The 72,089-nt window shown below is 43.0% G+C and overlaps 2 protein-coding genes and 1 long non-coding RNA gene across 3 annotated transcripts; 1 reads left to right on the top strand and 2 right to left on the bottom strand.

Annotated features, from left to right (window-relative positions):
• Positions 1-19,948: 19,948 nt before the first annotated feature.
• Positions 19,949-28,441, bottom strand: LOC121537654 (zinc finger protein 239). Its single transcript, XM_041845233.2, has 2 exons — positions 27,250-28,441; positions 19,949-21,569 (listed from the first exon to the last, which is right to left on the bottom strand). The coding sequence occupies exons 1-2, from the start codon at positions 27,440-27,442 to the stop codon at positions 20,731-20,733; spliced, it is 1,032 nt and encodes a 343-aa protein (XP_041701167.1). The 5' UTR covers positions 27,443-28,441; the 3' UTR covers positions 19,949-20,730.
• An 8,950-nt stretch (positions 28,442-37,391) lies between these two features.
• LOC121537655 lies at positions 37,392-48,620 on the bottom strand. Its single transcript, XR_006657407.1, has 2 exons — positions 48,163-48,620; positions 37,392-38,076 (listed from the first exon to the last, which is right to left on the bottom strand). It is a non-coding gene; the product is annotated as an uncharacterized LOC121537655 (long non-coding RNA).
• Positions 48,621-57,363: 8,743 nt separating this feature from the next.
• LOC121537656 (gastrula zinc finger protein XlCGF46.1) lies at positions 57,364-62,407 on the top strand. The gene is made up of 2 exons (XM_041845235.2): positions 57,364-57,621; positions 60,832-62,407. Exons 1-2 carry the CDS (start codon positions 57,483-57,485, stop codon positions 62,103-62,105), a joined length of 1,413 nt encoding a protein of 470 aa, XP_041701169.2. The 5' UTR covers positions 57,364-57,482; the 3' UTR covers positions 62,106-62,407.
• The last annotated feature ends 9,682 nt before the right edge of the window (positions 62,408-72,089 follow it).

Raw genomic sequence — 72,089 nt, 5'->3', positions numbered from 1 at the left:
CAGGTAGCTTAGTGGTTAAGAGCGTTGTGCCCGAAACCGAAAGGTCGCTGGTTCTAATCCCCGAGCCAACCAGGTGAAAAATCTGTCGATGTGCCCTTGAGCAAGGCACTTAACCCTAATTGCTCTGGATAAGAGCGTCTGCTAAATGACGTAAATGTTGTATTACTCTCAAGATCTTGAGAAAAACGTGATTAATATTGTTCATTTCCAGTACATATGCTTATTGTTTTTTTTTACCATAGATATAGAATGATATGCTCAGACTTTTTAATTTATACCATCACTTACTGGAAACCCTCATCCAAATAAGGCTGTAAAAACATTTCATGCCAAATGTATCATCTAAACACACCCCTATATCCAGTCCACACCCTTTACTGTATGTAACAGAGCCTTAGCCGAGCCAAAGAAAGGTCTCGGTAAACGGGTAAATTGAGGCTCAATAAATAAATGGAAGATTCTCCATACTTTCTGTTCTCATCTCAAATATTTTCTCATCCCATTTTATGCTTTCAACCAAAAGCTCCATATCCAATGTTTTTTGTTTTCATATTGTCCCTTTCAGGGGCCAGAGATGATTGTAGACAATATTGGCATTTTCCAGAAAGTACTAGCCCATACAATGTCATATAATAATTTTATGACAATATAAATACATTTTTATAGAAATTACAACACATTTAACCCGTTGGCGAACACTTACTTAAAGTAACTTACAGTCTGTAGTAAAATAATGCAAATGTTCAAAGCCGTTAGAAAAGGTGTCAAGCAATTAACAATATCTTCATGTACTGAATTATGTGTTGCTAACAAGGTAGACCATAAAATGCTTCACAATGTTGACTTTATTTTAACTAGGCAAGTCAGTTAAGAACAAATTCTTATTTACAATGACGGCCTACACCGGCCAAACCCGGACGACGCTGGGCCAATTGCGCGCCTCCCTATGGGACTCCCAATCACGGCCGGTTGTGATACAGCCTGGAATCGAACCAGGGGGCGCCTCAAGCACCGAGATGCAGTGCCTTAGACCGCTGCGCCACTCGGGAGCCCGTGTGTTGTGCACGCGGATGAATGGGTATTGTGTGACACAAAATTGTGCCATCTTAGTAATTTTATCTGCCATATTTTAACGTGTCATACAGTTCTGGGACCAGGCTACCTGCCATTACTTTTCAGGTAAAATAAATAAAGTTTCAATAAAGTAGTTGCTGGTTGCAGTGCTCTGGCTGTACCAGCTGTTGTAGTAAATTCCTGAACGGTCGACCCATATCTGAGATCCCTGAGTAAAAAAAAAGTCATAAGACTTAGCTACATGACATTATAAAACATGTTTTTTGTCATTTAGCAGACGTCCTTATCCAGAGCGACTTACAGGCGCAATTAGGGTTAAGTACCTTGCTCAAATGCAAAATGGCAGATTATTTCACTTAGTCAGCTCAGGGTTTCGTACCGACCCAGAGGTCAATGGTGATACTTCCCTGTAGCCTGCTCGCTCCGGGTGAAGGTGTGATCTTTGGTCCCTCCTCAGCGCCTCGTCTGGTGGTCTGGTGCTGGGACTGGTGCAGGAAACCGGTCCCAGCACACACAATGTAATCATGTGTGTCAAATATGTAAGTTGAAAACATTGTATGTTAAAAGCACTGTGTGTGTGTCCCTAACCTTGCCAACAGACAAAGAGCTGTAAATAGATCAGTGGTAGACCAGTCAGGGCCTTGATGGGCTTGGCAACAGTAACAAGGGGTGATGTGTAAAGAAATGTGTTTTTTTTAGGGGAGAACATTTCTTTGGAACCATCAGGTGACATCCTAAAAACAAAGATGTTCCCGCAACATGCTGGGTACTAAACAAAAACCTCCAGGGGACCATGACAGAACGTCCTATGTTTTAAAAGTCATCAGACAAAAACTAAAAAGAAAATGATGCTGTCTAGTTTGCTTAATATAAGGAATTTGAAATGATGTATACTTTTACTTTTGATACTTAAGTATATTTTACCAATTACATTTACTTTTGATACTTAAGTATATTTAAAACCAAATACTTTGACTTTCACTTGAGTCATTTATTAAAGTATATTTACTTTTACTCAAGTATTACAATTGGGTACACTGGTAGTATATGGAAAGAAGGAGGAAAGTAAATCAGTGTTACTGATGTTTGAAGAAGAGTATCTGCCTACTCATAAGAGCGTTTGTGAATAAACCTTTGCAGTGTCTTAATTGCAAAAGGTATGGTCATGTATCAAGTGTGTGCCGACAGAAACAATATGTTAGTGAAGAAGGTGATGATCTATGGTGTTGTAATCGTGGTGGATATCACGTTGCCGAATTCCCAGAGTGTCCTGCTAGGGTGAAGGAATTTTAAGAAGCACGGATCCAGGCTGTACAGCACAGAGGCGCAGGATATTGTTGAAGGAGCGAGTGGAGCTGAGGAACTATGGCAGTGGATGCCCAGCAGCCAGTTGAGATTCAGATTGTCGTTCATCAGTTGAAGGATACAGATACATTGATAGTGAAGAAGGTGGCGTTTATTGCGCAAGTGATTAATTGTACTGCCCAAACAAGCAAGAAGTCGGACATAATTGTATCTGCAGCTGCAAGGTTTTTGGATATTCAGGAATTAACATCTGAAACATTGCAGGGAATACTGACTGAAGATGATTCACCCTCCCAGGGCCCTGAGCCTGTGTAGGAGTGTGATTTGGATTGGACTATGACTGAAGGAGTGGGATGTTTTTATTTATTTGTCTTTTGTATGTTTTAAATTTTTCCTTTGCACAATGGATTAAAACATTTTCTCCAGTTCACTACAGTTAGTGGCGGCATGCACATTAAATTAGTGCGAACAACATTATATCCGAAAAGAAAAAGAAGTCTTACTCAGTACGTTTACCATAGAAAAAAATTGTCTCAGTTACTGTCTGCTTAAGGCTTAAGGGGCTCTCCCATAGGCACTGTTAGAAATTGCGTAATTCAAATCTGGTATTGGAATAAGAGAAAACATAATCAAGAGATTATTATTATTTTTTTATTTTTTTTGTCATTTAGCAGACACTCTTATCCAGAGCGACTTACAGTTAGTGAGTGCATACATTATTTTATTTTTTCATACTGCCCCCCCCCCGTGGGAAACGAACCCACAACCCTGGCGTTGCAAACACCATGCTCTACCAACTGAGGTACATCCCTTCCGGCCATTCCCTCCCTTACCCTGGACGATGCTGGGCCAATTGTGTGCCGCCCCATGGATCTCCCGGTCGCGGCCGGCTACGACAGAGCCTGGATATTCAATCCAAGCTAAATTTATTATATGCAAAATGTATGTATGATAAGTGTCTTGTTTTGTACGCTTTGTACAAAATAATAAAATGCAGGACGACAGGATATTTATAAACGTAGCTCTTTATTAACTAGCTATAACGTGCATGTCCATGTGTCTCTGGCCATGATCATCTTAGAATGACCTCACCACCTGGGTGGTCTTAACCAATCATTGCACAGTATGATGCATCCAATTACAATTCAGTATGGTGACACATATGAATATTACATCCCCCCTTCTTTTAAAAAAAAGAAAAAATATGTGGAACAATAAAGCGTTTCTTTTGAATATATGCTCTGTAGTTTGAACTCGAGGTAAGTAACCATTTAAACTGCACCAACTGCATCAACATAACAGACAAACAATGATTCAGCATATTGTTATTTTTAGAACAAATATTTCTCAGCAACTCAGCTTTTCACTGTAGCAATGACATCTCAACATATCAAACAAATACAATACCAAAGCATTTCAAGTTAACTTTCAATAACAAGTTTACAGTCTGGAAACTCTTTTAGGGCAGCGATCCGCCTACACCCTTTGACATTTCACAGGTCTAGGACAGCTCTAGGCTTGACCTCTCTTCCTGACCTTGTGTGATATGAAGCTGAGCATGCTTCTGTGTCAGTCAACAGTTCTTGTGGTGTTGCAGGTAAGTATGGTGTATGTTGTGTTGTGTCTGTGTTTAGTCCATCCCGTTCTCTTTCAGGGGAACAGTTCATCTCGTCAGTGTGTTGTTCTTTTGTGTTCAGTAGGTGACGACGATTGCGGCGGTACACCGCTCCTTCTGCGGTGCTGACGTGATATGAACGTTCAGTGTCAGCTGGTTGGATGACGACTGCTGGCTTCCAGTAGCCATGCTCCTGGATTCTAACTGACTCTCCGTCGTTCAGTGGTGGCAGTGGTCTGGCTGACCTGTCGTAGTATCGCTTTTGCTGTTGCTGTCTCTGTGCACGTTTTGCATGCACTTCCTTGTAGCTGACGACCTCAGGTTGCAGCTGCTGGTTGGTGCTGGGGAGGATTGAGCGAAGTCTGCGGCTCATCAACAGCTAGGCTGGTGATTTGAAGTTGTCAACTGGAGTGTTGCGGTATTCAAGGAGACTGAGGTAGGGGTCTCTCTTGTCTGCTTTTGCTTTGTCCATGAGTGATTTAGCGATCTGCACAGATTTTTCAGCAAGGCCATTACTTTGAGGGTAATGTGGGCTTGTGGTGACGTGTGTGAACTCCCATGCTTTTGTGAAGGATTCAAACTCATTTGATTTGTAACAGGGCCCATTGTCAGATATTAAAGTCTCTACAATGCCATGCCTGGCAAAGGCTGCTTTCAGCTTGTGTATCACAGCTGCAGATGTGGTGCTGTGAAGCTTGTCGAGTTCAAAGTATCTGCTGTAGTAGTCCACTGTTATAATGTAGTCCTCGTTGTTCCACGTGAACAGATCGGGTTGCCACGACCTGCCAGGGTCGGTCTGGGATACGGTGAGGTAACATTGGCTCTTTGGTGTTCGAGGGCGTCGTTCAAGACACGTGGGGCATTTACCAACCATGTCCTCTATTTGTTTGCACATTCCGGGCCAAAACAAAATGTCCCGTGCTCTCTGTTTGCACTTTTCCATGCCCATGTGTCCAGCATGGATCTTTGTCAAAATCTCTTCTCTGAGACTGGTAGGAATGATGATTTTCTCTCCTTTGAAAATGATTCCGTTGATCTGTGATAGTTCGTCACGATGGTTCCAGAACTCTGAGACGCTCTGAGGGCATTTTCTCCTCTCCTCAGGCCATCCTGACTGTATGACTTTCCTCAGCTGTGTGAGTTGTGTGTCTTTTTTCTGTTTCTGCTCGGATCTCCTTCAGTTTTGTGTCACTAACTGGTAAGTTGCTGTACACAGTGTGCACCTGCATGTCCATGCCTTCACTGAGGCTGCTGTCCTTGTAGGTAAGAAACTTCCTGGAGAGTGTGTCTGCGACAGGGATGTCTTTGCCTGGACGGTGAGTGATTGTGAAGTCGTATTTTTGTAGTTGAAGGATCATTCTCTGTAGCCTTGGCGGGGCTTGTGGTCTGATTCCACAATGACTTGTCGTCCATAGACATACTGATGGAAACGCTTACATCCGAACAGAATGGCGTACAGCTCCTTTTCGATTTGAGCGTAGTTGATTTCACAGTCTGTGAGAGATTTGGAAGCGTAGCCGATGGGTTTTCCTTCTTGCAGTAGCACTGCCCCTAGTCCATACTTTGACGCGTCCACCTGGAGTCTGAGCTCTTTGTTGGGGTCGTAGTAGGCAAGGATTGGTCCTGGTTCTCTCGTGATCAAGTCTTTCACTTTCTGGAAAGCGATGTCGTGTTGGTTGTCCCAGAGGAACTCACTGGACTGCTTTAGCAGCTGACGCAGGGGTGCATTAGCATTGGAGAGGCTGGGTGCGAACTTGGCTAAGTAGTTGACCATGCCAAGCACTGTTTCCAGCTCTGCGCGGTTCTTTGGTGGCTCCATTTCCTTTATGGCTGAGATCTTCTGCGGATCTGGCTTGATTCCATTCGCTGTGAGAAGATGCCCGAAGTAGCTGACCTCTGTAGCGCCCGACTGTGCTCTTCTCGGGGTTGAGCCGGACTCCTCTCTCGCGGGACCTTTGCAGCATCGCGCTGAGGTTTCTGTCGTGTTCCTCTTTGGTTCGACCATAGACAAGGATGTCGTCCACAATGCCACGACTCCGTCGAGGCCTTCGTACACCTCGCCGATCTTTCGCTGAAACTCGTCTTGGGCTGAGATAATCCCAAAAGGCAGGCGATGGAACCTGTAGCGTCCCAAACGGTGTGTTGAACGTTGTGAGCTTAGATGACTCTTCTGTGAGCTTGATAGCCCAGTAGCCTGATCTGGCGTCCATGACACTGAAGTAGCGTGCGCCCGCTAGCTTGTGTGTGATGCCATCTAGCGTCGGTAAGGGGGTAATGGGGGCGTTTGATAGCCTTGTTCAAGTCTCTTGGGTCGAGACATACTCTGAGCTTGCCTGTCCGTGGTTTCTCCACCACCACTAACGCCGTTGACCCAATCCGTCGGTTCTGTAACCTTGGTGACGATGTCAGATTGCTCCATGCTCTCCAACTCTTTCTTCAGACGGGCGCGGAGAGCAAGTGGAATCTTTCTCGGTGGGTAGATCACAGGGGTTGCGTCTGGGTTAAGGTGAATGGTACATTCTCCTGGGAATAGTCCTATTCCTGTAAAAACATCAGCAAACTCCTCCATGACATTCTCTATCTCTACTGGTGCTGTCACTGATAAAACTAGCTTGATAAGGTCCATGTCTAAACATGCTTTAAGACCTAGCACTGCAGGTGCTCGAGTGTCAACAACGTAAAAAGTCCAACATCATGTCCCTTTCCTTGTATTTGCATTTGAGAGTGCATGTGCCTTTTACTGGGAGCTGTTCACCACCATAACCAGTCAGTCTGCGCGTGGTGGGCTGTAGCTCACACTCAGATGTCAAGCTTCTGTACTTACTCAGAGGAATAATGTTTACTTGTGCACCAGTGTCTAGTTTGAATTTTAGCTCTGTGCCTTGTCTTCCTATCTCAATGTCAGCAAAGGCTTGCTCTGTCTCTGATATCTGACTTTTCTGTGTCACTGAATCAATAAACAGTTCATCAGCATTTGACTCTTTGATTGACATTTCATCTTCACTCACTGTATGTACTGTTTTTCCACGGTAAACTCTGCACACTTTTGCAAAGTGATTCCATTTTCCACATTTAGTACACTGTTTGCCTTTAGCTGGGCAATTCCCCTGTTCGCCATGCACTTTGTATCCACAATATCCACATGTTTTGGGGCGTTTGGAGTCTGTGTCGCTCTGTTTTGGAGTTCTGTCTGTCTCCGTTCTGAAACATGCTCTCTGGGCACTGGAGGTGTGCTTTGATGTCTGCCTGACTGCGTGCACTGCTTGTTCACGTGATGCGCTCATGCTGCCGCCTGAAATGGTTTTCATCTGAACCTGTGCTAGCTCGTGAGATCTGGCTATGTCGATAGCTTTGTCCAGCGTTAACTCTGATCCAACATTCAAAAGTTTCTCTCTCACTCGCGGTGATTGTATTCCAAATACAATACGGTCCCTGACCATCTCATCCTTGTTTGCATAATCACAGTCTTTCACAAGCAGACGCAGCTCAGTGACAAACTGTTGAAACGATTCACTAGCGCCTTGTACTTTCTCATGGAATTTGTACCTAGCGAAAATTGTATTGGTCTTTGGCAAAACATATGCTTCAAAACGATCGTAGTATGTTTTCAGTACCTTTGATTCAGCCTCGGTAAGTGTCCATGTGTTGTAAATGTCTCTCCCTTTTTCACCGATCCAGAGGAGCAGGTAGCTGCACTTTTCCTCTTCTCCTCTTTCCCTTCAGAGGACCCGTGAACATCAGCTCCACATGCTGTTTGAACTTACGCCATGCATCGGGTAGATTTGTAGACCCCCAATCCATTCGAGGTGAAGGAACTCCAGCAAAATCCATCTTTTAGTCCTTTTACTCTGACACCATGTCTTGTTTTGTACGCTTTGTACAAAATAATAAAATGCAGGACGACAGGATATTTATAAACGTAGCTCTTTATTAACTAGCTATAACGTGCATGTCCATGTGTCTCTGGCCATGATCATCTTAGAATGACCTCACCACCTGGGTGGTCTTAACCAATCATTGCACAGTATGATGCATCCAATTACAATTCAGTATGGTGACACATATGAATATTACAATAAGTATGATGGTTCGTATACGGGCTCACTGAAATACCACGCAGGGCAGACAGAGAACTGATCCATTGTTACAGGCTGTTCTTTTAAATACCCTGACAGTGATAGTTCCCGCTCCTTGCTGGGCCTATTAGGGTAGAGGTTGGGCGTGGTTTAGACTTACTCAACCTAACGCTGGCGCTCAGGCTGGTCCCAGTCCCTTGGCCCTCCACTGTTGCCAGGCATAAATTGTTATCATAACAACCTGTAGAGTCAGCTCCCATAGACACCGTTCCACTGTACTCTATGTACCTACGTTCAAGGACGGTTTACAGATCACAAAGAAGCAGTGTAGTCTAGTATGTTGAGACACAAGTTCTTATCTCATCCTACCCCCTAACGTTCCTCACATGAATCACAGCTTGTTATGTGAAACAATTTATATCAGTACAGTACAAACCTTCTATGTTTAATCACCAATGCATTCCTTCTAAGCTATTCATCACATCCAGATCCAGTTATGACAAAATAGATCCCCACAGCACCAATGCGATAGCAGCTGTGTCTGGTCAGCTTAGTTCACCTGACTGTATATGAATCAGAAAAAAAGGCGCTAGCGGGATCTCTCGCTTCCTCTTCCATCTCTGAAATAACCTTTGGAGCGGGTTTGTTTTATTTGTGACCACCATTATTTCCTCGACGTAGCCATAATCGCTAAATACCCAACTCTCAGTCGACTGAAAATGTCTCAACTACAGATGCTGCGTGTGTTTTTAAATGAGCGTTTAATGGCTGCTGCTGTCGAGATTTTCGGGGCAGTTGAGAAAACGGTAACACAGAACCAAGAGGAGAATGATAGGCAACAGAGACTGCTGCGGATCACACCGGAGATAAAGGTTCGTATAGCATAGAACCCCGTATGATCGCCACATTCAACACTAGCCATGAACTTATCCAGTGATTTTTTTGTTGTTGTCTACATTTAGCAAGTCAGCATTGAAAATAGATGCGACAATTGCCTGCTACCAGGGACGGCTTGTTCAATAGGGCGATATGGGCGACGCACTGCCAAACGGGAAAAGGAAGGGATTTTTTTTCTAATCAATTATATCACGGCAACAGCAGTTATCAGTGTTCACGTCTGATCTGCCAGCCACTAAATGTCAAATCAGGCTAAAGTCGTGCTTCAAATGGCCCCGCCCGTTTTTGGGGCGATTTCAGTCAAGTTGAAAATCGCCCAGAAGTCTCTCATAGCCTGTCATGTAAAATCTATTTTTTCACATTTCAAAGCTTTCAATACATTCTCTATGGGTGTCTGTGGGCTTGCACTTACGCGCTTTCGTCATACGTGACGTAACGTTGAACGTAACTAAGACAATGGCGGCTACCAGCGTCTCTGTTGCGACCTGCAGTGCGGCGTTATTTTATGTTTTTAATTTGTAGACTTAGTTTACAAACATTCTGCCAACCATGGATTTCCAGTGGTTGGTTTTGGACTGATCTTGTTGATCGTGTACATACCCGCTACGAACGGACTAAATAATGAAAACGCTGCTGGCAGCTGAATCCCAATACAGCTGGGAGACTTGGCTGGATGAGTCCCGGACAGAGAAGTGGAGCCGGCCACCTTCACCCTGGTCAGAGCGGACCGCGATCCTGGTAAGAGAGCGACTCTGTACCCCGACATTGAACTGCTTTCTGTGTCATTGCGACCTTACTATCAATTCAATTCAATTTAAGGGCTTTATTGGCATGGGAAACGTGTGTTAACATTGCCAAAGCAAGGGAAGTAGATAGTAAACAAAAGTGAAATAAACAATAAATATTAACAGTAAACATTACACTCAGAAGTTTCAAAAGAATAAAGACATTTCAAATGTCATATTATGTATATATACAGTGTTGTTACAATGTGCAAATAGTTAAAGTACAAATGGGAAAATAAATAAACATAAATATGGGTTGTATTTACAATGGTGTTTGTTCTTCACTGGTTGCCCTTTTCTTGTGGCAACAGGTCACAAATCTTGCAGCTGTGATGGCACACTGTGGTTTTTCACCCAGTAGATAAGGGAGTTTATCAAAATTGGGTTTGTTTTCGAATTCTTTGTGGATCGCTGTAATCTGAGGGAAATATGTGTCTCTAATATGGTCATACATTTGGCAGGAGGTTAGGAAGTGCAGCTCAGTTTCCACCTCATTTTGTGGGCAGTGTGCACATAGCCTGTCTTCTCTTGAGAGCCAGGTCTGCCTACGGCGGCCTTTCTCAATAGCAAGGCTATGGTCACTGAGTCTGTACATAGTCAAAGCTTTCCTTAAGTTTGGGTCAGTCACAGTGGTCAGGTATTCTGCCACTGTGTACTCTCTGTTTAGGGCCAAATAGCATTCTAGTTTGCTCTGTTTTTTTGTTTGTTCTTTCCAATGTGTCAAGTAATTCTCTTTTTTGTTTTCTCATGATTTGGTTGGGTCTAATTGTGTTGTTGTTGTTGTTGTTGTTGTTGTCCTGGGGCTGTGTGGGGTCTGTTTGTGTTTGTGAACAGAGGCCCAGGACAAGCTTACTTAGGGGACTCTTCTCCAAGTTCATCTCTCTGTAGGTGATGGCTTTGTTATGGAAGGTTTGGGAATCGCTTCCTTTTAAGTGGTTACTATCTGCCCCGTGAGTTCCCCCAATTGTTTGTTACCGTTGTGTACTGTTGATAATCACAAGTTTACTGGAGAACTGAGACCAAGTAGAGACTTTGGACAGGGTGGATATGGTATAATAAAGGCAGTTTATTCAGAGGTAAAGATATCTGGAATCGCGTGCACGGACTCGTGCACGTGTGTAGGTCACCTAAATCATCAGAAAAATTGCCCCTCCTGAGAATTTTTTCAGGAGCCGCCACTGCCTGCTACGCTGCGTTTCCATTGAGCTGTCTTATCGATAAAAACGGCTGTGCGTAATGACGTCACACAAACTTTCGCAAAACCTAGGTCTTTTCTCAATTACATTTTATCAACTCCTCCGTCCTCCTTTAGAAAAAGGTCAAAGATAATCGAGGAGAGGGAAAACAGACGAAAATGTGCTTGTATGAAATGAGACTACTTCTCCAGTCTCGCGTCATCAGGCAAAGGACATTTATAGGGTGGAATCCCAAAATAAATGTATCTAGTTAGTTGTGCAAGACATTTTATTGATAAAGCCGGGCGGGTAGGAGCGTTGGGCCAGTAACCGAAAGGTTGGTGTTTCGAATCCCCGAGCTGACAAGATAAAAATTATGTCGTTCTGCCCCTGAGCAAGGCAGTTAACCCACTGTTCCCCGGGTGCCGATGACGTGGGTGTCGATTAAGGCATCCCCCCTCACCTCTCTGATTCAGAGGGGCTGGGTTAAATGCGGAAGACACATTTCAGTTGAATGCATTCAGTTGCACAACTGACTAGGTATCCCCCTTTCCCAATCACGTGCCCTGCGTACGTTCTGCAATCATCATTTGTTTGACAAACTCAGTTTCCAACATAATTTGGCGCAATAAAGAACGATTTGACTAAACAAAAATCCACCCGACAATTGCTTGCTACGGTGCATTTACTTTTAACTGTCTTGTCGATAAAAACAGCTGGAGTACATTTTTGTCATCTAGCAGACACTCTTATCCAGAGCAACTTACATGAGCAATTAGGGTTAAGTGCCTTGCTTAAGGGCACATCGACAGATTTTTCACCTAGTCAGCTCGGGGATTAGAACCAGCGACCTTTCGGTTACTGGCACAAGGCTCTTACCCACTAAGCTACCTGCCGCCCTGGTAGCTTAATGACCTTACACAAAAAAAGCTAAAATGTCTAAATAAACATGAAGTGGTTAAAGTGTTTCCATTATCCATTTAGGCAAATTGCGCATTAATAGCCTACATTTGCGACAGCCTGTATGCCCTCCCATCGACACTATATATACAAAAGAATGTGGACACCCCTTCAAATTATATTCAGCTATTTCAGCCACACCCATTGCTGACAGGTGTATAAAATCAAGCACACCGCCATGCAATCTCCATAGACAAACATTGGCAGTAGAATGGCCTTACTGAAGAGCTCAGTGACTTTCAATGTGGCACCTTCGTAGGATGGCACCTTTCCAACAAGTCAGTTTGTCAAATTTCTGCCCTGCTAGAGCTGCCCCGGTCAACTGTAAGTGCTGTTATTGTGAAGTGGAAACGTCTAGGAGCAACAACGGCTCAGCCGCGAAGTGGAAGGCCACACAGGCTCACAGAATGGAACTGCCTAGTGCTGAAGCGCATAGCCTGTAAAAATGGTCTGTCCTCAGTTGCAACACTCACTACCGAGTTCCAAACTGCCTCTGGAAGCAACATCAGCACAATAACTGTTCGTCAGGAGCTTCATGAAATGGGTTTCCATGGCTGAGCAGCCACACACAAGCCTAAGATCACCATGCGCAATGCCAAGCATCGGCTGGAGTGGTGTAAAGCTCGCTGCCATTGGACTCTGGAGCAGTAGAAACGCGTTCTCTGGGGTGATGAATCACGCTTCACCATCTGGCAGTCCAATGGACGAATCTATCTGGGTTTAGCGGATGCCAGGAGAACGCTAGCAGATCCAATATATAGTGCCAACTGTAAAGTTTGGTGGAGGAGGAATAATGGTCTGGGGCTGTTTTTCATGGTTCGAGCTAGGCCCCTTAGTTCTAGTACAGCATACAATTACATTCTAGACAATTCTGTGCTTCCAACTTTGTGGCAACAGTTTGGGGAATGCCCTTTCCTGTTTCAGCATGACAATGCCCCCGTGCACAAAGCGAGGTCCATACAGAAATGGTTTGTTGAGATCGGTGTGGAAGAACTTGACTGGCCTGCACAGAGCCCTGACCTCAACCCCATCGAACACCTTTGGGATTAGTTGGGGACTGCGAGCCAGGCTTAATCGCCCAACATCAGTGCCCGACCTCACTAATGCTCTTGTGGCTGAATGGAAGCAAGTCCCCGCATTAATGTTCCAACATCTAGTGGAAAGCATTCCCAGAAGAGTGGCGGCCGTTATAGAAGCAAAGGGGGGACCAACTCCATATTAATGCCCGTGCATATTAATGCCCGTGATTTTGGAATGAGATGTTCGACGAGCAGGTGTCCAAATACATTTGGCCATGTAGTGTATCTGCTTCATGTCTCAGGTAGCCGCAAAAGCGAGCATGGATAGAACGCAAGAATTGACAAATGTATAGTTAGATACGTGATGACATCACCCGCGTACCTTATTATTAGGCAATCATTTATTTGAAAAACGCCATTTCATCATCATTTGTCGCAATAAAGTTAGACAAAAAAAATCTGCCTGTCCAACAGATTATACAATTTTTGTTGATCTTTAGAAAATGTGTCCTATAGCTGTGTATTTTTTTTTCAGAATAAACCTGGGTCAATGAAAACCCGCCTAATGTTTTGTGATTATGGTGTCTTACATTTTTTTGCTAACGGGTTAGCAATTAGCATGTTTTACATTTCTTTGGAAATACTACTATTACCAGCTAGCCTATTTCCATCGGCATATGGTCCCCAGTTAGTGGCCATCTTACTATTTAGCTAAATAATTAGATATATCTGTTAGAATTTTGTTAAAAAAAAGAGACATGAACCTCTTCTCTGAAGTGTTTCCTAGATCGTTGGCTAGTTGGTTAGATTTCCGGTCAAAACAATTACTGATCCGTCAACATTTAATTGCATACCCTGCTGCGCCCTCCTGTGGACTCTTATAAAATGGGTTGTATGGATCCTGGATGCTGATTGGACGAGCAGCGTTCCAAGCCGTGCTATATTCGCAGACACAGGCACACCCTTGCCTGCTAACAGTTCCATCTGAATCACTGCGCTTCCACATCATGTGATCATGAGATCATGTTGCTGTCCAAATCATCTCTTGAATTTATCTTTATCTCTCTCACATTATTTCCCCTTGCGTCTAAACTACCATTTGGTTTGTAACAGGGTTACTAATTTATAATGTCACATTCACGTGCTAGTCGGAACTAGGAAACTCAGAAATGTCTGACTTACTAACTCATTGTAGAAAGATGAGGTTCCCACTTGGGAAGCTCTACGCAAAAAAACGTATGTCAGTTTTAACTCTGAGGTTCCGGGTTTCTGATAGCACGTCAACGCTGCATTTGCCTTATGTCCGACCTCGGAAAATATGTTTCACTCTTGAATTGTGATTTCCCCTGTGCCAAAAAAATTGACATAATTTTTTTCCTGAGCCAGGCGACATCACGCATCAACTTGATTATTATAGATATATCCAAGTAAATGCCAATAGAAAAAAAGCTAAAACAAACGAAAATGCGACTGACACGCACACGTCTGTAGTATTGGCAACCTGACCAATAGGTCGGTAATCGTTTTATAAAAGCAATAAGGCACGCAAGTCAGTGCTATATAATACTACATAATATATATAATGCTATATAATGACTGCTTCGCTGCGGGCAGAACAACACCATTTACCGATGACTGTATTCTTTATATAGCACTGCCTCTTGTGCCTTATTGCTTAATTAAAACAACCAAATAATGTCTCATAATTACTTTTACAGATGAATCGTATGTTTTGACAAAGTCAAAACTTTTGAAATAAATAGATTTCTCTTCAGTTTATTGAGGTTATCAAAAATAGATTCTCGTTTTTAAATGATTTAATTGGAATTTCAGTTTACTTCTAGAATTTACTGTCTTAAAGGGGCAATCTGCGATTGGTACATACATTTTTTTTTTTAATTTTTAAAATTAATTATACAATGAGTATACAAAACATTAGGAACACCTAAATTATACACCTTTCCATGACATAGATTGACCAGGTGAATCCAGGTGAAAGTTATGATCCCTTATTGATGTGAGTTGTTAAATCCACTTAATTCAGTGTAGATGAAGGGAGGAGACATGTTGAAGAACGATTTTAAGCCTTGAGACAATTGAGACATGGATTGTGTATGTGTGCCTTTCAGAGGGTGAATGTGAAAGACAAAATATTTAAGTGCCTTTGAACAGGGTAGCAGGTGCCAGGTGCACCGGTTTGTGTCAAAAACTGCAACGCTGCTGGGCTTTTCATGCTCAACAGTTTCCCAAGTGGACATCCAGCCAAAGGACATCCAGCCAACTTGACACAACTGTGGGAAGCATTGGAGTCAACATGGGCCAGCATCCCTGTGGAATGCTTTTCAACACATTATAGAGTCCATGACCCGACGAATTGAGGCTGTTCTGAGGGCAAAAGGGGGTGAAACTCAATATTACGAAATGTATTCCTAATGTTTTGTGTATATACCCATTGACTCTTGAAGAATATAACTAACCCTAACCCTAATATAAAGCCTCGTTAGCTTACTTCAACTGTCGTACCCCATCAGAACCCCAAATATAAGCTTGTTTTACTACAGTGTTTCTAAACAATGGTTTAGAAACACTGTTAAAACTATCATTTTGATATCATAGCTGGTCAGTCCTTGCACCCATAACTCTGTCTGAATTTGAGTGGTTACATTTCTCCAGCCCCATCCCTCAGTTATTTACCAAAACAATGGTGGGGTGCCCGCTTTGTTATTGTTTGAACTGCAGATTGCCCATTTCAATTCGAATTCACCCTAACCCTGATGTGTAAAGACAGTATAACCTCTACTCCTCATCTCCTTCCCTCCAGACTCCCTGCAGCTCTCTCTCGCTGTCTCTGAAGAGGAGGTTCTCCCTGAGCACTGTGAGCAGGAGTGGAGCTTCGGTCTGGGGCAGGAGAACACTGAGGCCACACAGATTAAAGAGGAGGAACTCTTGACCAGTCAGGAGGAAGAACCGCTTCAAGAACTCTTTGATACCAAAGAATCCATATTCACTCCTCCCTATGTGACAAGTGAATGTGATCAGGAGGACCCACTTCAGTCCTTGACTCCTCCTCAAATCCAGACTGTGGAGAACAGAGAGTGTGACCCTAAACAAGTGAATCTCACACCTTTTGACACATTGACTCAGCTAAAGGCTCTCAACATTCCCTCTGACCCTCCAGATAATCAAAACAATGCATCCAGCCCTAGCACAGCTGAAAGCAGCGAGTCAATAGAACTAGACAGCAGCCCAACATTAGATCCCAGACCACCATTGGATCACAACCCATTATTGGAGAAACACAGTTCCAATCCCAGCAACACAGCTATAAAAACTATCCTCTGCTGTGACTGTGGCGAAACGTTTGCTCTAAAAGCTGACCTGCAGATGCATGTGACTCTCGCCAAGAAGAAACCCAGTGAATGCCAATTCTGCAAAAAATGCTACAACTCCATCTGTAAACTGAAGGCCCATGTCAGACTGTGTCACGATGGGAAAACCAGCACCTGTCCCTTTTGTGGCAAGACCTTCAAACTCAAAGGAGATATTTCCAATCACATGATGATTCACACAGGAGAGAAACCATTTAGCTGTGGTGACTGTGGGAAGAGCTTTAATCGCAAGGGGAACCTAAACCAACATATACAGACTCACACAGGGGAGAATTTTTTGTTGTTGTGGTGACTGTGGGAAAAGCTTCAGTCTCAAGAGTAACCTAACCGAACATGTTTGGACTCACACAAGAGAGAAACCATTTAGCTGTGTTGACTGTGGGAAGAGCTTCAATCGCAAGCAGCCCCTAACCATGCATAAACTGACTCACATGGGAGTAAAACCATTTAGCTGTGGTGACTGTGGGAAAAGTTTCAATTTAAAGGACTCGCTAAAGAAGCATAAACTGACTCATACAGGAGAGAAACCCTTTAGTTGTGGTGACTGTGAGAAAAGCTTCAGTGTCAAGGGGAACCTAACCATGCACAAACTGACTCACACAGGAGAGGAATATGGCTGTTCTGTCTGTGGGAAAATATTCATTCGTAAGGCTCAGCTGTTGAAACATATGAATAAAGTCCACAAAGAAAGAGTACATGACTAAAAGAGAATAAAAAAATTTGGACAAAGATCTGTCAAAAGAGCAGGTTGAACTGAGAGATTTCAGCCAGCTGCAAAGTCAAAATTGGCTATATTGAAAAAATTTATGAAAAAATGTTTTCGCTTTTTGGTCTTAATTTAAGGTTAGCAGTGTGGTTAGGGTCAAATCTGATTTTATGACTTTGTGGCTATGCCAGCTAGTGACCACTCTGCAGAGCTGCCTCCAGAATAAGATTCATAACGAAAAACGCTAACCTGCATCAGAAGATGGAAATACAAAGGCAGGGTTTGGTCAACTGAAAGGAAAGCAAAGGAACTGTGGATAATACATGCTGTAGATGTGTGATATATTTACTTTTGTAAAACATTCTATTGGGGTAATTCAGACCCGAGTTACGCATGTAAATGGACCTTAATCCTTTTTTTTTGCACTATTCTCGCTACGCGTATTCTGACCTTGAACTGAAGCATGGGGAAACGCCAGTGCCAGCCAGGTACGCGTTTGGGGTGGATATCAAAGAAATGGAGATGTGGCTGAGGTGTGTCTACAGATGAACCGTATTCTGACCTTGACTTTATTCCCTCATAATGTCACCACCGTTTTATGCAAGAATCTCTAGAATAAGGTTGAGCAACCTGTCCGTTTCAAGTGGAAAAACATATACTTAATTTTTTCCCCATAGGAATGACACCATTTTCCATGCAATGTAATTTTATACATTGATAACAGATATTGATTAGAGCATTTATTTACCTTATGATTGCTGGAGACGAATATGAAGCAAACTCAAAAGCATATTAACATGAAGGCTATTTCTGCCACTTTCCCACAAAGTATGAAATGCTGTGCGGTTATGCGGAATTGAATGCTCTAATAACTTGCAGGACTAAACTTGGAGACTCAAGCCAAATGGAATGACAAGGCAAAGCCGAGCACAGTGACAGTCGCGACAAATGTAACCTTTTGTGCGCTCTGGCATTTCCTTTTTCCTACAACTTTTATTATGCAAAATATTATTAACCACTATGGGTAGCGACCGTCAGTATTAACATTCCACACTTAGTTAACACGTTTGGTGTTAGTTCCCTTCAGTTGGTACTCTACATTTCGTATAATTCCATGACATCGTTTGGTTTAGCCTACCTTTATTTGTTTCCTCTGTAAACGCTGTCACGTTCTTGTGGTTGTTACTGAGGGTCGCTTATAATAGTGGATATTTAATGAAGGCCTCATACAAATTGTAGTGTAAATCGGGACATCTTATCAAATAATAATGGAGCGCACACCAAATCATTACAGTTTGAACTTGACACGCAGCGCAAGACTTGGACCTTATTGTCACACAGTTCCATGATCAGTGCGGGCAATCAGGGGTTAATTTATATCCTACTAATAATGTCCACACCGTTGTCTTCTTTCATGCGTAAAAGCTCTCCAACCCCATTTTCCCTTGAAGTAACCTAGGATTCATGAATACTTACCTTAACATAAATGTGTAATATCAGAGGGGTTTTAAATCTACCCGTGGGTTCTGAAACAGAGACAAATATGCCTATCTTTCATTATTCTGAACGCATTAGTATTGTGCCGATCAAATTCAAATTAAAGGTACACAGTATTTAAAGGGATTGCTTTAGATACATGAACAGAAAAAAGAATTGAATGAAAATGACCTGATCAATTCAGTCTGCCACTCAGTGGGTGTTTTCTGGGGTTGAACAAAATGTATTCAGTGCGTGCAAGGGAGCCCCACCCACAAATCTCGACGCGCACCTACATAAGGTTAGTCTGAATACCAACTACTGAGAAGTGCGTAGTAAAAGCATGCATAGGAAAGGTGTACATTTCCTAAGTCTGAATCGGCCCCTAAGTGAATAAAGTTTGATTTTAATAATGTAATTATTAAACAATACAGATAACTGTAGGAAACTCACAGCTCTGGTTCAGAGTCTTGATGTTTTCACGTTATTAAAAACAAGAATTCCTATTTGTTTTGGAATGTCTCTCAGGGTGATGAGAGAATCAGACTGATGTTATTGATACATTCAAAATGTCTACTTTCCAGAAAATATAGCATTCCTTCTGTCCAAGAGTATTTCTCATTCATTTTGACCTAATGCTGCTCATTCATGATATTGATTGGATCTTTTGGGAAGTAATCACCAAGTCAGCCTTCTTCCACCTCAAAAACATTTCATGACTGAGACCCTATCTTACTGACCCCACTGCTGAAACCCTCATTCACGCCTGTTTTATCCTGCCTGGACTACTGCACCGCCATTCTCTATGGACTCCCCACCAAAACACTTGACATACATCAAAACTCAGCCGCCCTAGTCTGCTCCTCTGTCAGTTCTCCCCACCAACCCTCACACCATGCTCCACTCCCTGGGTGACCGTGCTTAGCAGTGCAGCCCCCGCAACTCTGGAACTCCCAATCCCTACACACATCCAAGACCACACTAAAGACACACCTCTAAACACAGGCTTAACCATGGTCTTTTATCCTCTGCCTAGTTCACTTCAATGGTTAGTCTGTCCTTATGTTTCATGTACTTTTATATACTTGCTTATTCTAATGTGATTTTATAGCTTTTTTTACTTGCTTTCTCTCTTTATGCAGGGTTGGGGAGTAACTGATTACTTGTCAGTTACAATCATTTTTTTTTTTTATGCAACTAATCAGTTACATTACCAGTAAAAATATTGTAATTAGATTACTTCTTGGATTACTTTTAAATTAAGAACCATGGCATGGAAGTTACAAAATGTGCCTCAATCTTCTGTCTGATGCCTTTCCCCCACACAGGGCACAGTCATGTTTCTCTCCATGTGTACTCTTAAGCCCATGATACACTGGCAACATTACCTTAACAAATTCCCAGTGTATCATGGCCTTGAAGGCTCCAAAGGAGATTTCGGTGTGAAAAGAGACAAGTCAGGCGGCGGTCATCAAGTTCAGGAAAAATATGTAATATTGCAAACAGTAGGTCTACTGGGAAATAGCTCTGTACACAAAGTCAGCAACCTCTTCAAGATACAACTGCTAAGATGCCAAATGGCTCAAAGGCAAATTCTTCTTCTGAGTGTTAAGAAAAGTCATTCTGAATGAGACATACATGCATAATTTCAGACAATGGGTGATATGGAACTGACAACTTTCAATTGAACAATGAAACACACAAAATTGTTTCTGGAACCATACACGTTCTGATCTCAGTGGGAAAATACAGTTTCACACTTAATGAAAGTTACAGCCAATACAGAATGGAAAATGACAGGTCATACAGAACATGTCCTGATTATGGCCTTTAATAGAGATCGGGCCTCAGGGCTACCATAGTAAAGATCAATCAAGTCTGTTCTCAGGTGAGCCTTTAGGCTTTAACCTTTGTTTTGAAGCAATCATTTGACTTGTATGGTTCCTCCTCTGCATATTCTCTGATGACTATTCAATGCACTTCTGGCACTAAAGCATTTTCAACAGATGCTTGTAAGATTACTCCCCTGTGTGAATGTCTCATACACAGTGTCAAATGAAAGGCAGTTGTGAAAGATTTGCCAGTCATGGTATTAATGTGGTTCATCCCCTCCGTCTCCCCAGCCGATTCAGATTGGAAGGAGTGTAACATTTACAACAATCCTGACAGCAATATAGTTTATCGCTCATCTGATTATCCTCATATGGACTCTCATGACCGTCAGTGCTGAGATGTCTGCTACTATAGCGACAATTATCTGATTTCCCTCGTGTGAATCCTCATATGCGCTGTCAGATTATGGCCATGCCGAAAATATTTGCCACAATAATGACAGTTACAAGATTTCACCTCTGTGTGATTCCTCATGTGATAACTAAGAGAAGTGTGCTGATTATAACATTTTCCACAGACCTGGCAGCGAAAAGGTTTCTCCCCTGTGTGAATTCTCCTGTGAATATTCAGATCCCTAAATTTAAAAAAAGATTTGCCACAATCATGGCAGCGATGTGGTTTCTTCTCTGTGTGCGACCTCCTATGATAATTCAGGGACCCAGCGTTAGAAAAAGATTTGCCACATTCACCACAGCGATAACGTTTCTCTCCTGTGTGACCCTTTGAAGTGGTCAAGGAGGGTTCAAAGCTGTCAGACTGAGTGAATACTTTGCCACAATTCACCCCTGTGTGAATCCTCATATGAGAGTCCAGATACCCCCACTGAGCAAAACATTTGCCACATTCATCACAGCGTAACGGTTTCTCTCCAGAGTGTATCATGATCCTATGAGAATTCAGTTTTCCCATCTGAGTGAAACGTTCACCACAATCACTACAGTAAAATGATTTATCTTCTGTGTGACTCCTCCTTTGCACTGATGATTTCAGATCCATTGATTTTCTACCTTTGGAGCTGATAAAGCTTTTTCCTTTTTCTGTCCGTGTCCTCCTCCATTTGGGCTGGGGCCAAGAGGCATCCTGTTCCTCTTTAATCTGTATGGAGTTCCAGCCATCTCCCAGACTGGGGCTCCACTCCTGCTCACAGTACTGCTGCTCAGGGGGAAACTCTACTTCAGAGACAATGAACTGCTCAAAATCTGAAGGGAAAGAGAAAGGATGAGTTAGAATTTATAAGCTGATGAGATAGGGGTCTCTGCATTGTCTTATGTCAGGGAGCGCTTTATCCTCAACTGACAGTATAGACAAATTCTGACATAAAACAATGGGGTCTCTGTTTAAGGATAAGTTCAGCCTTTTACAACGTAATGCTAGTTGGTTCTTCACCTTGAAAGTAGTCTATGGGCCAGGGGAATCTTTAAAACAGCCACTACAACCTTTGTCTAACTTAAGCCACAACTAGCAAAACATCTATGGAAGTGAGACAACTGTGCAACGCCAAATAATAATAATAATAATAATATGCCATTTAGCAGACGCTTTTATCCAAAGCGACTTACAGTCATGCGTGCATACATTTTTTTTGTGTATGGGTGGTCCCGGGGATCGAACCCACTACCTTGGCGTTACAAGCGCCGTGCTCTACCAGCTGAGCTACAGAGGACCACAATCACTTTTAAGTAATGTAAAATCAAATTAGGGCTGACCCCAATTAGTCGACTGGTCTAATTTTAAATCAGGATATTTTCTACCTGCAGACAGCAATGTTTTTTATTTGTTTGCTTTATGTAGGCTATTTTTTACATAGTTGGCAATGGAAGTTACTTTTTAGGTTTGTATCATTTTCATTTAGATTTGGATAGAATTTTAACCGCATGACAATGATTGAGATATGAAGACGTTGATATAAATTAAATGAAACTTTCACAAATATTTGCATATGAAAACCATAACTGGCACGCAAATCGTTAGAAATGCTAAGATAAATTAGCATTCCACATGAGAAAGGTTGCTGACTCCTCGTGTAGCCTATTAACGGCAACTTCGGGAGAGTAATGTCAGAATATAATAATAATAATAAAATATAATATGCCATTTAGCAGACGCTTTTATCCAAAGCGACTTACAGTCGTGCGTGCGTACATTTTTGTGTATGGGTGGTCCCGGGGATCGAACCCACTACCTTGGCGTTACAAGCGCCGTGCTCTACCAGCTGAGCTACAGAGGACCAGAATCTGCGAAAGCCAGCTGGAGGAGAATAGTTGGGTCAGGTTAAGTTTTTTCTTCTTCTGGTTATCTAGATCTCTGGCGCCCTCGAGGCATCAAACCGTAAGCTTAAAGCATCAGACAAGCTCAGTGCACATACAGTGCATTCGAAAAGTATTCAGACCCCTTGACTTTTCCCACATTGTGTTATGTTACAGCCTTATTCTAAAATTGATTAAACATTTTTTTTTTCATCAATCTAAACACAATACCCCATAATGGAAAAGCAAAAACAGGTTTAGATTTTTTTTCCAAATGTATTAAAAATAATAAACGTAAATATCGCATTTACATAAGTATTCAAGACCATTTACTCAGTACTTTGTTGAAGCACCTTTGGCAGCGATTACAGCCTTGAGTCTTCTTGGGTATGACGCTACAAGGTTGGCACACCTGTATTTGGAGAGTTTCTCCCATTTCTCTCTGCAGATCTTCTCAAGCTCTGTCAGGTTGGATGGGGAGCGTCGCTGCACAGCTATTTTCAGGTGTCTCCAGAGATGTTAGTTCGGGTTCAAGTCCGGGCTCTGGCTGGGCCACTCAAGGACATTCAGAGACTTGTCCCGAAGAATTTCCTGTGTTGTCTTGGCTGTGTGCTTAGGGTCATTGTCCTGTTGAAAGGTGAACCTTCTCCCCAGTCCGAGGTCCTGAGCGCTCTGGAGCAGGTTTTCATCTAGGATCCCTCTGTACTTTGCTCCATTCATCTTTCTCTCCATCCTGACTAGTCTCCCAGTCCCTACCGCTGAAAAACATCCTCACAGCATGATGCTGCCACCATCATGCTTCACTGTAGGGATGGTGCCAGGTTTCCTCCAGACGTGACGCTTGGCATTCAGGCCAAAGAGTTCAATCTTGGTTTCATCAGACCAGAGAATCTTGTTTCTTATGGACAGAGTCCTTTAGGTGCCTTTTGGCAAACTCCAAGTGGGCGGTCATGTGCCTTTTACTGAGGAGTGGCTTCCATCTGGCCACTCTACCATAAAGGCCGGATTGGTGGAGTGCTACAGAGATGGTAGTCCTTCTGGAAGTGGCCCCATCTCCACAGAGGAACTGTCAGAATGACCATCGGGTTCTTGGTCACCTCCCTGACCAAGGCCCTCCTCCCCCAATTGCTCAGTTTGGCCGGGCGGCCAGCTTTAGGAAGAGTCTTGGTGGTTTCAAACTTCTTCCATTTAAGAATGATGGAGGCCACTGTGTTCTTGGGGACCTTCAATGCCGTTTAATGTTATTGGTACCCTTCCCCAGATCTGTGCCTCGACACAATCCTGTCTCGGAGCTCTACGGACAATTCCTTCGACCTCATGGCTTGGTTTTTGCTCTATGCTTTTGTCGTGGAAAAGTGTTTTAGTAAGACAGTAGGCATATTTTGCCCGTTTATGTTTTTTGCCACTCTCCAGTTAAGTTAGTAAAGAGGACACCGGCACCTTTTGCAGCTTGAATGGAGGATGTTTAATGTATTCACTGGTAGCAGGGAAATTAGCGTGCTAGCCGATGTACAATGTCTGTTCAAACGATAGCGGGAACGTGAAAAGACAGAAACAGTGATCACTAGCGGCTGTTCAGGCTAGAAATGATGCAGAGGTGGGCTGCTAGTGAAGTCATGGCAGAGGGGAAGAGGCGAAGCGAGAGGGTTTATTTACTCCGCTGCAAATCTGTCAACGTTAAGCAGGTTATTAATTATTAAGCAAGTGCGAATTTAGTCAAGATAAAAATGTATTGCTTTTGTGATAAGTTAGGCTTTTCTGATCTAATAGAAGTTTCGTAACGCTTAGGTTATTACGAGTGTACCCCAGGAGGCTGGTGAGGGGAGGACAGCTAATAATAATGGCTGGAATGGTATTAAACAAGTGTTTGTGCTTGATACCATTCCATTGATTCCATTACTAGGAGCCCGTCCTCCCAAATTAAGGTGCCGCTGATATAAATGTGATGCACTGACATCCTGGTAACTTTGAGAAAAAACACTTTATATCCGAGTTGTCCCTGTTGAAATTCGAGACTTCAATGCATATTCATCAAATCAAATTGTATTTGTCACATACATGTGTTTAGCAGATGTTATTGCGGGTGTAGCGAAATGCTTGTGTTTCTAGGTCCGACAGTGCAGTAATATCTAACAAGTAATATCTAACAATTTCACAATATATACCCAATACACACAAATCTAAGTAAAGCAATGGAATTAAGAATATATAAATATATGGACGAGCAACGTCTAGAGCGGCATAGACTAAGATACAGTAGAATAGTATAGAATACAGTATATACAGTACCAGTCAAAAGTTTGGACACACCTACTCATTCAAGGTTTTTTCTTTAATTTTACTATTTTCTACATTGTAGAATAGTGAATCCATCAAAACTATGAAATAACACATATGGAATCATGTAGGAACCAAAAAATTGTTAAACAAATCAAAACATTTTATATTTGAGATACTTCAAATAGCCACCCTTTGCCTTGATGACAGCTCTGCACACTCTTGGCATTCTCTCAACCAGCTTCACCTGGAATGCTTTTCCAAAAGACTTGAAGGAGTTCCCACATATGCTGAGCACTTGTTGGCTGCTTTTCCTTCACTCTGCCGTCCGACTCATCCCAAACCATCTCAAATTGGGTTGAGGTCGGGGGATTGTGGAGGCCAGGTCATCTGATGCAGCACTCCATCACTCTCCTTGGTAAAATAGCCCTTACACACCCTGGAGGTGTGTTGGGTCATTGTCCTGTTGAAAAACAAATGATAGTCATACTAAGGCCAAACCAGATGGGATGGCGTATCGCTGCAGAATGCTGTGGTAGCCATGCTGGTTAAGTGTGCCTTGAATTCTAAATAAAATCACAGACAGTGTCACCAGCAAAGCACCCCCACACCATAACGCCGCCTCCTCCATGATTTACGGTGGGAACTACACATGCGGAGATCATCCGTTAACCCACACCGCGTCTCACAAAGACCCCAGACCAAAAGGACACATTTCCACCGGTCTAATGTCCATTGCTCGTGTTTCTTGGCCCAAGCAGGTCTCTTCTTATTGGTGTCCTTTAGTAGTGGTTTCTTTGCAGCAATTCGACCATGAAGGCCTGATTCACACAGTCCCCTCTGAACAGTTGATGTTGAGATGTGTCTGACTTGAACTCTGAAGCATTTATTTGGGCTGCAATTTCTGAGGCTGGTAAATCTAATGAACTTATCCTCTGCAGCAGAGGTAACTCTGGGTCTTCCATTCCTGTGGCGGTCCTCATGAGAGCCAGTTTCATCATAGTGCTTGATGGTTTTTGCGAATGCACTTGAAGTAACGTTCAAAGTTCTTGACATTTTCCGTATTGACTGTCCTTCATGTCTTAAAGTAATGATGGACTGTCGTTTCTCTTTGCTTATTTGAGCTGTTCTTGCCATAATATGGACTTGGTATTTTACCAAATAGGGCTATCTTCTGTACACCCCCCCCTACCTTGTCACAACACTACTGATTGGCTCAAACGCATTAAGGAGGAAAGAAATTCCACAAATTAACTTTTAAGAAGGCACACCTGTTAATTGAAAAATTCCAGGTGACTACCTCATGAAGCTGGTTGAGAGAATGCCAAGAGTGTACAAAGCTGTCATCAAGGCAAACGGTGGCTATTTGAAGAATCTCAAATATAAAATATGTGTTTAACACTTTTTTGGTTACTACATGATTCCATGTGTTATTTCATCGTTTATGTCTTCACTATTATTCTACAATGTAAAAAATAGTATAAAATAAAGAAAAACCCTTGAATGAGTAGGTGTGTCCAAACTTTTGACTGGTAGTTTACATATGAGCTGAGTAATGTAAGAAATGTAAACATGATTAAAGTGACTAGTGTTCCATTTATTAAAGGCTTGCATTGCATCTCACTCTCCATTGAATACAGGCCGTTGACTTCGACACCCCTCATCAAATATTCTAAAAATTATTCAAATAACGAGATGTATCCACCAATCCAAAGAGAGGAACAGGCAGGAGCTTGACAGGCCACCGTTCTGCTCTGTGGACATCAAATCCCATTGTTAGGGAGAAGACAAACATCTCCTCATACAGTATATCTGGGGCGTTTTCCATTACGGAAACCGTTCACCGTTTAAGAACCAAACAGAAGCAAACAGAGCAGAACGGGAGTTTCTATTGGACAAATTCAGTTCGGTCCCTCCCAGTTTCGTTCGCTTCTGTTTAATAAACGTTTTGCAACAGAAACGGCGTAATGAAGATGCCCCTGGCCATAGTCGCCGTCACTAGTTACCACAGCCAGTCATAAACCCCCGCCTATTCTACAATGTATCTTCTTAAAATCTGATTTTGAACCAAACACACTGCTAACCTAAACTTAAATTAAAGACCAAAAAGCGTTTTTTTTGTTTTCATGAATTTTTACGATATAGCCGTTTCTGACTTTGTGGCTGTGGTAACTAGTGAAAACCCCCCTGGTCATGGGTAACTGCACCTCAACATGGCTGCCGCGTTTGCTAGCTTTAAGCATATAACACGTTTTCTAGCCACGTTACTTAGGCTAGCTTCCTGCTGTACTGAATTAAATCCTCAACATTGCAAATGTTTATAAAATGTATGTTGAATACAGAGAAAGTAACAAACCTGCTCTATACAACTTTATCTCCGGTTTCAAGATGATGTCAAGCAGCCCCTGTACACGGTCGTTGTCCTCTTTCGATAGATAAACGTTGTCCTGGTACTCTGATATCATTTTTGCAACGGCTCTGAATGTCTCATCCGCAGCTCCTGTACATCGTTGGTTGAAAATTACTCTCAACAACTCCAATTTGGACATTTTTCAGATAGCAAGCTCGTGTTGTGTTCCGTCATCCGTGAAGCCAACAAGAGTAAGTAAGAACTTCCGGGTCAAGTTTTTTTTTGTCCTTCAAAGTAAGAGTCATGTCATGTAAAACTGTAAAACGAATAATAAAAGGCAAAAATGATTGAATTATCAACATCTTATACTAGTTATAAAACACATGGATCTCTTGAAGTAATTAGGTGATATTTGTTTAGTTTTTTAAACAGGGTTCCCACTCTTAAAAAATTTATTATAACTATTCCATAATTATTTTTACCATACAAGGAAGACAGTACTCAATAGGGGGCAAAACAAACAATAACTACACACCGAAGTATGTATCATACATGTGTACATGAACAATCAATTCCCTAGGTGAAATTCCAGTTCATTAAGGTAGAGAATGGCTACTGGTGTCTAGTGGGCTGAACTGGAATCGAAATGGTTTCTAATGGATTCAATTGGACCAGTTCATGTGACCGTTTGAGATGGGCTCGGTTACAGCTTGCATCAACGTGGGTTTCATCAGATCAAGATAATCTTATCACTATCGTTGGATTAACTATTTGACAGATATTGTGCAGTGATTGCCTGGCAGGGTTCACATGGGACAACATAATCAAGTTAAAAACTATGAACAATAGTGACTGTATTTGTAGTCTTACAAATAGCCAAAGTCATAGAGTATATTATTCACCCAAGAACAGTGTTTCCATTCACAAGTGGAAGTTACAAAACTTGCCTCAATCTTCTGTCTGAAGCCCTTCCCTACACAGGGCACAATCATGTTCCCGTGCATTCTCTCCATGTGTCCGCTTAAGCATTGCTTTGTTCTCAGTGTGTATTCTCTGATGACTATTCAATGCTCTTTTGGCACTTAAGCATTTGACAGACGCTTGTAAGATTCCTCCTGTGTGAATGTCTCATAAACAGTAGCCACGTTTCCATCCACAGTTTTTATGCGAGTCAAATCGTAATATATATATATATATATATATATATATATATATATACACACACTGCTCAAAAAAATAAAGGGAACACTTAAACAACACAATGTAACTCCAAGTCAATCACACTTCTGTGAAATCAAACTGTCCACTTAGGAAGCAACACTGATTGACAATACATTTCACATGATGTTGTGCAAATGGAATAGACAACAGGTGGAAATTATAGGCAATTAGCAAGACACCCCCAATAAAGAAGTGGTTCTGCAGGTGGTAACCACAGACCACTTCTCAGTTCCTATGCTTCCTGGCTGATGTTTTGGTCACTTTTGAATGCTGGCGGTGCTTTCACTCTAGTGGTAGCATGAGACGGAGTCTACAACCCACACAAGTGGCTCAGGTAGTGCAGCTCATCCAGGATGGCACATCAATGCGAGCTGTGGCAAGAAGGTTTGCTGTGTCTGTCAGCGTAGTGTCCAGAGCATGGAGGCGCTACCAGGAGACAGGCCAGTACATCAGAAGACGTGGAGGAGGCTGTAGGAGGGCAACAACCCAGCAGCAGGACCGCTACCTCCGCCTTTGTGCAAGGAGGAGCAGGAGGAGCACTGCCAGAGCCCTGCAAAATGACCTCCAGCAGGCCACAAATGTGCATGTGTCTGCTCAAACGGTCAGAAACAGACTCCGTGAGGGTGGTATTAGGGCCCGACGTCCACAGGTGGGGGTTGTGCTTACAGCCCAACAACGTGCAGGACGTTGGGCATTTGCCAGAGAAAACCAAGATTGGCAAATTCGCCACTGGCGCCCTGTGTTCTTCACAGATGAAAGCATGTTCACACTGAACACATGTGACAGACGTGACAGACTCTGGAGACGCCGTGGAGAACGTTCTGCGGCCTGCAACATCCTCCAGCATGACCGGTTTGGCGGTGGGTCAGTCATGGTGTGGGGTAGCATTTCTTTGGGGGGCCGCACAGCCCTCCATGTGCTCGCCAGAGGTAGCCTGACTGCCATTAGGTACCGAGATGAGATCCTCAGACCCCTTGTGAGACCATATGCTGGTGCGGTTGGCCCTGGGTTCCTCCTAATGCAAGACAATGCTACCGGCTGGAGTGTGTCAGCAGTTCCTGCAAGAGGAAGGTATTGATGCTATGGACTGGCCCGCCCATTCCCCAGACCTGAATCCAATTGAGCACATCTGGGACATCATGTCTCGCTCCATCCACCAACGCCACGTTGCACCACAGACTGTCCAGGAGTTGGCGGATGCTTTAGTCCAGGTCTGGGAGGAGATCCCTCAGGAGACCATCCGCCACCTCATCAGGAGCATGCCCAGGCGTTGTAGGGAGGTCATACAGGCACGTGGAGGCCACACACACTACTGAGCCTCATTTTGACTTGTTTTAAGGACATTACATCAAAGTTGGATCAGCCTGTAGTGTGGTTTTCCACTTTAATTTTGAGGGTGACTCCAAATCCAGACTTCCATGGGTTGATACATTTGATTTCCATTGATCATTTTTGTGTGATTTTGTTGTCAGCACATTCAACTATGTAAAGAAAAAAAGTATTTAATAAGATTATTTCATTCATTCAGATCTAGGATGTGTTGTTTAAGTGTTCCCTTTATTTTTTTTTAGCAGTGTGTATATATATATATATATATATATATATATATATATATATATATATATATATATATATATAATAAAAGTACCAGTCAAAAGTTTGGACACGCCTACTCATTCAAGGGTTTTTCTTTATTTATACAATTTTGCACATTGTAGAATAATAGTGAAGACATCAAAACTATTGGGCTAGTTCAAATTGTTTATTTTACTAGAAACATAGCCTTTTTTAGCAAAGAAAAAAACTAGAAGCATGGACGTTACACGCGATCTGCCTGCCAATCAAAGTCAACAAAGAAACATGCACAACTGCAAAGTAGGCAAACATTTAGTGAAGTAAACTCCTTTCGTTTGCAAAAGTGTCAGAAAATCAAGCATTGAGGATGACTGAAGACAAGGAAAATAACGCTATTGAGGTTGATTTGCAGGATGAGGAAGAATTGTTTCGGGAAAAAGGGGGCCTCCTCTGTCGTTTGAAACTGGTCTTTAAGATATCCGACCTCGACCAACAAACAGTACTGTGTAAGTTGTCGACGCATTGTGCTAGCTAAAGGTGGAAACACCAGCAATCTTTTTCACCACCTGAAAACCCTGCACGTGCGCGAATATTAAGAATCTACCAGAACGCGTGCAACAAACCCCCAGAGCAGCGAAGCAAGTCCCAAGACATCATCAAGCCAGACCCGCACTCAGCTGTCACTCAAGGCATCATTCGTTAGTGGTACTCCCTATGACAAGAAGAGGAATGAGATAACGAGTGCAATTACGTATCACATAGCGACAGACATGGAACCTATTCAAACTGTGGAGGAAGACTGTTTCAGAGTTGATTCTGTCGTAGTAAATATAAAATGTTATAGCTTGGTCTGACTAAAATGTTGTGCAAGACCCATTTTGTGTTAGGAGCTTGTTTTCAATAAATGCTGTTCCTATGCAAGAACAATGAACAGAGGACCATATCTTGTCACCAGGTGGCCAAGGACAACACCCACGCCACAGGCCACAATCACTGTTGCTCCCCACGAGTTTCCCTTGAGACACACACACACACACACACACACACACACATCTCACTGTGGACGCACACTCATTCTCATGCCTCACGAGTTCTTTGACACACACAGACATTTCTCTGTGGACGCACACACAAACTCCACTTCCTTCTACTGGTCGGGTGCCAAGGGCAGAGGACTCTGCCGTGCACCAATGGGGCTTCTACTCTGGACAGAGCAGACCCGCCTCCTACGCCTCGGGAACCAATCAAGGGACTAGAAGAAGGACCCTTTCCTTTATGTTACATTGTATAAAATAATGCTGTACCTCTGTTTTTCCATTCCTTCTCAACTGTCTCCATAAGAGGCAATTGAATGGGTCCATGCATGTAGCTTGAGCAGTACCAGCTATCTCTGTGTTTAATAAACTGCCTTTTGCTTAAACCTAATTCCACTCTGTCTAGCGTCGTTGGTTTTGTACTTCCTCTCCATATTATGGTTTCACCAACAATTCGAACTCTAGACCCAAGATACGAGACCCCGAGCCGTAAATACTTCAGCTAAATATGTCTGCCAGAACTCTACACAGAATGTCCGGACAGAGTTGCCAACGAAATCCGTAACGCTGCATTCTTCTCTACCACTGCCGACTTATGGTCAAGCTGGCCACAGAGCCATGCATTAGCGTCACGATTCATTACATTGACGACAACTGGAAGCTGCAAAACAAATTCCTTCAGACCTCTTATTTCCCAGACGACCACACCGGAGAAATAATTGCAGCTGGGCCGAGGGAGGCACTTTCATCCTGGGGCTTGAAAGAGTGGCATCAAGTACGTATGACTACCGACAGCGGATCGAACATGGTCATAGCATTGGAGCTGAACAAATAGACAAGTCTAGGGTGTTTCGGACACAGGCTACACATTGCTATTGGTAAGTTTCAACGTCCAAAACACAGAGCTAGGTAGAAATATAACGTTACTTTTTAAAAAAAATACATAAGATGCAGAATAACTGTTGTATTCCTTATCTCCTCTGTTTAAAGTTAGAGCAGACTACACTGCCTGATCCTTCTTATACGTTAAGCCGGATATATAGCTACAGCTATGCAAATGTAGAATATTTGTAAATGTGTGCAATATCCAAACATTACATGGATTACATTGCTTTTATTTATAATTGATACATTAGCCTATGGTTTCAATATATGAATCTATCCTCTCTCTTTCAATAATAGCCTACCCAATAAATGATCCTGTTTTCTAAAGCAACATAGCGCTCTTATTCACAACAGTTGTTTGTAAGTCTATAGATGGAATACATTTGTAATCATATCCAGTGTCCATGTTGTAAATTGTTGTAATTACAGCAGATGCTATGTTATTTCTATTGAATAATTGTGATTCATATGTAATTATTTTTCACCTTTTTATTTTGCAGAGAGGGGTGTCCAAAACGAACCTCTGGTTTCCCGGGCCACAGGAGTGTGCAAGAAAGTGGTCAGCACATTTTCCTATAGTTGGAAGAAGCAGAAGGCCCTGACAAGTGCACAGGATAAACTGAGCCTGCCCCTCCACAAGCTCATCACGGAATCCCCGACAAGGCAGGGATCTCGACTGCAGATGATGGAAAGAGTCCTGGAGCAGGAAAAGGCCATCACACAAGTCCTGGCAGCAGACAAAAAAACACTTCACCTTGCACCCTCCTGGCAAGACATTGAGGTCTTTGAATCTATCACGGCAGCACTTAAGCCCCTTCTGGATTTCACAGATGCCCTGTCAGGAGAGACATACGTGAGTGTGTCCTATCTGAAGCCGGTCCTCCATTTGTTCAAGATGGAAGTTCTGAAATCAAATGAGGGCGAAGCCAAACTGACCGGAGAGATTAAGATGAGGATCCTCAATTACCTGAATGACAAATACACCGACCCTGAAACAGATGAGCTGCTCACCATGGCTACCTTTCTGGACCCAAGGTTGAAGACCACCTACATGACCACTGAGAAGCTGGTGGTGGTGAAGGTGAGAGCTGCCTCCGAGACAGAAGCCCTCCTGGTAGGGAACACAGCCGTGGGAGACATCTCTTTTGAAGAGGACCAAAGTGAGAGAGAGAAAGAAGCTGCCACTGCTCCACAATCAGCAAAGAAGTCCAAGAAGAGCCTTGGGAGCTTCTTTAAGAAAACCAATAGTGCACCTGCCTTCAGAACCCAGAGACAGGTCATCGAGCAAGAGCTACACTCTGATGATGACAGCAGGCTGATCCTTTGGAGTGGTGGCAAGTTCACGCATCCAACTTCCCACAATTGAGTTGTCTGACAAAGAAATACTTATGCATCCCTGCCACAAGTTCGCCCTCTGAGAGAGCATTTAGCACTGGGGGCAATGTGGTCACATGCCACAGGGCAACTTTGAAGCCAGAAACTGTCAATAGGCTGGTGTTTCTTGGCACGGAACTTGTGAAGAGGGACGCAGTGAATTGTTACATGCTGAACTGAGAAACATACAGACTGTCTGGTTAATGCTTGAAGTTAATTTGAAAAGGTTTACAACTTGAATTCATAATGACCGGTTATGCTGAAAAAAGACTGCACTTCTTATATTTGGCAGGAAAAATTCCTGACTACTTTAAAATTTTTTTTATAAAATGTTACTGCATATTTATTTAACTCATATACCTTTGTTTATGTTTCATGTTTGCACAGGTTTACCACAGAAGTAAAACAATAATTAAAAAAATGTGCAATGCCCCCTTTCTGTATCTATAAGGTTAAAAGCAACATTTAGTCATTTATTACATTTACATTTAAGTCATTTAGCAGACGCTCCTATCCAGAGCGACTTACAAATTGACTTAACCCGCATTGTGGGAAGAGGCAGAAAATGCACCAACACGGAATTCACGCTTAAAAACATCCTGAGATGTGTCCGAATCTTTTAAACTTCTAGACTGGTGTTCATTAGTGCCCACAATGGTCCAGGTAGTCCCTCCGTGTTTCGGTCCCTTTTGTTTGGTTTGGTGCCTAATGAACACAACCCAGTCTAAAAGACAGAAGGAGACAACTTTGACCTTGGTGTGTTATTTGGCTCTTTTCTCCCAGGTTTAAACTACCACACACATTCATAAGAAAAAAACTGAAAAAAGACACAAAGTGCTCTTTTTCCCTATTATGGGTGCAAGGCAAGCGTTCAACAACACACAGACCACCATTTAATCAAAGCCTTCATCTAGTTTCAAAAGAAGTGGGAAATTAAAATTGCCCTCCAGTTTATCTTAATTACTGCCTAAATCAAAGCACCCATTAAAAACCCAGATTTTGTTGCATGTTATTACCCTTATTGGATTATTTCCTTGGAAATATATAGTCATTTCATACTACAAAGTCTAGATACTACAAAACACTATCAAATGCATCTTGATAGAGAAGCTTCACGATGTGACACCTGGCTGCCGATTCTCAAGAGCAAGTCATGATACTCTAGTCAGTCACATAGATTAGGGATCACTCAGTAGATAGATAACATCAGTCACTAAAAAGACCCTGGCTGCGTCCCAAATGGCACACTATTCCCTATGACCTCTGGTCAAATGCAGTGCGCTATATAGGGCACAATTTGGGATGCAACCTCTGTGTCTTTGGCTATGGGTCCAGAACAGCTTTTAACTAACCTCTATGACAGGGGTGTCAAACTCATTCCATGGAGGGCCGAGTGTCTGCTGGTTTTAGTTATTTTCTTTCATTTATTTTTGGGTCCAATTAAGACCTAGACAACCAGGTGAGGGGAGTTTGTAACTAATTGGTGACCTTAATTCCTCAATCAAGTACAAGGGAGGAGCAAAAACCTGCAGATACTCCATGGAATGAGTTTGACACCTGTGCTCTATAATGTGATGTGGACATATTCTATCATGGGAGACAGAATACTTCACCTCGAGGTAGTGACCAGGTCAGGTCCCCAATATAAACAGATATCTTGGGAATACCCGACAACTACACTACCCATACTCCTACACCTCGTTGAAACTTCACATTAAGTTAGCGCCACAGACTCCATGTTTGGTATCTGGGTCATGTTCAGTAGGGCACAACATTTGAATAAGTTTTGCAACGGACAAAGAAAATCTGTGTTCTTATTGGAGACGTTCAGTAGTACCTCCCCATTTCACTTCGGTTGTAAAACATACAGCGAGTGAGTCAATCCTCTAAAGCTGACATAATACAATGCTGCCCCTAATGGCCAAAGATAGGCACTGTAAGACATTTGTAAGAAATTTATTAACTTTGAAGGGCTCATAAAATGTGAAACTTTTTTTTAATACAGTATATCGTGATATTATATCGTTATCGTTCGGACAGTGGAAAATATTGTGATATTCATTTTTGTTCTTATCGCCCACCCCTATGTAGTAACCAAGAAAGTGTTAAACAAATCAAAATATATTTTATATTTGAGATTCTTCAAATAGCCACCCTTTGCCTTGATGACAGCTTTGCACACTCTTGGCACTCTCTCAACCAGCTTTACCTGGAATACTTTTCCAACAGTCTTGAAGGAGTTCCCACATATGCTGAGCACTTGTTGGCTGCTTTTCCTTCACTCTGCCATCCGACTCATCCCAAACCATCTCAGTTGGGTTGAGGTCGGGGGATTGTGGAGGCCAGGTCATCTGATGCAGCACCCCATCACTCTCCTTCTTGGTAAAATAGCCCTTACGCAGCCTGGAGGTGTGTTTGGTTTTTCAACAGGACAATGACCCATGATAGTCCCACTAAGCCCAAAACAGATGGGATGGAATATCGCTGCAGAATGCTGTGGTAGCCATGCTGGTTAAGTGTGCCTTGAATTCTAAATAAATCACACACAGTGTCACCAGCATAACACCTCCTCCTCCATGCTTTACAGTGGGAAATACACATGCAGAGATCATCCGTTCACCCACACCACATCTCACAAAGACACGGCGGTTGGAACCAAAAATCTCCAATTTGGACTCCAGACCAAAGGACACATTTCCACCAGTCTAATGTCCATTGCTTGTGTTTCTTGGCTCAAGCAAGTCTCTTCTTCTTATTGGTGTCCTTTAGTAGTGGTTTCTTTGCAGCAATTCAACCATGAAGGCCTGATTCACACAGTCTCCTCTGAACAGTTGATGTTGAGATGTGTCTGTGACTTGAACTCTATTAAGCATTTATTTGGGCTGCAATTTCTGAGGCTGGTAAATCTAATGAACTTATCCTCTGCAGCAGAGGTAACTCTGGGTCTTCCATTCCTGTGGCGGTCCTCATGAGAGCCAGTTTCATCATAGTGCTTGATGGTTTTTGCGACTGCACTTGAAGAAACTTTCAAAGTTCTTGAAATGTTCCTTATTGACTGACCTTCATGTCTTAAAACAATGATGGACTGTCGTTTCTCTTTGCTTATTTGAGCTGTTCTTGCCATAATATGGACTTGGTATTTTACCAAATAGGGCTATCTTCTGTATACCCCCCTACCTTGTCACAACACAACTGATTGGCTCAAACGCATTAAGAAGGAAAGATATTCCACAAATTAACTTTTAAGAAGGCACACCTGTTAATTGAAATGCATTCCAGGTAACTACCTCATGAAGCTGGTTGAGAGAATGCCAAGAATGTGCAAAGCTGTCATCAAGGCAAACACTTCTTTGGTTACTACATGATTCCATATGTGTTATTTAATAGTTTTGATGTCTTCACTATTATTCTACAATGTAAAAAAAATTGTAAAAATAAAGAAAAACCCTTGAATGAGTAGGTGTGTCCAAACTTTTGACTGATACTGTAAATTTAGAATACATTTCAAAGATAAGATATTACTTAGCTGATAATTAATCAAGGATTCTAATAATATTTTAGCTAGCAAGAAAGTTTAGAAATAGGCCAATAATGTGCACTACGTCATCACGCACTGATTTTAAGTCAATTTGGTGGAAACACCACTGCTGGGAAAAAGTGCATATTTTCTCTATGCATATTTTAGAATATTCACATTAAAATCTGTTGCCAATTGGATGGAAACCTAGCTGTCAAAGAAAGGCAATTATGACATATTTGCCAGTCATGGTAGCATGTGGTTCCTCCCCTCGGTCTCCTCATATTCTAACAATTAGTGAAACATTTACAATAATCCTGACATCAATATAGTTTATAGCTCATGTGATTATCGCCAGTGCTGAAAGATCTGCTACTATAGCGACAATTATATGATTTCCCTTGTGTGAATCCTCATATGCGCTGTCAGACTACCTTTACAACGAAAATGTTTGCCACAATAATGACAGCAATAAGATTTCTCTGTGTGAATCCTAATGTGAGACCTCAGATTACTAGGACGAGCAAAACATTTGCCACAGACCTGGCAGCATAGTGGTTTTTCCCCTGTGTGAATCCTCATATGAAGTGTCAGATCACCAACTCGAAAAAAACATTTGCCACAATCTTGACAGCGATGAGGTTTCTCCCCTGTGTGAGTCTTTCTGTGATAGTTCAGATAACCAACTTGAGTAAAACATTTGCCACATTCAACACAGCGATGTGGTTTCTCTCTTGTGTGGGCCTTCCTATGAGAATCCAGTTTTCCCATCTGAGTGAAACGTTCACTACAGCAAAATGGTTTCTCTTCTGTGTGACTCCTTTGCACTGGTGACTTCAGATCCATGGATTTTCTACCCTTCGATCTTTGTCCTTTTTCTGTCAACATCTTCTTCAATTTGCACTGGGGCTGAGAGTCACGGGTCTGCTCTGAGGAATCCTCTTCCTTAGGTTCTGTTTTGATCTGTTCGGTAGAGGCCATTCTGTCTTTGTATTCTTCACTTTGGGTTTGTGATGTCTGAGTTGGGTACTGATCATACTCACTTTTCACCAAGGCAGGAATGAACACAGAGTCATCCTTCACCTGGATGATACTGAATTCCTCCGGTTCCTCTTTAAGATGACTAGGGTTCCAGTCATCTTGCCCCAGACTGGGTGCTCCGCTCCTGCTTACAGTGTTGCTGCTCAGGGGGAAACAACTCTTCAGAGACAATGACCTGCTGAAAATCTGAAGGGAAGGAGAAAGGATGAGTTAGAACTAAAATGCTGATTAGCTGGTTTTAGCAACGCTAGTATTTACACACCAGCGTTGCTAGGAATTAGCTTACAAAAAAATTGAATAGTCTGTCAGAGGCCAGAAGTTAAATAAAATAAAATGTAAACTTACTCTGCCGATTGTCTGTAGGCTTGGTCCTTATGCAGGGGGGTTGTTTTGAAAAAACATCTAATAGAACATAAATTGAACAGGCTTTCCAAACGTGGGTCTGTTGTAGACCCACTTCCTCTTCGCTTACCTCATGTCAAAATAAAAGTCCTGCACGTGCCCCATACCTGCACAAAAAAAGCAACAACTTGTGGGGACTTTTATTTTGACATGAGGTAAGCAGAGAGGAACTGACCTCGCTGAGGAACTGCATCGACTACAACAGACCCATGTTTGGAAATTCTGTTTAATTATACATTCCATTAGATTAGTTTCATTCCGCCCTGCATAAGGACCAAGCCTACAGACAATTGACAGAGTAAGTAGAAATTGAATTGTATTTCACTTATAGCTTCAGCCGGACTATTCAGCTTTTTTGCAAGCTAATTCCCATCAACGCTAGCGTGTAAAGAGTAGCGCTGCTAAAAGCAGCTACACACTGATTAGATTGCGCATAAGCACCTATCTGACATAACGGGGTCTAGGATAGGATAGCCCATGATTTTTTTTAAAAGATAGCCCATACAGTGAGGGAAGAAAGTATTTGTTCCCCTGCTGATTTTGTACGTTTGCCCACTGACAAAGACATGATCAGTCTATAATTTTAATGGTATGTTTATTTGAACAGTGAGAGACAGAATAACAACAAAAAAATCCAGAAAAACGCATGTTAAAAAAGGTTATAAACGTATTTGCATTTTAATGAGGGAAATAAGTATTTGACCCCTCTGCAAAACATGACTTAGTACTTGGTGGCAAAACCCTTGTTGGCAATCACAGAGGTCTGACGTTTCTTGTAGTTGGCCACCAGGTTTGCACACATCTCAGGAGGGATTTTGTTCCACTCCTCTTTGCAGATCTTTCTCCAAGTCATTAAGGTTTTGAGGCTGACGTTTGGCAACTCGAACCTTCAGCTCCCCTCCACAGATTTTCTATGGGATTAAGGTCTGGAGACTGGCTAGGCCACTCCAGGACCTTAATGTGCTTCTTCTTGAGCCACTCCTTTGTTGCCTTGGCCGTGTGTTTTGGGTCATTGTCATGCTGGAATACCCATCCACGACCCATTTTCAATGCCCTGGCTGAGGGAAGGAGGTTCTCACCCAAGATTTGACGGTACATTGCCCGTCCATCGTCCCTTTGATGCGGTGAAGTTGTCCTGTCCCCTTAGCAGAAAAACACCCCCAAAGCATAATGTTTCCACCTCCATGTTTGACGGTGGGGATGGTGTTCTTGGGGTCATAGGCAGCATTCCTCCTCCTCCAAACACGGCGAGTTGAGTTGATGCCAAAGAGCACAATTTTGGTCTCATCTGACCACAACGCTTTCACCCAGTTCTCCTCTGAATCATTCAGATGTTCATTGGCAGACTTCAGACGGCCCTGTATATGTGCTTTCTTTGAGCAGGTGGACCTTGCGGGCGCTGCAGGATTTCAGTCCTTCACGGCGTAGTGTGTTACAAATTATTTTCTTGGTGACTATGGTCCCAGCTGCCTTGAGATCATTGACAACATCCTCCCTTGTAGTTCTGGGCTGATTCCTCACCGTTCTCATGATCATTGCAACTCCACGAGGTGAGAACTTGCATAGAGCCCCAGGCCGAGGGAGATTGACAGTTCTTTTATGTTTCTTCCATTAGCGAATAATCGCACCAACTGTTACCTTATCACCAAGCTGCTTGGCGATGGTCTTGTAGCCCATTCCAGCCTTGTGTAGGTCTACAATCTTGTCCCTGACATCCTTGGAGAGCTCTTTGGTCTTGGCCATGGTGGAGTGTTTGGAATCTGATTGATTGATTGCTTCTGTGGACAGGTGTCTTTTATACAGGTAACAAACTGAGATTAGATTTAAGAGTGTGCTCCTAATCTCAGCTCGTTACCTGTATAAAAGACACCTGGGAGCCAGAAATCTTTCTGATTGAGAGGGGGTCAAATACTTATTTCCCTCATTAAAATGTAAATCAATTTATAACATTTTTGACATGCGTTTTTCTGGATTTTGTTGTTGTTATTCTGTCTCTCACTGTTCAAATAAACCTACCATTAAAATTATAGACTGATCATTTCTTTGTCAGTGGACAAACGTACAAAATCAGCAGGGGATCAAATACTTTTTTCCCTCACTGTAGGATAGTCCAGGATTTCGCACTCATCTATAATGTTGTCAATTGACCCAAACAGTTGTTGAAGTGTATAAAATGGGCAATCATTTTATCAGCTGCCGCAGTCTGACTCCACTGATTATAATGAAGGGGGCATAGCTCAATACTGGTCTAAACACCACTAATGGTCCATTAAAATAAAAAAAAGGCTAGTACAGCGAGCGACTGTATTCAGTAATCTCTGTTAACCCAGAACTAAAGTTTTGCGTAATTGGTCAGCTGCTCGATTAAGTTCTGGATCCATACATACATTAAATGAAAAGATGAAGAGATGCTAGAACGAGGAGCGGATTGTTTATTCTATTCACATTTTAAATGATTAATATTGACTGGATTTGTGACGCAAATCATTTCTTAAACTCTCTCGCTATATGAAACCTGCAGTATTGATTGTAGAGTTCGAATGCTAGAGAGGACAAAGCCCAAACCCCCGATCAAACCAAAGACATTTCCAGTCAAATTTCAGGAGGGAGGTTTGTCTGACGACTCATGCTGAATTTAATTCCACTGCTCCATCGACGGCTCCATACATTCAGTCTGAAACGGACATCCTAGAAGTCTTTTGTGTTCATGTTAAAATGAGGAGCATTGTACAAAACAAATTCATCAGTGATTGGATCGTCTCTAAACAATCAGAGTATCAAAGACATGATGTGATTCATGATTCGTGTAGGCCGTATCTGGCCTAAACCATCGGTTTCTGGGACCAATCAGAACGGTCAGAATGTGTTTGGATTCTAGAAGAGGTCAGGGAGGAAAGCAAATCCAGACCATAGAGAAAGATAGAGGACTCATCTTTGTCTCTGTGTCATTATAGAGGTTGTGACAGCATGGGCAGCACCATTGAGGCAATCTCCATTTTGAAGTAGTCCATTTTCTTCTTCACGATTGGCTGATCCCTCCTGATGACCCAGTTGGACATAACTCCAACAGGGTCACCAGGAGCGATCAGCCAATGAAGTTGGAAGTGCCACTCAGTTGACTACATTAAAATGATGGAAGCCCTCAAAAGGCGTTGGCCATGTTAATAGGGCCTTTTGGCCACTAGAGGCCTCGATCATTCTCTATGATCCAGACTAATCATGGAGAAAAAATGCTAGTGGGCGTGGCGTTTGGCTGGAGCAATGTGGATGAGTAGTCAGGTTAGCTGGAGGTAGGTGAGTCAGGCTAGCTGGAGGTAGGTGAGTCAGGCTAGCTGGAGGTAGGAGAGTCAGGCTAGCTGGAGGTAGGAGAGTCAGGCTAGCTGGAGGTAGGTGAGTCAGGCTAGCTGGAGGTAGGAGAGTCATGCTAGCTGGAGGTAGGAGAGTCAGGCTAGCTGGAGGTAGGAGAGTCAGGCTAGCTGGAGGTAGGTGAGTCAGGCTAGCTGGAGGTAGGAGAGTCAGGCTAGCTGGAGGTAGGAGAGTCAGGCTAGCTGGAGGTAGGAGAGTCAGGCTAGCTGGAGGTAGGTGAGTCAGGCTAGCTGGAGGTAGGAGAGTCAGGCTAGCTGGAGGTAGGTGAGTCAGGCTAGCTGGAGGTAGGTGAGTCAGGCTAGCTGGAGGTAGGTGAGTCAGTCTAGCTGGAGGTAGGTGAGTCAGTCTAGCTGGAGGTAGGTGAGTCAGTCTAGCTGGAGGTAGGTGAGTCAGGCTAGCTGGAGGTAGGTGAGTCAGGCTAGCTGGAGGTAGGTGAGTCAGGCTAGCTGGAGGTAGGTGAGTCAGGCTAGCTGGAGGTAGGTGAGTCAGGCTAGCTGGAGGTAGGAGAGTCAGGCTAGCTGGAGGTAGGAGAGTCAGGCTAGCTGGAGGTAGGAGAGTCAGGCTAGCTGGAGGTAGGAGAGTCAGGCTAGCTGGAGGTAGGTGAGTCAGGCTAGCTGGAGGTAGGTGAGTCAGGCTAGCTGGAGGTAGGTTGCCGCTGATAAACAGCTGCCAGCAGTGTCTGCAACTGTATGCTGGAGGCAGCATTATGCAGTCAAATACATCCAGAGTGAGATTAACAGATTTTCTGTTAATTGTGAGATAAATTAATTGTTGTTTTTAGTTGAAATTATGTAACGACATTCCAACATTATGATTCCATAATTTGTATTTGTTTGCATTAGTTTCAAAACAGGACTTTTAATTGGAAGGCGAACATCCAATTTCACTATCTTTACCCATTGTTAATGTTGCTCACTTCAAAGTCGTAGCTCTAGTGGCCCAGTGGGAGCTTGCTAGTCATAAGAACCCAACTAGACCAGGGGTGTCAAACGTACGGCCCGCAAACGGGTTTAATCCGGCCCGCGAGATGATTTTGAAATTTTTAAAAAAAATATATATATATATATAAAAAAAATAATTTAAGTATAAAAATGCGCTGCAATTTTTCTATAAAATAAACTGCTGTTCCAATTGCTTCCACTGGATGGCGCAATAGCAATTGTGTTAAGCAAGCAAACTGTTTATAACGGGGCAGAGCAAGTAGGTCAAGCACGTGCAGCCAATGAGCTACTTTGTTTTGCCCGCGATATTTATTACGGCTTCTACTTTTAACATTATGTGCTTTGGCACCCTCATTGCCCCAATATGTCTCTGTCAAAAAAGAGAAAAGTGGACGCAGAGTGCAGTGTTCCAAGAAAAATGGTCATCCTATTTAATCACGGAATTGAATGTTCAGAGCATGTTGCAGTGCTGAAAGAATATAACCTTCGTCGCCACTATGTGAGTCTTCATGCCGACAAATATGACAACTTTCAAGGACAGCGGAGATGAGAGAAGGTGAATGAACTGTTGGCGGGTCTGAAGAAACAGCAGTCTGTGTTTACTCACAGCCGAGACATCAGTGACGCTGCAGTGAAAGCTAGCTACCTCATTGCTAATGAAATCGCAGTGGCTTCAAAACCATTTAGTGAGGGTGAATTTGTAAAAACATGCATGATGAAGGCAGCGGAGATTGTGTGCCCTGAAAAGCGGCAGGCTTTTGCAAATATCAGCCTGACAAGAAACACAGTTGCAGACAGGATTTCCGATCTTTCAGTGGATTTGGACAGCCAGTTGAAGCAAAAAGTAAAGTCATTTATTGCATTTTCGGTTGCAATTGATGAAAGCACGGACATTACAGATGTTGCACAACTGGCCATTTTTTTCATCCGCGAAGTTGATGACACATTGACCGTCACCGAGGAGTTCGTGGAGTTGGTGCCGATGACAGATACAACGACAGCAGCTGATATTTTTACCGTACTCGTCGGGCGCGCTGGACAGGGTCGGAGTGGACTGGTCCCGCGCTGTCAGCCTGGCTACAGATGGTGCGCCCTCAATGATCGGGAAAAAAAGCAGGCGTTGTGACAAAGTTCAGAGAGAAAGTGCAATCTGCAAATGGAGGACGTGATTTTTTGACTTTTCACTGTATTTTGCACCAGGAGGCTTTGTGTTGCAAGTCATTAAAGATGGATAACGTCATGAAGGTGGTCATCCAAACTGTTAATTTCATCCGATCCAGAAGCCTGAATCACCGTCAGTTTGACAGCCTTCTCAGAGAGAAAGACCACATCTATGGCCTGCCATACCACACTGAGGTAAGATGGTTAAGCCGAGGTGCTGTGCTGAGGCGTTTCTTTGATTTACGAGAAGAAATTGAACAGTTCATGGAAGAAAAGGGCAAACCAGTGTTAGAATTTCATTCCGCAGAATGGATGCCGGACCTTGCATTTATGGTGGATGTTACAGAGCACCTGAATAACTTGAACAAACAGCTGCAAGGGCGCAACAAAGTTGTCACGCAGTATTATGACAGCATACGTTCTTTCAAGTTGAAGCTGTCATTGTGGGAGACGCAACTTGCCGGTGGTGATGCAGCTCACTTCCCCTGTCTGAAAAATGTGTGCGCGACCCAACATGTGGAGTTTGAGCAACGCTTTCAGATTTATGTTTATATGTTTTTATGTTGATGTGCTATTGTTTTAATTGATTTGATTTGATTTGTATATTTAACCTATTCTTGACTCTGTGGTTCTTGCACTTGTTTGGGGTACAGGATTTCATTATTTGTATCTACATTTCTGCCTGAGAAATGACACCCTGATATAGTTCTGTGATCTGTGAAACAGTTCTGTTAATCACTGAGGCATTGTGTGTTTGTGTTCTTTTTCTTTAGAATTTTCAAATAAACTTGATGTGTTTTATGATTAATAGTGATGTTGTGCTTGTACTATTTTGGACACACTGTCCTCAGGCTCCAGCTTTATGTTGTATGTTGATCGTATTAAAACAAAGAAAACAATCTGAAGTTGTTGTTTTTAAGTTATATATACCATGATTTTTCCGGTCCGGCCCACTTGGGAATAGATTTTCCTCCATGTGGCCCCTGAGCTAAAATGAGTTTGACACCCCTGAACTAGACGTTCATTAGGCCTACTTCTCTCTATCGTCGGAACGGTGCTATGCCATAATCAGGACAGTGTGGAGCCGGCGCGAGATATGGCTCAGAACATTTACCTAAATCGCATTATCCCCACTTACAAATAGAGAAGATTGAAATACTGCTAGCCTAGCAAGCTGACAAAAAATACAATTTCAAACTTCTCGATTTGTCAGTGGGGATAATAACGCTCGCCAGCGTGTAGGCCTAGAACATTTACATTTACATTTACGTCATTTAGCAGACGCTCTTATCCAGAGCGACTTACAAATTGGTGCATTCACCCTCTAGCCAGTGGGAAAACCACTTTACAATGTTTTTTTATTTTTTTATTCTTTTTGTATTATGTATAAAAAAATATATTATTTATTTATTTTATTTTTATGTTATTTTTCATTTGTTTATCGTTTCTTTTTTTCTTTCTTTTTCTTTCTTTTTTTTGGGGGGGTAGAAGGATTACTTTATCCTATCCCAGGTATTCCTTTAAAGAGGTGGAAATTAGTTACGTCTGGTTCGTTCAGTCATTCCTATTGGGGAAATTAATGGGGAAAGAATGTGGTTTTGGGTTAAATGCCGAAAATAAGGTCTGAGGTTTACTCAGGCTTAGGAGATCTTCTTCTGTGGGTTTATTGGCAGACTACAACCCAAAAAGGTGTATTACCGCCACCAACTGGACGGAGTTGAAAAAACCAAGGTAAAAATAAAACCCATACGTGATAGGGAAAACTAACTTAATCCACCCAAAATAAAACAATAAGAAAACACATTGACAAAACCAAAACCCCAAAACTCCCACTTCTTCCTTCCTTCAAATCTCCATATCTCCCTTCTCAGGCTCTATGACCTGAGAGGGTGGTACAGCTTGTGACAATACTCCTTGCAACTCCTTCGCCGAGAAGTCTTTCAGTCCCAGGAACCATTCCGCCGCATCCACAATTATATATATTTTCCTGGACTTCCTCTCCACCTTGGCAGTGCCATTAATCACCTAAGCTATAAAGGCCACAAAGTCCACATTCTTAACCTTTAACATATCTGGGTCCTGCTGTTGAACGGCAACCCCTGAAGCCTTCAGTGAAGGCCCATCCAACAGCATGGACTCTTCAGGAGCACCATATGAACCCTCAACCCTTTTAACAGTCGCTGCATATGAAATGTTCTGGACATGGCTTCATAGTTCCCACCACAATTGCAACATGTCACATTTTCATCACTTTTAAAACACATTATTTGATCTTTTCCACAACTTGGACATCTCTGTTTCTCCCTTCTGCAAACACTTAAAACATGTCCAAAAGCTTTTCAATGATCACACTGCATTGGTCTTGGAACAAATACTCTGACTCTGTAGTTTATATATCCTAACTGCACTTGAGTAGGGAGAGACTCCATATCAAAAAACAAAAGTACAGATACTCTTCACTTTTTCTTCATTCAAAACACGATTCATCCTACGAGAATCAATCACTCCAGGAATATTTTTAATCTCTGCAACATCGACTTCCCACGAAACGCCAGATATTACCCCCTTGAGGGGTGCCTTGTTCTGAAAAGACACACAGGACAAAAACTTCTCAAATCGGGTGAGACGCAACACACACTCAAATCAAAACAAGCCTGCCTCTCGTGATCCTCACAACCTTCACTTTACCCAGCACTCTCTACACCAGTTTGGTTATATCAAATAGGATTCTTCAAAATTGTTAATCCAATCAGCTGCTCCTCACTAACAAAACGTACTCCTACAAGATAAGGGAAATTCTCATTACTGTTTGCTACTTTGCTCCGTTTCTATTCTTTTGGACAATATTCCAATTCTCCTTGATTCCCCCGCCATTACATTCACGCTCCACATCAGCGTCCGCCATCTTTTAGCTGTCGGATGTCAGGTCGAATAGTTACTTCAGGAACACCCTTCAAAACAACAGCTCGGCCATCGTTATGACAGCTACGCCACAGATAGCACTAACTACGTTGATCTACTCGCGAGTGGAGTGGGATTTTTTTCCTTAGGAGATCTTCTACATTTTGTTCTATGAGATAATAACAGTCAGTTAACATTCCCTTTATGAATTCTTTGTGCTTGTTTTGATTAAATAAATGCTTCAAAATTCACAAAGTTACGTTAGCTGATGAAGATTATCTCAAAACAAAACTTATAAAATCTCTTAAAGGGATTTTTTAACTTCATATTCATAATCTCCAGCCCCACCGCAACATATGTGAAAATGGCACATTTCTATGTTTTGTGGTTAAAAAAAAAGAGGAAGATAAGTGTTTCCAATAACATTGTAATAACATCATGCGATTTTAACCAATTATGAGTTGGCTTTGCATACTAATTGGTTGATTATGTAATTGAAAACGCTTACTTCCTCGATCTTTCTGACTACAAAACATAAACGCGCTAATTTCACATATGTTGATGTTGGGTTGGTGCTGGAGATGATGAATATGAAGTTACATTTTATTTTTTTACATTTCCCTTCAAGCCTGTGTTTATCACAGACCTTATTTCCTCATAAGCTTGGCCAACGAGACATGGCGGAGCTAGCCTTCCTTAGTGCCTACAAAAAGACGCCATTACTCAGTGGTGGAAAAAGTACCCAATTGTCATGCTTGAGTAAAAGAAAAGATACCTTCATAGAAAATGACTCAAGTAAAAGTCACCCAGTAAAATACTACTTGAGTAAAAGTCTAAAAGTATTTGGTTTTAAATATACTTAAGTATCAAAAGTAAAATGTAATTGCTAAAATATACTGAAGTATCAAAAGTAAAAGTATAAATAATTTCAAATTCCTTATATTAACCAAACAGCACTATTTTCTTGTTCTTTTTTACAGATAGCCTGGGGCACACTCCAACACTCAGACATGATTTACAAATGAAGCATGCGTGTTTAGTGAGTCCACCAGATCAGAGGCAGTAGGACGACCAGGGATGTTCTCTTGATAAATAGTAAAGTACAGATACCCATACAAACTACTTAAGTAGTACTTTAAAGTATTTTTACTTAAGTACTTTACACCACTGCCATTACTATTGCTCTCTATTAGGAGTACAGCGCTACCTGAGAGAGAGAGATCAACTTGACAATTACTTGGTTTACGATTAGCTCAAAGGCTGACTGTCTTGTTTTGTATGCATTGTACAAAATAATAAAATGCAACACGACAGGATCTTTCTAAACGTAGCTAGCTATAACTGGCATGTTGATGCGTCTCCGGCCATGATCACCCACCACCTGGGTGGTCTTAACCAATCATAGCGCAGTATGATACGACGGTAGAATGCATCCAATTACAATTCAGTATGGTGACACATATGAATAATACAAACAGCCAGTTACAAATTGGTAGTCCACCTTCGGCATCTTGAGTCTCGTCGGCGGGGGTATTGCCGGAAGGACTGTTGTTTCTCGGTGAGCGGCTGCTGACAGGCGTCTTCCCTTCTTGGCAACTCACCGACCTGTACCTCGACTCAGCCAGGCTGAGTTGCTTCTCTAGCATTTTGATTTGCTCCTTGCTTTGAGAGACTTCAACACGTAACGCTCCACAACAATCTTCTACTAATTTGCAAATCTCTGTCACGGCAGCTGAGGCTAGTATGTCCATGATGACAGAGCTTATCCGTTGATGCAAAACACGTATTTCCGACATTCTAAACCCTTGCTTTTGCGAAACCGGTCACAACTACTGTAGAACTAATACTATGACGATTAAAAACGTCCAATAACGTTTTTTTTACCCAGTTTATTCAAGAAATAGTCATATTTGTAAGAATAGCTGGCTTATTGTCATCAATACTCCGCCATCATTGATAACTGTGTTCTTCCTTGTGAGCGCATCCGGTCAGAGTTTAGATCGACAGAAAGCTAGAAAGCGCCACCTACCATGTGGAGACTAGAAGGCGCAATACCCAGAGAAATCTTTGAGCACTTAACGTTGTATTTTGGGTATTCTCTTACTGTAGGAATTATTCCAATGGTTTGCAGAATCATTGTTTAATATGGAGTAATCTTAACCTCAATGACTCAAGATCATGTGCAAAGAAGCATTAGCAAAACTTCTGACAGTTATCAACTTTAGTCCTGCAGGATTCCTGCAGGTACCTACACAATTCCTTCACAGAGGCACACATTCCAGTAGGATTCCTGTGGGACTTTTTTGTAAGGGGTATGTTTTATTTCCTTGTTTTCCCAGTTAACCATCCTAATATCCATTCATCATTCATCCTAATATCCATTCATCATTCATCCTGCAATATCCTTTCACGATTCAAACAGCAAAAATAAAATGGCACCAGACCATTCAACTGCAATCCTCCTCTCTGTTTTAATGGACACACCACCACAATAGCTCCAACTCAAACCAGCAACAGTTACATCAAGATACAGTCCCTTTACCACCACAACTCTGCTATTTTTTTTTAACAATGAGCCATGACTAGAATGCAGTAAAACATTATGTAAACATTATTAAAGTGACCAGTGTTCAATGACTCTGTGTACATAGGGCAAAGTAGTCTCTAAGGTGTAGGGTAGAGTACCGGGTGGTAGCCGGCTAGTAACAGTGACTAAGGTTCAGGGCAGGGTACTAGTGGTGACTTTTACAGTCTGATGGCCTGGAGATTGAATCTGTTTGTCAGTCTCTCTGTCCCAGCTTTGATGCACCTGTACTGTCTCCTCCTACTAGATGGTAGCGGGAGGAACAGGCCGTGGCTCGGGTGACTTAGGTCCATGATGATCTTCTTGGCCTTCCTGTGACACCGGGTGCTGTAGATGTCCTGGAGGGCAGGTGGTGATACAGCCTGACAGGATGCTCTCAATGGTGCATCTGTTGAAGTTTGTAAGGGTGTTAGGGGTCAAGCAGAATTTCTTCAGCTTCCTGAGGTTGAAGAGGCGCTGTTGTGCCTTCTTCACCACACTGTCAGTGTGAAGGGACCACTATTCCGCCAGGGCTCTCACCTCCTCCTTGTAAGCTGTCTCGTCATTGTTGGTAATCAGGCTTACCACTGTTGTGTTGTCAGCAAACTTGAGGATTGACTTGGAGACGTGCGTGGCCACGCAGTCATGGGTGAATAGAGAGTACGGGAGGGGGCTGAGCACGCACGCCTGTGGGGCCCCCTTGTTGATCAGCGTAGCGGAGGTGTTGTTGCCTACCTTTACCACGTGGGGTCGGCCCGTCAGGAAGTCCAGGACTCAGTTGCACATGGAGGGGTTCAGACCCAGGGGCATGATTGTTATGTATGGTACGACGTGCTGTACGTCGTACTGTACGTTGTTATGGTTTACGACAGTGTGCTGCGTTACGGATGAATGGGTTGTCAGAATGTGTGGCACATGTCATTAAACGACAGAGTGATGTACAATGTGAAACTGTGCAGATGTCCGTTCTTCTACAACTAGGCTAGATATAACATTGGCGACGAAGATGGCTGAATTCAGTTTACCACCGCCAGCACCATTCCTCGCCGTGCCTGGCGAACCTCCAGTCCCGTGGAATAACTGGCTTGATAGTTTTAACACTTATCTAGAAGCTATGGACTTTTCTACAATCTCCGACAAGCGGAGGACAGCACTGCTCCGTCACTGCCTTGGTACAGAGGGACAGAGGATTTTCAGAGCGCTTGGATCGGCTCCTACATTCACTGCTGCAGTCAGCCTCTACGGAACCACTTCGCCGGGAAAGAGCGAGTGCTCCTCCGACGCTACCGGCTACGGAAGAGACACCAACGGCCGGGTGAGTCCATTCAAAGCTACGTGGCTAATCTGAGGGATTTGGCTAGCTCTTGTAACTACGGGACACTTCAGGACGAGATCATCAGGGATCAGTTGATAGAGGGGACGTTATGTGAAAAGACAAGGGAGAAACTGCTTTTGGAATCGGATAATTTACAACTAGATGGAGCTATTAAAATAGCACTCCAGGTTGAAGCGGCGTTGGAATGCTCTTCTATGCTAACAGACAGCTCTGCAGCATACACTCGGCCCCCAGCCATTCTCACGCAGCAGCTTCAGCCCGAGCAGGCGCACTACAACGATCACGCCGCTGCGCACGCCCTCCCGCGTCGATAGCTGCATGGACACAGACACCGACATGCCCGTGCAGCAGGCACACAGACAAACAAACAGAAGTAGCTGTGGCAACTGTGGGGCTAGCTCTCACAATTCAAGGGCTTCAAACTGCCCAGCCCGTGGGAAAATATGCAAGAACTGTTCAAAATACAATCACTTTGCGAAAGTGTGTCGTTCTGCCCCTGCTACTAGCTCCACCCAGAACAGGCCCTTAGTTTCATCTCACTCTCAACATGAACACACGGAAATCCGAACCGTCTCCACCAACCATGTGTCATTCAGGACATGCACTGTGCAGCTGGGTGAGGTAGGTTTGCCCTTGCTGCTGGATACTGGCGCTGCGGTGTCGTTGCTCAACCTTGCCACTTACTACAAGTTTTTCAGTCACCTACCACTCCAACAGCCCTCCACTGCCCTGTGTGGGTACGGTAGATCCAAGATAGACATTGTAGGCACCCTCCAGGTCCCAGTACACTACGGCACCAAACATCTGCCATCATTCACATTTCATGTTGCAAAGCGGCATGCCAACCTCCTGGGCCTCGACCTCTTCACAGGCTTGGGATTCACACTGAGAGATGACAGTGGGTCAGCTATCTACCAGGTTACCTGCACATGGCAACAGAACTGGCCGACTCTGTTTGATGGACTGGGCTGCCTCACAGCCTTTACTCACAGGCCCCTAGTGAATCCGGAAGTGACCCCAGTCATGCAGCCCCTGCGGCGCATTCCCTTTGCACTGCGTGATGATGTCACAAAAGATCTCCAGTCACAGTTGGATGCAGGCATCATTGAGCCAGTCAACGCTGCCCCCTGGATTTCAAACTTGGTCATTGCAACCAAAAAGTCTGGTGGAATCCGGACCTGTGTGGATCTCCGTGCTGTGAACAAGGCCGTTGTCCCGGATAAGTACCCCTTGCCTACAGCTGAGGAGCTGACCGCACAATTCCATGGCTCCACGATCTTCACGAAGCTTGACCTTCGTCAGGGTTATTTTCAGGTACCCCTCCATGCAGCTAGCAGAGACCTCACGGCCTTTGTCACACATGCTGGCGTGTTCAGATATACACGCATGCCTTTTGGACTTAGCTCCGCCCCCAGCTGCTTCCAGAAGGTGATGAGCACCGTCCTCGCTGGAATACCTGGGGTGGCGGTCTATCTGGATGACATCGTGGTCCACGGCCCTGACCTCCACATCCATGATTATCGACTCCACAGAGTATTCAGTGCTCTACTGCGGAACAACCTGACCCTTAACGGTGGAAAGTGCACCTTTGCAGCTCCAGCCGTCGAGTTTGTGGGCTTCGCCTGTCGGCCAAAGGCATTGCCCCACTCATGTCGAACATTGAAGCCGTCCACCGGATCCCGGAACCGACCTCAGCCTCCCAGGTGGCCTCATTCTTGGGCATGACAGCTTACTACCTCCGGTTTCTGCCCCACTACTCTCAGACCACAGCGCCCCTTCGCCAGCTCCTCAAGAAGGATGAGCCATGGGCCTGGACGGCAGCCTGCTCAGACGCGGTCCGCTCACTGAAGAGCCAGCTCACCACAGCCCCAGTCTTGGCTCACTTTGACCCCGTCTGCCACACCATTGTCACATGTGACGCCTCAGCTGGAGCACTAGGAGCTGTCCTCTCACAGCTGCAGAATGGCATTGAGAGGCCCGTCGCCTTCGCCTCAAGGGGCCCTGAGCCCCACAGAACAACGGTACTCTGTGGGCGAACGAGAAGCACTGGCCTGTGTCTGGGCGTGCGAAAGGTGGCACCTCTACCTATATGGCCGTCTGTTCACACTCCGAACCGACCACCAGTCCCTCACAACGCTACTGTCAGCATCAGGAACTGGCCACAAGCCACTTCGGCTGCACAGATGGGCCGACCGCCTCAGACAGTATGACTATCAGCTGAAGTTCACTCCGGGGAGGGATAACGTGGTGGCAGACCTCCTCTCACGCTCCTTTGACGCTCCTACTCTGACCGTCTTGCCAGACGACAACGAAACAGAGCTTGTACAAATGCTCTACGCTCCTCTTCAGTCAGTCGTCTCACTGGAGGAGCTGAAGCAAGCATCGGAACAGGATCCCACACTGTCTACCCTGCGCACCTACATACGCACTGGATGGCCAGCACGTGTGCCGGAAGAGCTGGCGACTTTCGCCAGAGTGAAGCACGAACTTTCTTGCTGGGAAGAAGTCTGTGTCTCTCGAGGGTTTTGCACTGTGGTCCCGAGTGGCCTGCGTGCGCGTGTTCTATCCATGGTGCACAAGGGTCACTTGGGCATAGTGAAGGTCAAACAGCGATGTCGAGACCTTGTGTGGTGGCCAGGCATCGACCACGACATTGAAGCCCTGGTCAGGGATTGTGCTGCATGCCTCCTCAGTGGGAAAACAGGACAGTCCGCCCCACCCCCCCTGCAGCCTCTCGCATGGCCGTCCCACCCCTGGGAGCACATCCAACTGGACATCTGTGGCGAGATCCATGGACACGCAGTCCCTCACCATCAGCGCTTCCTGGTGGTGGTGTATGACCTCCACTCTAAGTGGCCAGAAGTGGTTCCTGTCGGAACTGTCACAGCACAGGCCATCGTGGACATCCTAGACAGCCTGTTCACAAGGTGGGGCCTACCCTCACCCTTACCACGGACAATGGGCCCCAGCTAACCTCTGCCGAGTTCTCCTCATATCTCAGCAACAAGGGAATCAAACACATCCGCACGGCCTACTACAACCCACAAGCTAACGGAGGGGTGGAACGCTTCAACCAAACGCTGAAGAACGGCATCAGAGCGCACCTGGTCCAGGGGTGCATGTTCCAAACTGCTTTGAATCAAACGCTAATGCACTACAGAGCAAGCAAACACACAACAACAAAGGTCTCCCCGGCATCCCTCATGCTAGGTCGTGAGATGGAACTGCCACTGGACAGACTCAGAACACAGAGAGTAGCAGAACCGGCGACTAGGCGCACCCAAGAACAGCAGGCAGTGACCAAGAACCAAAGAGCAATGAAACAGCGTTTTGACAAGGCACACAGGGTGAAGAAGTCGATCATCCAAGTGTCAGACTGGGTCCGAGCCCGACGGCCTCAGCGGTGCAACAAAATGGCCTCATTCTGGTCGGACCCCTTGCAGGTCAGTCGACAACTGGGGCCCGCCACATTCATGATGAGCAATGGATCACGCTGGCACGCCAGCCGCCTCAGAAAAGTCCCTGCCCCTCAAGGAACACGAAGGCACACAAAACAGACATGCAGGCCAGAGACGCCACCGGATGGACCTCCTCCACTACTACCACCTGAGCCCCAGCCTCTGTGGGTTCCCCAAGGGCCAGAGCCACGCGGTGGCGGTTGAAGAAAGGCCTATGCGGGCACGAACTCGCCCTGCTTATCTGGGGGACTACTTAACCTCTTTTCATTCTTAGGCTCCGTTAGGTGTCTTAGTCAACCTCCAGGTTAATGGACTGAACTGGCTAGTTTGGAGAGTCCATCCGTTTAAGGGTTAATGTTTATTTCTTACAGGTATCACTCTAGGTTCTTGCCCTATGGCCATTTTATATATGGTACCAGTCCCTGGTTTTGGAAAGGGGGGGGAAATGTTATGTATGGTACAACGTGCTGTACGTCGTACTGTACGTTGTTATGGTTTACGACAGTGTGCTGCGTTACGGATGAATGGGTTGTCAGAATGTGTGGCACATGTCATTAAACGACAGAGTGATGTACAATGTGAAACTGTGCAGATGTCCGTTCTTCTACAACTAGGCTAGATATAACAATGATCTTAGTGATGATCTTGGAGGGCACTATGGTGTTGAAGGCTGAGCTGTAGTCGATGAACAGCATTCTTACATAGGTATTTCTCTTGTCCAGGTGGGATAGGGCAGTGTGCAGTGCAATAGCGATTGCATCGTCCGTGGATCTTTTAGGGCGGTATGTGAATTGTAGTGGGTCTAGGTTGTCGGGTAAGGTAATATGATCCTTAACTAGCCTCTCAAAGCTCTTCATGATGATATAAGTGAGTGCTATGGGGCGATAGTCAATTAGTTCAGTTACCTTCCCTGTCTTGGGTACAGGAACAATGGTGGATGTCTTGATGCAAGTGGGGACAACTCACTGCAATATGGAGAGATTGAATATGTCCGTAAACACTCCAGCCAGCTGGTCTGCACATGCTCTGAGGACGCGACTTGGGATGCCGTCTAGCCCGGCAGCCTTGCAAGGGTTAACACGCTGAAATAACTTACTCGCGACGGCTACAGAGAACGAGAATACACAGTCCTCGTGAGCGGAGGGGGCCCGCATTGATGGCTCAATGTTTTCCTCGATGCGGGCGAAGAAGATATTTAGCTTATCCGGGAGCGAGGCGTCTGTCCGCGACGTGGTTGGCTTTCTCTTTATAATCTATATTTGTCTGCAGTCTCTGCCACATATACTACATTACCAAAAGTATGTGGACACCTGCTCATTGAACATCTCATTCCAAAATCATGGGCATTAATATGGAGTGCCCCCCCCCCCTTTGCTGCTATAACAGCCTTCACTATTCTGGGAAAGCTTTCCACAAGATGTTGGAACATTGCGGTGGGGACTTGCTTCCATTCAGCCACAAGAGCATTAGTGAGGTCAGGCACTGATGTTAGTCCTGGCTCTCAGTCGGCTTTCAATTCATCCCAAAGTTGTTTGATGGGGTTGAGGTCAGGGTTCTGTGCAGGCCAGTCAAGTTCTTCCACACCGATCTTGACAAACCATTTCTGTATGGACCTTGCTTTGTGCACAGGGGAATTGGCACGCTGTTGACCGAGGCAGCTCTAGCAGGGCAGAAATTTGACCAACTGACTTGTTGGAAAGGTGGCATCCTATGATTGTGCCACATTGAAAGTCACTGAGCTCTTCAGCAAGGCCATTCTACTACCAATGTTTGTCTATGGAGATCGCATGGCTGTGTGCTCGATTTTATACACCTGTCAGCAACAGGTGTGGCTGAAATAACCGAATCCACTAATTTGAAGGGGTGTCCACATACCTTTGTATATACAGTGTATGTCTCGTGTCTGAGCTGTTGAATTGGGACTCCACTTTGTCCCTGTACTGTTGTTTTACCTCTTTGATTGACTTACGGAGGTCAGAGTTGGTCTGTTTGTACACGTCCGTGTTCCCAGTCACCTTGCCATGGTTAAATGTGGTGGTTCTCGCTTTCAGTTTTGCTCGAATGCTGCCATCTACCCACAGTTTTTGGTTTGGATAAATTCTAATCGTCACAGTGGGAACAACATCCTCTATGCATTTCCTGATTAACCCAGTCACCAAGTCAGTGTATACTTCGATACTATTCTCAGAGGCGGCCAAGGGGCAGTTTAAGCATGGGCAGCACCATTGAGGGCTTCCGCCATGCTTCCACCATTTTAAAATAGTCAAAGTAGTCAACTGGGTGGGGATTCCTATGGGTTGTAGCCTCAATGGCGCTGGCCATTCTGTCACAGACACTATAATGGCACATATATAAAGAGGAGTCCTCTATCTCTATGGTTCTTTGACATTCATTTGAATGCAACAAGAGTTACAAGGCACTTACGGGTCATGTTTTTTTTATCCTTCAAAATAAGATGTCCTGTAAACTGTGTAAAATGAATAATAAAGGCACAAATTATGGAACATATGCACAATAACATATACTAGCTATAAAACATGGATCTCTTTAAGTAATTATTTGATATACTTAGTAGCGCTGGTAGCAAAGCAAAAGTGCATTTAGGTTCCTAAAGGTTCCTATTTTTATGTAAGTAGCTAGGCTTATTATACATAATAAGCAGTATATGTTATTACTTCCATAAAACATGAGCATGTTCCTCATGGTGAATACAATAAATATCAGTATCTTGTTCAATCTATGTCGGAGATGCACTGTTGAGGCCCTTTGCTCCAATGGGAGCAAAACATTATAAGTCAAGTAAGTTAGACTTCAGTCCCCCATGAAATAACACCATATATAGATTCTACAGTCCCTACTGAGTAATCCCAACCCCACTTTTACTTCGGCACCTAGAATAGTTTTCTCTCTATAAGCCAATATGTGATTTATAGGCGTGTAGTGTATTGCATTTGGACCAATGGAGTGTGTGGAATAGAAAGTGTTTCTGGGCATATAGACCTCAGTCCCCCATGAAATAACACCATATATAGATTCTACAAACCATAGTGAGGGATCCCAACCCCACTTCTACTTTGGCTCCTAGAATAGTTGCCAATATGTATTTCATGTATACAGTGTATTGCATTGGGGGCATTTATTTGAACTTGGAACATGTTTTAAAACCCAAATGTAATGCAAATGTCACTTAGATATGAACAAATATAAATAAACTATTATTTTTAATGTATCATGAATAAATACAGGTTAATTACACTTTTCTACCATTGCGTGGGGGACTTTTATTTTGGACATTTCCGAAATTCCGTGACCCGGAAATACTTGTTTTAGTGATGCTGACGAGACGCTGGTGACGCTGGTTCAGTATATCTTCTTTGGGGCGGATTTGTTTTGTTTGTGATTACCATTATTTTTTCGTGGACGAAGACATATTCGTTGAATACACAACTCTCAGTCAACTAAAAATGTCTCAACTACAGTTGCTGCGTGAGTTTGTAAATGAGCGTGTAATGGCTGCTGCTGTCGAGATTTTCGGTGCAGTTGAGAAAACGGTAGCGGAGTACCAAGACGAGAATGATCGGCTACGGAGACTGCTGAGGATAGGTTTGTATCTATATATACAACACAAGCCCGTATGATCGCCACATTCAACGTGTGTTAGAAATATATTATTTTCGACAGCGTTATTAAGCCGTCAATGTTTTGTGATTATTGGTGTCGTAAAAATGTTAGCAAACGGGATAACGTTAGCTTTTTGCATGTTGGACATTTTTTGGGAAGTACTTTTCATACCCTGATGCGCTCTCCTGTTGACTGACTCTTAACATGATTCCTCACCAAGATATTTTTCAGTGTTTTGACAAAGTAGATTCTCGTTTAATGCTAAAATATATAAAGGAATATTAATAATATACATTAAATAAAACATTAATTTCAGTGATGTGCATTGACATGAACAGTAAAAATACTGTGTTGGTGTTGCAGTGACACACTTGGAATCCTAGTGAAGGAAAAACACAAGACAAGGTTGAATAAATATATATTATATTGTTTATATTAGACATGTAAGATAAATAATTCATTCATAAATACATACAGTACCCGTCAAAAGTTTGGACACACCTACTCATTCAAGGGTTTTTCTTTATTTTTTTACTATTTTCTACATTGTAGAATAATAGTGAAGACATCAAAACTATGAAATAACACATGGAATCATGTAGGAACCAAAAAAGTGTTAAACAAATCAAAATATATTTCAGATTCTTCAAAGTAGCCACCCTTTGCCTTGACAGATTTGCACACTTGGCATTCTCTCAACCAGCTTCACTTGCTGGCTGCTTTTCCTTCACTCTGCGGTCTAACTCATCCCAAACCATCTCAATTGGGTTGAGGTCGGGTGATTGTGGAGGTCATGTCATCTGATGCAGCACTCCATTACTCTCCTTCTTGGTCAAATAACCCTTACACAGCCTGGAGGTGTGTTGGGTCATTGTCCTGTTGAAAAACAAATGATAGTCCCACTAAGCCCAAACCAGATGGGAATCGCGTATCGCTGCAGAATGCTGTGGTAGCCATGCTGATTAAGTGTGCCTTGAATTCTAAATAAATCAGTGTCACCAGCAAAGCACCATAACACCTCCTCCTCCATGCTTAACGGTGGGAACCACCCATGAAGAAAACAAATATTATATAATTTGGACTCATCAGATCAAAGGACAGATTTCCACCGGTCAAATGTCCATTGCTCGTGTTTCTTGGCCCAAGCAAGTCTCTTCTTCTTATTGGTGTTCTTTAGTAGTGGTTTCTTTGCAGCAATACGACCATGAAGGCCTGATTCACGCAGTCTCCTCTGAACAGTTGATGTTGAGATGTGTCTGTTACTTGAACTCTGTTAAGCATTTATTTGGGCTGCAATTTCTGAGGCTGGTAACTCTAATTAACTTATCCTCTGCAACAGAGGTAACTATGGGTCTTCCTTTCCTGTGGCGGGCCTCATGAGAGCCAGTTTCATCATAGCGCTTGATGGTTTTTGCGACTGCACTTTAAGAAACTTTCAAAGTTCTTGACATTTTCTGTATTGACTGACCTTCATGTCTTAAAGTAATGATGGACTGTCATTTCTCTTTGCTTATTTGAGCTGTTCTTGCCATAATATGAACTTGGTCTTTTACCAAATAGGGCTATCTTCTGTATACCACCCAAACCTTGTCACAACACAACTGATTGGCTCAAACACATTAAGAAGGAAAAAAAATGCCACAAATTAACTTTTAACAAGGCACACCTGTTAATTGAAATGCATTCCAGGTGACTAACTAATGAAGCTGGTTGAGAGAATGTCAAGAGTGTGCAAAGCTTTCATCAAGGCAAGGGGTGGCTACTTTGAAGAATCTAAAATATAAAATATATTTTCATTTGTTTAACACTTTGTGGGTTACTACATGATTCCATATGTGTTATTTCATAGTTTTGATGTCTTCACTATTATTCTACAATGTAGAAAATAGTAAAAATAAAGAAAAACCCTGGAATGAGTAGGTGTGTCCAAACTTTTGACTGGTACTGTACATCAAAGCAAAAACAACAACAACTAAATCTCGACCTCCATCCCTTTATTGTCACACATATCGCAATAAAAGTCCAGCTCCACCTCCGCCTCTGGGTCCCACTGCGCACAACCACAGTGGATCCAGTGCTGGCAGAAGTCGCGGCACCTCCGAGTCACACTCCTGAGAGGAGCTTGCAGGTGGATCACGCTCTCCACAGCGGGCAGCAGATGGTGTCTTCTTACACTTCTATTTGAAAAACAAAATCCAATTGATGAAGATGATTTTGCAAACTTAGAGGTACTACAACGACAATACTAGTTGATACAACTGAGAGAGGTTATGAAGTACCTGAGGGTGGTGCTGTAGGTGGCGCGACAGAGGTGGCTGGTGGAGCTCTTCTTCTTATTAGTATTGTGGCAAGGAAACAAAACACGAAGGGGATATAACTTCTCTAGGAAAACAGCCCTACTGTTGGGAAACATACATCATTATGTTGTCATCCAGAGTTACATTTATTTATGTTCCAAGCTATAGCACTCAATATTTTACATGCAGCAGGTTTTTAAAGAGCCAAAGAATTTGGTCTGCTTCGTGTTTTACATTTTTGCCACATACATAACAGTAACTTTTTCATAATTTAACATGTGTTTTTACCTCTGGAGGTGGCAGTTTACTAGCATGTAGAAAAACTCTCTATGTCACGAAAACCGGGAAGTGATTTGAATTTATAATAAAAAAATAGACAAACCTTTTAAATAAATCACTTTTTTCATTATGTTTATTGAGAAGTAATCGGAAATAGATTCAAGTTTTTTTGTTATTGAATTGGAATTTCAGTTTACTTCTTTGATTTTACTGACTTAAAGGGGCAATCTGCGACATTTTAAAACTTTAAAATTAATATACACATGGATTCAAGAAGAATTTAACTTATGGATGCCTCGTACTCCAACAGAACCCCAAATATAAGCTTGTTTTACTACAGTGTTTCTAAACAATGTAATTGTAAACAAACACTTCATAGCCTCAACATGGTTAAAACTATCATCATAGCTGGTCAGTCCTTGCACCCATAGCTCTGTCTATGAATTTGAGAGTGGTTGCATTTAGCAAGCCCCATCCCTCACCCCTTTACCAAAACAGTGGTGGGGTACCCACTTTGTTATTGTTTGAACTGCAGATTGCCCCTTTCAATTCAAATTCACTGTAACCCTGATGTCTAAAGACTGGATAACCTCAGCCCCCCTCTCATTCCCTCCAGATTCCTTGCAGCTCTCTCTCGCTGTCTCTGAAGAGGTTGTTCTTCCTGAGCATCAGCACTGTGAGCAGGAGTGGAGCTTCGGTCTGGGGCAGGAGAACACTGAGGCCACACAGATTAAAGAGGAAGAGGAGCAAATCGGGACCAGTCAGGAGGAAGAACAGCTTCAAGAGCTCTTTGATACCAAAAACTCAATATTCACTCCTGCTTGTGTGACAAGTAAATGTGATCAGGAGGACCCCTTGACTCCTCCTCAAATCCAGACTGTGGAGAACAGGGAGTGTGACCCTAAACAAGTGAATCTCACATCTTTTGACACATTGACTCAGCTAAAGGCTCTCAACATTCCCTGTTACCCTCCAGATAGTCAAAACAATGCATCCAGCCCCAGCACAGCTGAAAGCAGCGACCCAATAGGACTAGACAGCAGCCCAACATTAGATCCCAGACCACCATTGGATCACAACCCATTATTGGAGAAACACAGTTCCAATCCCAGCAACACAGCTATAAAAACTATCCTCTGCTGTGACTGTGGCGAAACGTTTGCTCTAAAAGCTGACCTGCAGATGCATGTGACTCTCGCCAAGAAGAAACCCAGTGAATGCCAATTCTGCAAAAAATGCTACAACTCCACCTGTAAACTGAAGGCCCATGTCAGACTGTGTCACAATGGGAAAACCTGCACCTGCACCTTTTGTGGCAAGACCTTCAAACTAGAAGGAGATCTGTCCAAGCACATGATGATTCACACAGGAGAGAAACGATTTAGCTGTGGTGACTGTGGGAAGAGCTTTAATCGCAAGGGGAACCTAAACCAACATATACGGACTCATACAGGGGAGAAATTATTTAGTTGTGGTGACTGTGGGAAAAGCTTCAGTCACAAGAGGAACCTAACCGAACATGTTCGGACTCACACAGGAGAGAAACCATTTAGCTGTAATGACTGTGGGAAGAGCTTCAAACAGAAGGGACACCTAACCATGCATAAACTGACTCACACAGGAGAGAAACCATTTAGCTGTGGTTACTGCGGGAAGAGGTTCAATCGCAAGCAGCCCCTAACCATGCATAAACTGACTCACACAGGAGAGAAACCATTTAGCTGTGGTGACTGTGGGAAAAGTTTTACTTTGAAGGACTCCCTAAAGAAGCATAAATTGACTCACACAGGAGAGAAACCCTTTAGTTGTGGTGACTGTGGGAAAAGCTTCTATCAGAAGGGGCACCTGAAGGTACACAAACTGACTCATACTGACTCACACAGGAGATAAATCATTTAGCTGTGGTGACTGTGGGAAAAGCTTTAGAGTCAAGGGGAACCTAACCATGCACGAACTGACTGCTGCCCAGTCTGTGACTCAGTCGTAAGGCTCAGCTGCTGAAACATATGAATAAAGTCAACAAAGAAAGAACAGGACTAAAACAGAAAACGTTTTAGGAGAAAGAGATCTTCTCTCAGAAGAGCAGGTTGACGTTTAGGGATGAGTCTTGTCCTTGAGGCAGAACTGAGCAATTTCCGCCAGATGGGCCAGCTGCAAAGTCAAAATTGGCTATATTGTAAAAGTTCATGAAAACAAAAATGTATGGTTAGGTTTAAAATCAGATTTGATGACTTTGTGGCTGTGGTAGCTAGTGACCACTATGCAGAGCTGCCTCCAGAATCAGATTCATGATGGAAAAACACTAACCTTTATCAGAAGATGGAAATAAAAAGTCAGGGTTTGGACACAAAGGAAATGTGTGATAGATGTACTTTTGTAAAACATTTTATGGGACTAATAATTCTAATAAAATTCTAAACAAAACGAAACAACTTGTTTTAAATAGGCTATGTCTAAATACACTTTACAGGCACCATAATTGTTTCCTGTGGGCATATAATATTAAAACAAAGCAGACTATGGAGAGTTTTACGCACATCCAAACTTTTCACAGTAGCTGGACAAAAAGAATGTCCACACCGTTTTACTGCTTCCAAATAGAATGTTTATAGACATATTGGAACCATCTTACAGATCGCATTCACACTTCTCCAGAAGTTTAATCATTCTAATAAGTTTGCTTGTTTTTCATTGACTTATTAAAACCAATCTTTTTTTTTTTTTTTTCAACAACAATAAATACATGTAAAATGTAATGATATCATAAAATCACCAGCATAAAAAAAGACGCGATGCATGTTGCTGTTGAACCAGCCTCCATTATAGTAGGCCTAGGGTAAGGGCAGTCTACAGAAGGCTTTAAAAATATTAAACAGAAAACAAACTATTGTTAGGGGAAAATACCTTCTAAACACAAGGTTCACCAAGGTTCTCATCTCTCATTTCATGATGGGCATGGACACGTAGCCTACATCATGAAGGGGTTTTTCACGCAAGTCCAAATTCATGGCTAAGATAAGGTAGGCCTGCTTACAATACATAGATAAAAAGGGAATGTCAGCTCACTGTTTTACTCCTCTCAAATTAGATATTTTAATAAAGCTTTCGTGATGTAAGATTTATTTCCAAGCGGTCTCACGAGCCAAACTTTTTATCGATGGTCTTGACTAGCCTACTTGATTACATTGGGCAGGACAAAAAGAAAACAGACTTAGTTGAGTGGAAGGGAGGCTATGCTTGGGTTTTAACCAAATAAAACGAAATGGGGAAAAACAGTGTTTTATGATTCTAAATACGAAGTATACACAAATCACAATCACATCTTGTTCCATGTGCATTCGGAAACTATTCAGACCCCTTGACTTTTTCCACAGTTTGTTACGTTACAGCCTTATTCTAAAATTGATTAAATAGTTTGTTTTTTCTTCTCTCAATCTACACACAATACCCCATAATGACAAAGCAAAAACAGGTTTTTAGAATTCTTTGCAAATGTATTAAAATGGAAATATCACATTTACATAAGTATTCAGACCCTTTACTCAGTACTTTGTTGAAGCACCTTTGGCAGCGATTACAGCCTCGAGTCTTGGGTAATTGCGCTACAAGCTTGGCACAACTGTATTTGGGAGAGTTTCCCCCATTCTTCTCTGAAGATCCTCTCAAGCTCTGTCAGGTTAGATGGGGAGCGCGCTGCATAGCTATTTTCAGGTCTCTCCAGAGATGTTTGATCAGGTTCAAGTCCGGACTCTGGCTGGGTCACTCAAGGACATTCAGAGACTTGTCCCGAAGCCACTCCTGTGTTGTCTTGGCTGTGTGCAGGGTCATTGTCCTGTTGGAAGGTGAACCTTTGCCCCAGTCTGAGGTCCTGAGCGCTCTGGAGCAGGTTGTCATCAAGGATCTCTTTGTACTTTGCTCCGTTCATCTTTCCCTCGATCCTGACTAGTCACCCAGACCCAGCCGCTGAAAAACATCCCCACAGCATGATGCTGCCACCACCATGCTTCACCGTAGGGATGGTGCCAGGTTTCCTCCAGACTTTACGCTTGGCATTCAGGCCAAAGAGTTCAATCTTGGTTTCATCAGACCAGAGAATCTTGTTTCTTATGGACAGAGTCCTTTAGGTGCCTTTTGGCAAACTCCAAGCGGGCTGTCATGTGCCTTTTACTGAGGAGTGGCTTCCATCTGGCCACTCTACCATAAAGGCCTGACTGGTGGAGTGCTGCAGAGATGGTTGTCCTTCTGGAAGGTTCTCCCATCTCCACAGAGGAACTCTGGAGCTCTGTCAGAGTGCCCATCGGGTTCTTGGTCACCTCCCTGACCAAGGCCCTTCTCCCCTGATTGCTAAGTTTGGCTGGGCGGCCAGCTCTAGGAAGAGTCTTGGTGGTTCCAAACGTCTTCCATTTAAGAATGGAGGCCACTGTGTTCTTGGGGACCTTCAATGCTGCAGACATTTTTTGGTACCCTTCCCCTGATCTGTGCCTCAACACAATCCTGTCTCGGAGCTCTACAGACAATTCCTTTGACCTCATGGCTTGGTTTTTGCTCTGACATGCACTGTCAACTGTGGGACCTTATATAGACAGGTGTGTGCCTTTCCAAATTATGTCCAATCAATTGAATTTACCACAGGTGGACTCCAATCACGTTGTAGAAACATCTCAAGGATGATCAATGGGAACAGGATGCACTTGAGCTCTATTTCGAATCTCATAGCAAATGTTTCTGTTTTTATATTTAATACATCTGCAAAAAAATCTAAAAACCTGTTTTTGCTTTGTCATTATGGGGTATTGTGTGTAGATTGAGATTTTTATATACATTTTAGAATAAGGCTGTAACGTAACAAAATGTGGAAAAAGTCAAGGGGTCTGAATACTTTCCGAATGCACAGTATGGGCCCTGTGGATCATGTTTTTAAGGACAAGCCTAAAATATTTCAACCCCTCCCATGTGAGCCCAAGCGAGCTGATGTCAGACAGGTAAATTGCTGAACCTGGCGTTAGGGCTGGAAAATGTAATTGGGCCTGTTTCTATGAGGAAATTGCAAACTAAAGTGCGTTTGACACTAGCGCCGCCATAACACCAGCTGGAAATAGAGTCCTATGTGATAAAACAAGCAATGTATAGTGTAGAGAATCATTGTACCATCTAAACGGCTGTGAAATATATTTTCAAAAACCAAAAATATTGTATTTTCAGCTATTTTGAAGCTGGTGTACAAAACCGAAAGTAAAAGATTCAAAAAACTAAACTTAAGAACGGGAAGCATAGAAATAGCGCACATAGAACACATCTACCGCTTTTTAGACTCGCTTTCAATGAGAATGACACATCTATAACCCAAATTTCTATGCGAATTTGGTCGGGTCGCCCAAAAAGTTACATATTGCAGCTTAGATTTTTCCCCCATAGGAATGACACCATTCTCCATGCGCTGTAATTGTATAAACGATAAGAAATATTGTTAAGAGCATTTACCTTATGATTGCTGAAGACCAATGTGAAGCAAACTCAGAAGCAAATCAACATGAATGGTATTTCTGCCCCTTTCCCACGGTGAAGTATGAAATGCTGTGCCATTATGAAGAATTGTAATTGAATGCTCTTGTAACTTGCAGGACTACTAATAATGTACACTATTCTCCCTATTGTAATTATATTGTACAAAACTTTAAACATTACCATTGAAGAACTGAATGTGGCAACTTTTAGAATTAACTATTGTTTTCTTTTGTGCATAAAGGCTATGCAACAGTATTTTTCCTTGAAGTAGCCTAGGATTCATGAATACTTCCCTTAACATAAATAATGTGTGTTTTAAATCTACCCATGGGTTCTGAAACTGAGATAAATATGCCTGTCTTTCATTAATCTCCATATTCTGAAAGCATTCTCATAATTCATAATTAAAGGCACACAGTATTTAAAGGGATTGCTTTGGATAAATGAACAGAAAAACGAACTGAACGAAAACTGTGATCAATTCAGTCGGCCACTCAGTGGGTGTGTTTTCTGTGGTTGAATTATGCCAAGTTCACGTGCTAGTCGGAACTAGGAAACTTTGAAATGTCCAACTTGCTAACTGGTTGTAGTTATACACGTTCAACCAGTTAGGAAGTCTGTTTTCTGGGGTTGAATTAAATGTATCCAGTGACCACAAGGGAGCCACACCTGCAAATCTCATTGCGCACCTACATAAGGTAAGTCGTAATACCAACTACCGAGAAGTGCGTAGGAAAGCCATGAATTGGTCCCTAAGTGAATAAAGTTTGATTTGATTTGAATTATGTAATTATTACACAGTACAGAGAATTGTAGGAAACTCACAGCTCTGTGGTTTTCAAGTTATTATAAACAGGAATTCCTGGTCGTTTGTTTTGGAATGTCTCTCAGAGTGATGAGAGAATCAGAATGATGTTATTGATCCATTCAAAATGTATACTTTCCAGGAAATATCGCCTTCCTTCTGTCCAAGAGTATTTCTCATTCATTTTGACCTAATGCTGCTCATTCATGATATTGATTGAATCTTTTGGGAAGTAATCACCAAATAAGCCTTCTTCCACCATAAAAACATTTCACGACTGAGACCCTCTCTTACTGACCCCACTGCTGAAACCCTTATTCATGCCTGTTTTATCCCATTGGACTACTGCACCGCCATTCTCTATGGACTCCCCGCCAAAACACTGGACAGACTAAAACACATTCAAAACTCAGCTGCACGAGTCCTCACACACCAGACCTTGGGACCACAACTTTCATCAAACTTCACCATCTACCAGTTCATTACAGGATCATCTTCAAACTGCTCTTGCTCGCATACAAAGCAATCAATGGACTGGTACCCACATACCTCACTGACCTGTACCCCTACACTCCCACCCGTTCACTGCGCTCCTCTGACACTGGCCTCCTCACCATCCCTCACACCAGCTTTCACTCCATGGGAGACCGACCGTGCTTTTAGCAGTGCAGCCCCCCAACTCTGGAACTCCCTTCCTCTCAGAACCTTACAATCCATTCACGCGTTCAAGTCCAAACTAAAGACACAGCTCTTCACACAGGCTTACCAAGATTGTTGTCTTTTATCCTCTGTCTAGTTCACTGGTTAGTCTGTCCTTATGTTTAGTGTACTTTTGTACGGATCAAATTGAGCCCTATTTAAAGTGACTTTGGGTGTCTTGAAAAGTGCTTAAAATACAAAATACAACCAAAAGGCATGGGTTACAGGCAACATCTGCACCAAGCTGAAGGCTAGAGCTACCGCTTTCAAGGAGTGGGACAATAATCCGGACGCTTATAAGAAATCCCGCTATGACCTCGGACGAACCATCAAACAGGCAAAGCGTAAATACAGGACTAAGATTGAATCCTACTACACCGGCTCTGACGCTCGTCGGATGTGGCAGGGCTTGCACACTATTACGGACTACAAAGGGAAGCCTAGCCGCGAGCTGCCCAGTGACGCAAGCCTACCAGACGAGCTAAATGCCTTTTATGCTCGCTTCGGGGCAAGCAACACTGAAGCATGCACGAGAGCACCAGCTGTTCCGGACGACTGTGTGATCACAGTGGGGTGCCAGGACAACAACCTCTCCCTCAATGTGAGCAAGACAAAGGAGATGATTGTGGACTACAGGAAAAGGAGGGCCGAAAAGGCCCCATTAACATCTACGGGGCTGTAGTGGAGCGGGTCGAGAGTTTCAAGTTCCTTGGTGTCCACATCACCAACAAATGATCATGCTCCAAACACACCAAGACCGTCGTGAAGAGGCCACGACAACACCTTTTCCCCCTCAGGAGACTGAAAGGATTTGGCATTGGTCACCAGATCCTCAAAAAGTTATACAGCTGCACCATCGAGAGCATCCTGACCAGTTGCATCACCGCCTGGTATGGCAACTGCTCGGCATCCGACCGTAAGGCGCTACAGAGGGTAGTGCGTACAGCCCAATACATCACTGGGGCCAAGCTTCCTGCCATCCAGGACTTATATACTAGGCGGTGTCAGAGGAAGGCCCAAAAAATTGTCAAAGACTCCAGTCACCCAAGTCATAGACTGATCTTTCTGATACCGCACAGCAAGCGGTACCAGAGCGCCAAATCTAGGTCCCCCCCCCACCCCCATTTGTTTTTACACTGCTGCTACTCACTGTTGTATTATCTATGCATAGACACTTTCCCCCTACCTACATGTACAAATTACCTCGACTAACCTGTAACCCTGCACATTGACTCGGTACCCCCTGTATATAGCCCCGTTATTGTTATGTCATTTCATTGTGTTACTTTTGATTTGATTTCTTACTTTATTTTATTTAGTCTATTTTCTTAACTTTATTTATTGAACGTCATTGTTGGTTAAGGGCTTGTAAGTAAGCATTTCACGGTAAGGTACCTGTTGTATTCGGCACGTGACAAATAACATTTTATTTTATTTGATGATTTACAGTAGACTCCTGGTAAGTGCATTTTGTATAAATTTTGCTCGATTCAATCTGTATCGCGGAAGTTCAGGTTTACAGTGTGATTGAAATGTAAAGGCAATGTTAGCGGAGACTGCGTTCACTGTACACACTATATATGTCAGCTCAATTGGAAATTACCTTTTAAAGTTTATATTGCTTAATCTGTTACGCTTCAGCGATACAGATTGAATAGAGCCCTCTGTGTCAAGTGCATTACACAGTTTTTCCGGTCCCAATTCAATAACATTCTTTGTAAATTTTGTAGATATATGCATTCTCTGGTTTAGCACACACTGACACTTCTGTCCCAAATCCGTTTTTCAGCAGTCACCTGTGTTACATTGGGCTTGTTTGAGTGGAAAGGCTAAAGCAACCGACTGCAGACGAAAGTTGAGAACTCAAGTTGGGGAGGTGCATCTGCTAAAGCCGAAAGTTGGACACTGATGTGGTTTCCAACAGCAAGGCTCAGTGCAACATGGCAGTGTTACTATTGTTTATAAACGTTTTTCTTTGTAATGTTGAAATAAACATGTCTCCAACCCCCATATCACACACTCACAAACTGTAAATATACTGTCTGTGTGTACATTGTATTATAAATTGGGGAGAGAGAGCTTCAAATATCACATTCATTTGTGCATGTCTTCTGTATACATACACTGCTCAAAAAAATAAAGGGAACACTTAAACAACACAATGTAACTCCAAGTCAGTCACACTTCTGTGAAATCAATCAAACTGTCCACTTAGGAAGCAACACTGATTGACAATACATTTCACATGCTGTTGTGCAAATGGAATAGACAACAGGTGGAAATTATAGGCAATTAGCAAGACACCCCCAATAAAGAAGTGGTTCTGCAGGTGGTGACCACAGACCACTTCTCAGTTCCTATGCTTCCTGGCTGATGGTTTGGTCACTTTTGAATGCTGGCGGTGCATTCACTCTAGTGGTAGCATGAGACGGAGTCTACAACCCACACAAGTGGCTCAGGTAGTGCAGCTCATCCAGGATCGCACATCAATGTGAGCTGTGGCAAGAAGGTTTGCTGTGTCTGTCAGCGTAGTGTCCAGAGCATGGAGGCGCTACCAGGAGACAGGCCAGTACATCAGGAGACGTGGAGGAGGCCGTAGGAGGGCAACAACCCAGCAGCAGGACCGCTACCTCCGCCTTTGTGCAAGGAGGAGCAGGAGGAGCACTGCCAGAGCCCTGCAAAATGACCTCCAGCAGGCCACAAATGTGCATGTGTCTGCTCAAACGGTCAGAGTGGAAGTTACAAAATGTGCCTCTCAATCTTCTGTCTGATGCCCTTCCCCCACACAGGACACAGTCATGTTTCTGGTGGGCTACACAATGAATGATACAAGTTCTGATCTCAGTGGAAAAATAGTTTCACAGAATGGAAAATGACAGGTTATGCAAAACATGTCCTGATTATGGCCTTTAATAGAGATCGGGCCTCAGGGCTACCATAGTAAAGATCAATCAAGTCTGTTCTCAGGTGAGCCTTTAGGCTTTAACCTTTGTTTTGAAGCAATCATTTGACTTGTATGGTTCCTCCTCTGCGTATTCTCTGATGACTATTCAATGCACTTCTGGCACTAAAGTGTCGTATCGGGTGAATGGTGGCAATTATTGCTGATAAACAAAGGAGTCCGCTCATACTGAACTTTGATCATAAGGTTTATTCAGATCACAAGCTTTCAGCATAAGTTACAGGTGACATGCCCACCCGGAGAGCGACGCCTTAGAATGGCCGTTCTGCCTTCTTCTTCGTTTAGCCCCTACTTATAAACAATGCAAAAAGATGCTCCCTCTTCTGGCCAATCACCAGTCTCCCCTGTCTACAACACACTTCCTGTCTGTTGTATGTGGCGTTACACTAAAACATTCCCTCTTGATACTAAAATTAACGTCCGTACTGGTTCCACTTAAAACATTTAACAAAGGCATAATCCTAATACACGACATTTCCCCCCTTCGAGACGAACTAAAAGTCTCGAAAACAAACAGAATAGGATTATGACAAGTGACAATTTATCTTATTGAGTATCTTTAACATTAAACCAAAAAACATTATTCTCTAGAGTGTATATACCTTTCTATGAAATATGAATAACTGTTTATGAAGTGTGAATACATTACTATGAAATATGAACAAATCTTTATGGAGTGTAAGAGCGAAAAACTGTCCGGCAACCTTCGTTCCAAATCCATCCATCAATCAAGACAGTAAAATTCTCTCACGGTCCCTCTGCCCCAGGCAACCACCTCGGTACTCCCGATAAACTCATAAACAATGTAAATGCATTTGAAACTATGATGCAATTAAATACACATGTAAGCCCCTGCAAACAAAATCCTATCCAAAAAATATCCACTCCAAGGCTGGTCAACCCATTGGACCCTATAGTGGACCTCTCCCTGCCTAGACTCCCTGTCCCTAAGCATTCACGAAATAAACAAAAACATCTAAGATCCTCACATGTATTCAATAACATCAAACATCATTCTACAAAAATCAATACCTAAGAATATGACACAATTATGTATTACACATGCAAATATGTCTATATTTCATTGCAGACACTGGAATGTAGTCCACTACACTTCATCTCCCCGTAGTCTCGACTTCCAATGTATTGTTGATGATGGAATCAGAATCTTTCCACACCCTCCTTGTTTCATCTCCTCCAGTCATATTGTCCCTTCATATTGTCCTTGTTTGAGTATTTCAATCTCCATATGTTCCCCAAATGCTTCTGGAAGAAAAGGAAAAAACAAACAGTATCTTTTGCAAAACAACACTTTCAAATTAAACATCAATATCAACTAAGAATATAAAAATGATATATAAATGATGTATGAATCACATTAACCCATTCCCCCCTTTGATTCATAAAATCATACCAAAATCACCCCAATATTGAAAAATAAAATAAATAAAAAATAAAAAATTGGAAAAATGATCAAATAATCAAAAAGGATATTTATCCATCCAGTTCTACTTGTCCATCTTCATCCAGATCAGGAACAGTCAACACCGGCATCTGAGTGTTGTCTCCAGGCATCACTCTCCAACCTATCTCAATATCATAGCTTTCTCAAAGGTTAGTAACAAATTACAAACATCACACACAGTGTTATCAAAGCTGCAACTAAAATCTGAACCATCACTGCCCCTACTGGGCCTACCTGATCTTGCAACCAAGTCTTCGCTGACTTCCAGCTCCTTCAGATATACCAAATGCATCCCTTATATTCTTCAATGCATATATAACCCTAGTGATAATATCTGAACTATCTGGACTCAAAGTATAACTAATATTATCAATATGATCTTCCCAAATGTTACACCATACCATGGAAAAAGTCCCCCCTTCTCCCTTAGACTCATCC

The sequence above is a fragment of the Coregonus clupeaformis genome, chromosome 24 (genome assembly GCF_020615455.1).
Source record: "Coregonus clupeaformis isolate EN_2021a chromosome 24, ASM2061545v1, whole genome shotgun sequence".
In the NCBI taxonomy this organism is placed as follows: domain Eukaryota; kingdom Metazoa; phylum Chordata; class Actinopteri; order Salmoniformes; family Salmonidae; genus Coregonus; species Coregonus clupeaformis.
This window is presented reverse-complemented; position numbering and strand designations above follow the sequence as displayed.

Excerpts from the sequence above, each read along its gene's own strand:
- LOC121537656 (XM_041845235.2), top strand. The coding sequence starts at position 57,483 with ATGTCTCAACTACAGTTGCTGCGTGAGTTTGTAAATGAGCGTGTAATG. Across the intron at positions 57,622-60,831 it reads ACGGAGACTGCTGAGGATAG|ATTCCTTGCAGCTCTCTCTC; the intron begins GTTTGTATCTAT and ends CATTCCCTCCAG.
- LOC121537654 (XM_041845233.2), bottom strand. The coding sequence starts at position 27,442 with ATGTCCAAATTGGAGTTGTTGAGAGTAATTTTCAACCAACGATGTACA. Across the intron at positions 21,570-27,249 it reads GATAAAGTTGTATAGAGCAG|ATTTTGAGCAGTTCATTGTC; the intron begins GTTTGTTACTTT and ends CTTTCCCTTCAG.